We start from the raw sequence: 71708 nt of genomic DNA on the forward strand, positions 1-71708 counted from the left end.
ATTAAATGGTTGGGTGTAACGTCCAGAGGCAGCACAGTGTGCTATGAAGGACGCTACATTGGAGGGTTCCAGATTTAACTGTGGCTACCTGGCATCTTTTGATGTGTGTCTACACAAAAGTACACAAGTGTTCTGCATCTCTTACCCATTAGAATCTAGTTGCAGTGGTCGGGAATCAAATCCGAGACTTTGTGCTGGGCAGTACAATGGCATAGTCTGTCAATGAGGTATGCCTTACCCTTATAACCTATCTCCAACCAGACACCTTACATGCATTCATACTTTGAGGTAGGCAAAAGCCTGCACCAAGCTTCTTTTTTTCCCCTGACGTTGCCATTGACAGCAGGGGTGAAGCAGGCCACAAAAACTAGCCACAAATTGAAAGACAAGAAAAAACTGTCACACTAGATGAATGTTTTATTGTAACAAGCTTTTTTTTTTTTTCTTCCTTTCTTTTTTTACAAGTGTTGCGATGCTCTGGACAGTGAGGGCATTAAGGCACATTGACACTCCCTTGAACAATCATGTGACCATTTTTTCAACACTCATTTACATATGAAATACTGAGCTCTGAAATGTCCGCACACAACACTGCCTCTCCCAATTCCATCATGGTGAAGTGTTAAGCTAAATAAATTAGGATTTCTTAATCAACCAGAACACCTTGTATGGGTTAGGAAGATCCATCGGCAAGAAACTTCAACAACTGGCTTCTGTGAACAGAAAGCCATGAGCTGACCAAGTAGACTTGATAAATCTCTCTATGGCATTATGCCCAAACATATCTGCTACAAACTCTACCTCGTCGAAACATGCTTACATAAGAAAAAAAAAGTACACGCCGCTACTTTCAGTTTTACACTCTTTCTCTCCTTTTTAAACAATGAGGTATATTTACACACAGCTTGCCTCTTGCAGTGGTACACATTTATAAAGATGAGCAGCCTCGCACACACATGACAGCAGTTAACAAAAAGAAAGTTCCTTGTGGCATCTCTTGCCAAAACATGCAATCACGCACAAAGACTAGAATGTCCACACAAACTTTTCACAGTTGGCAGCTTCAGCTTCGGGCAACGATGCTTCGAGGCCCTCCATATCGATACCTGCGCAGGGAAATTCAAACAAGGGTGAAATAAGACTTGCCATGCATGAAAAAAAAAAAAAAATCCTCACAGTAGTAATCTTGGGACACCCAGAGAATGCGCCTTTGATTCACAATGGCATGAATAGTGAAGAATGTGCGACCATTCATTACTTGAATAGCATTCCTTTATAATGTTGCTCTGAACAAACAATGCAGTCCTTTCTGTGCACAATTTTTCTTTATTATCATACTTGCATGAATATAATTTGACTAGATACCATGTGGGAAGGGCAACTGTGATGATAAAAAAAAAATCTTTGGTACTAGGTTAGCTACTAATAGGTTAGCTACTAATAGGTTAGCTACTGCTTAGCTCTGAGTGCTAGTCATTTTTCCAAGGTGAATCAAGTTGCTTAAGTAACATGTTAGAAGACCAAATTTAAATCATAATTACTGGTCATAGGTCACTGAATATCTTCCCAAATTTTTTTACCATATAAGAGCCAAACAAGAATTAACGACAACCAACTATTTCATTGATAGTGATTAGTATATAATAATGAGAAAAAAAAATTAATGCATTTCATTTTTATGAATGTCATCTTGCAAGTCGGAGTGTACAAGTTCTTGAACTTGGGTATCACTCAAAAACTGCACGGGCTTCTTATGTCAGTCCACCATGCCTGAATTTCGATAGATGTACAACATCCAATCAACAATAACTCATAAGATTTCTCACGCCATCTGTTGCAGACAATTAAAAGCTGGCATAAAATTTTAATTTAATCAACTGCACAGACATTATGATCATTGCAGAGGGGATTCACGATTGCAAATTAAGCCAGGAAAGGCAGGGAGCGAGTGGCAATTGTTGCATGGCTTAACTCGAGCATGGCACTGAAAGGGTTAAAATGCTCACTATAACGTGAAACAGTGCAGCTTAAACAAGGACGCAAAAGGAAACATGTACCGTAGATTAAACACTTGTCCCAGGGTGTTCTTTCTTCTGTGTCCTACTTTGGTTCTGCTGTTTTATATTGTATTACACACGGACCAGTTTGCCGTCACCTAAGTGTTCTTGCTAACACATTCTGTTAGAAGCAAAATTTACTGTAATCTGCTCTACAAAAAAAAAAAAAGAAAAAACATATGCCCTATAATTCCGATGTCCAATAACTCCATATGATATATGGGAACATCATGGTCATTATATAAAATCACTTGTATGTTCATATGGCTATACTAAATAGGTTATGGGTTACAATCTTTTTTTCTTTTTTTAGACAGGGGAAAGCCAAATGCGTGAGCACGTTGGTAGTTGAGATCTGTGTGCCTTTTGAAGCCTAACCCCCCACATGCAAATTTTGGATGCGTTACAGTCAATTGAGCAGTGCGTTATGGTGCATCTATTTGACTTTGTAGCTTTTGAAGACAAACATACTGCGTGCCTCTGGAAACGACCTAACACAAAGGTGGTGCTCTCCTGCTCCACTTACATTTGTGTTGCATTCAAATAACTGCAAACTTGATCATTATAAAACAAATATTCTAAATGCTGCGGCTTTTCCCGTTACACTGGCAGCCTGTCCCATCAGATCTCGATTTTCAAATCGGCACCATTTTCTCTAACCGTAACTGGTGTTACAGTTACAGTGCTGCAGTACTCTAAGACCTTTCACGCTTTGAATCTGTTCATTTGCAACATTATGGTGAATCAACGTGTTTGGTATGACAGACACTTTGAGAGACGAGCAATTTTGATGGCCGAGGAGCTGGGAAACTTCGCTGCAGCTTGGCGGCTTGACCTCAATGAGTCAACAATTCACGGATGACGGGGCCAGCAGGAGGCCCCTCTAAATGCGAGGCCAGTCGGAAGAGCTCTGTGGACCTGGTACTGACCTGGTACTGCCCCCGAATGAAATGATTGTGCGGTCTCTTAAGAAGTGCTCAATCTCAAACGAGCTTTACGGTGCAGAAGACTAGCACTTGATTCTCAGTTGATCACTTTAAAAGATAGTTTCACTTTTGTGAGACTCAGCTCCATGCACCAAACCCCTTGAATGGCTGACAGCACTCTTGGCACTGCAAGAAGATAGTGAGCTTCGCACAGTGCTAAAAACATTTGGCAGGGACACATTCAGTGCCGAGTCACGTGAAATTTTGCGAAGTGAATCCATCTTCAAAAGTGATCGCCCAAGAATGCCACCCAAGGAAAGCTTTGCTTCCTCCTCGGACGACGATGATGACAGTAAAGCGGAACCCCGATTGTACGACTTTCTCGGAATCGCGAAAAGTCATTGTAAAATGTGAGCGACGTAAAATCCGAACAGAAATTATGCCTATAAAAATACCACTTATCTCGCGCGACGGACTTACGAGAAACTTCAATGTAAACTACTAACATACTCGGCAGGGCTTGAAAACCCAAATTACCAAAAAAGTAAATGCAATAAGAATTAATGCTGCAGTACAGGTACCAATCATGCTTTATTCAAACGAACCTTTACGGCACTCCACTGCCCACTGCCACGATTCCTGCCATCCGGTGCAAACTTTAAAAAAAGTCAGTTTCTTTTGGACCTTGTTTGATCAGTGAACCAAGAGCTTTCACTTGAGTAGGGCAACATCCAAAAGGAGGTCCTCTGCGGCGTCGCGTGAACAGATGGAGTTCCGGATGCCGTGTATGTGCCGTAGCACCTCAGTGAACGTGGTAGGCTCAGGCATGGCATATGTGGCATCGTCGTTGTTTTCGTTTAATGTCGCAGCGTTGTCTGCACTAGGTAAAGCCTCTTTGATGGCATCATCCAGCGACACCTCGCCGCAGATCATAACGTTGTCGTCGGCCTCCACGTACTCGGCGAAGGTTGTGGCGAGGTTTAAACCCTCGAAATCGTCATCGAAGCCAGCATCGGCCTCAAGCGGCATCGAGGTTGTTGCGTCCCCAGCAGAGGAGGCAGTCTCTCGCTTAAAGACACAGTGCTTGAACGAGTCAGCAATTGTGCTTCGCAACACTGCGTTCCATGAACTGGCAATAAAATGCATGGCGTTGAGCACAGTGATCTTTTTTTTCCGACTCGATGCGCTCCAGAGCCGCCAGCCGACATTACACTAACCGCTTCCGGTACCCTTGCTTGACGCACTTAATGATGCTGGCAGCCAACGGCTGCAGCCGGCTTGTGCAGTTGGGCGGAAAAAAAAAGCAGAACCTTTGTGTTCCTCAGGCTGGATGTATTGGGTGGGTGGCATGGTGCGTTGTCCATGAAAAGCAATATTTTCCTCGCCTTAGTACCCATTTTGTTATCCAGTTGTTGCAAAAATTGCTGAAGAGTGAACACGTCATCCACACCTTTTTGTTGAAGTTGTATCTGCATGGCAGCGTCTTCAAGTTCTTATTAAAGCGCCGTGGCTTTGCAAACTTTCCAACGAGCACGGACAGCCTCTCAGAACTATCCTCGTTAGCACAGAATAGTGCCGTCACACGCTCTTTACTATGCTTGCCACCATGACAGCTGTCACCCTTAAACGCGAGGGTTTGCTCGGGCTGCATATGGTAAAAAATACCACTCCCATCGGCGTTTGAAAACGTCACAGGGCTTGTATGCAGCAATCATCTCCGGCAGCGACTCTATCCACTAGTTCACCATCAAAATGTCCACGGAAGTGCTTTTTTCGCAGGAGTAGCTGTACACAATCCTGTTTTGTTTTTTTAACGCTATCCAGTCACCCGTTCGACGCCTGAAAGTCATCGATGCCCAGACGCAATGCCACAAGGTCCGCCTTTTCTTTTAGAATGGCGTCGTCAACGTTGATCGCAGAGCTCTGTGCTTGATGCAGCCACTTGACGAAACATTTTCTAACTTCTCATTCTGTCCTTCTTTTGCCGCTTTCCGCTTGAGCCCGAACTTGTTGGCATTCTGTAAAATCACTGCTTTGTTTGCCAGGCTCGTCTTAAGCGAAGATTCGGGTATCTTAAGGTCATGGGCAATGCTGGCTTTCGTAGCTCCATGCCGCTTTTCCGCTTCCTCGATAATATTCAGCTTATTGCCGAGCGACGGAACTGTCCGCTTTCGGGACATCATGCACCGCGTTGCTCCACACAACTCAAAACCTCCGCTGAACGCTGGTCGCTAGGATTACGGCGAAGAACACGTGCGATAAACCTAGGCCTCTCTGCGCTACCTTGTTGGTGATCTGCTGCTGGGAAACTGGAAGGAGAGAAACGCTTCCCCAACGCGACGAGAGGTGATGCCGCCGAGAAGAGAGGGAGAAAGTGATTGTGGAGAAGAAAAGCCGCTATTTCAGAGCAGCGAGCGTCGCGGGTGGCTCCTGGTGGGGGAGTGAGAAACAAACAATGAGACGAGGCAGGGCTGGAGCGAACTGGTCGAGCGGTGTCAAGCAGTCCACATGCGGAGAGACGGAGCTAGGAAAGAGACCCACAGCACTTTTCTTTTGTCTGCCATTCCGTCCAGAGCTTCATGAGGGTCGTCGTATAACGCGAGTCAGGCGTAAAATTGCGTCGGATAACCGCAGTTTTTAATGCATTGCTTCTATGGGGACTTCACCGGGACTGCGCTAATCCGTTGTAAAACTCAGGTTGTCGCAAAACTGGGTACGTGTAACCGAGGTTCCACTGTATTTCAAAATTGTGATTCCTTGAATAAGGGTGGCACTTTCTTTCCCGTTCATCTCGCATTACATTTGCGGCTTTTATTTTTTTTATTTTTGTGAGACTGGAAAGTCTACCCTGCATTGCAGTTGCGGATTCCTTATGTATGAGTAAATACGGCACTTCGATGCGTTCAGCTGAAGCGAACTTATTGGCAATCAAAGGTCACCTTCGACTCCCTTGGCAGTACTTTTGCTCCTTCTTCAATGCCTTGCACTGCGAAAGCTACAACGGAGCGGGGAGTGCCCACAACCCTCCACCTACTGAACATCACCGTGCTGCGCAGTTCATTTTTGATTTTGGATGTTCACAGAGACTCCACTACTTCCAATTTTGGCATCTATGACACGTCAAATGCAGTTGTCTCAGCGAGCCGCAGTGCACTAAGTGAGCAGGCTCGTTGCAGCATCCCATGGCGGCTGCGGCCGAGGGTGAGCAGATGATAGTTTCCTCCTACCGGAAGTATGTAAATATTATTGAAATTCAAAAGCAAATTTTCCCTTATGTCATCCTGTTTATTAAACTGAGTCAATAAATATATACAGTAACAGTAGGAAGAAGCGCACCGATCCAAACACCCTTCTTGATTGATGTCAGGTAGTGACCAATACCAGCTGTATATGGGAGGGAATGTTCGACATTATGAAATAAGCCATCCAGAGAAGAGCAAGGAGGAGGCTTCTGTTGAAAAGAGAATGTTTAAGAAAAAGGTGACTTTGCTCTCCGCTTGCGAGATCGATGTGCCGCAAACGACTGCAAAATTTGGCTGAAATGTTCACAGCAGCGTGTGCTATCTGAGGACTGTGTTTTTCCACCAAGCCTCATAGGTGGTTCAAGTTCCCTTTAAAGTTGACCCTGTCCATCCTATACAAATTTGGTTAACAGAGCAACATGGCAGAGAAATCACAGCAGCCTGAGGAAGGCAAGACGACGTGTACTGAAGACAACAAATCTGAGCACTCACTTTTACAAACACCAGGTCTCGGAGTAACTGTTGCGATGATTTCTGGCAAGGTAGACGGCGACTTGCGGCAGAGTTTGATGAAACTATGGGTCATAAGCTGCTGTGCAGATGGCCTGACAGGAGGAAACAAAATAGATCACCATAAACACACAGTTATCCTTCTGCAATGCAGGTGACTACCTGTGCTCACAAACGGGGGCAATAACCCCTGCACCATGCAAGTCGCAAGCCATGATTTACACAAATAATCATGTTTTCTTGCCCCATCTTTAAAATTTCGATGTTCTTGTAGTGGGCATGCCATAAGGTCTGTACTCTAGGCACGTCAGATTGACATACCGAAGTGTTCTGGAGTATGCAGCAATGAAAACAGGACTTCTTCATTTGACAGGGTGGCAATGATACCAGAAAAAAGGATGTGGCTAGGTATGCTACTGTCACTTCAATTATGGGTTGCTTGTTATTTTGAAATTTGGAAACATTCTCCCATGAGGAAACATGCTATTGCATTCTCCAACACTGTAAAGCAATTCCCAAGGACAAATACTAAGTAATTTTATGTGTGGAAGCACTGAAATTGCTTGTGGGGAGAAGTCTAAGTTAAGCAACCAGAGAGGTTTTGTTTTTTGCATGCGCTGACAGACTGTCTGACCCTTAAAGGTCTAGCAAGGCATGACTTGCCAGGGCAATGAGAAACTGGAGCACACAATGACCTGGTAATCACCAGTCTTAGAAGCCTTATTAAAGCTGTGATGTTCTAAAAGAGGTGGCATTACACGTGATAGCTTGCTGGCTGTGAGAAATTACCTAAACTGAAGTCCCGCATCATCATTTATAATGAACACCACAACCATGTGAAAACAAGTTGACGCTGATAGGAAGTATTTCACTTCTAAATTCTCTTTCCTGCCTACAGCATCAGAAATAACATGCAATAGTATCATTTGGAAACATCTGCTAACAGTCGAAAAGAAAGGCACTCCAATACAGTAGAATCTTGATGATGTGAATCTTTCGGGATGGCACAAAAATTTGTATCACCCAAAATTCATATCACCCAAAAATGTAATACAATCTGTTAATTGATGGGGGACGGGGCAATAAAATGGCCGACTTGCTAAAAATTTCAGATTTCAAATTTTTTCCCAACAATGCAAGGGCCGTCCTTTATCTCATGGTAAACTATTTGGAAGGAATACGCAGCTGCTGACTGAGAAAATTGCACTTTTTTAGTCAGCTGTCTTCGAAATTGGGAAGAAAATCAGGCTTTGTCGCCTTGTCCTTCGTACATGTTCTTCTTTTAGTCCGCGTCTTCGTAGCGCTCTTTTCTTCAAGTATGCAAAACAGCACCTTGTCCGTCGTAAATGTTCTTCTTTTAGTCTGCGTCTTCGTAGCACTCTTTTCTTCAAGTATGCAAAACTAACTCGCCCACATCAAGCTTCTGCTGTTTGGGAGAGGCTATCGCACCACTGATTGCACGAGTACAGCCATCTTCGTATCACCCTAAACTTGAGATTGGAGATTCAGATAGCTGCAGCACTGTATTTCTGGATGGAGAAATACAGCGTTGCAGATTAAAATAAATAAGAGCAAGCAGGAAAAGAAACAAAAAAAGCGTCGCAATTCATTACTGCAGTCACATTGTGTGCAGGGAGTGCTTCTATTGGCTGACATAAATTTGCATTAATGCTGTGCTTGTTATGCTCCCATTTTGGCAACAGTGAACTGTGCACTTCACGTATTCCGAAGCAGCCATTTCAAGATTTGCCTGGTTATCTCGAGTATCTTTCATTGCTGCATCCTAGTTGCTGCCTGATGGTGATAAAGTCATGATTTGCACAAGATAAAGGAATCTGTTTACTTTTCATTGCTGTGGCTTATCTGCCTTGCGTTATGTGATCTGATAAATGCAAAGGCAGAAAAGTTTCGAATTGCCATCTGGCACTGAAGACTACGAAAGGCATGGAATAATGAGATAAGTTTACATATGGAAGCAAATGCTGCCAATCTGGCTGACAGCGCAAGGCTTTGTTGTGTGTGCTTCCCGGCTCCTGATAAAGTTGGAAGGCATTTGAAAAATGGCCCACTAGACGCATGGTACTTCAGAAAACACAAGTTTTTTGTGTTTTCTTTTAGGAGACGGAGCCAGGAGGGATGGTTGAGTCAAGGAGGAGTGATAAAGGTTGCCCAGGCAACAGGAAGGCAACTGGCGCATTGGCGCGGCCGCTGTGCCGGCCTGACAACAGCCAGTGTCTGGCGCTACTGGTGCACCAGGGCCTCTTTGTCGGGGATCGCGCGACGGCTCGATTGTTGGTAGTATCATCTGCTGGGGGCATGAAAAGCGATTCATAACATTTCAAATTTAGTACACTGTAAGCTAATGGACTTTTGCCGGGACTTCTGAAACACTCTTATCGGGCCTGATTGTATCACCCAGAGTCTACTGTAATTTCACAGGGAAAGTGTCTCGCATTTCACATGCTTGCTAAAGAACATTTGGCAGTTTCACCCAAAGGATGAAGAATTGACAGGGGTAGCAAGGTTTAGCACTGTGACTGAACTCCTCAGATGGTGTCTTTAACTATACTCAGGTGCGACATGATTGCACGACGCAGCATGCAAGGCAGATAGCTGCCTTGCATGCTGCATCGTGCTGGGCAGAAGGAGCAGTGCCCTGGCAGCTACCGGGCATCTCGCAACACTGGCGTGATGACACCGCCAGTGGTGTTGCAGGCATAGTGCATGAGGTGAGACTGACTGGAAACTGTCAGCGTTAGTCAGTGCCCAGTGAAATATTAGATAACATTACCTTGACGTTTAGTGCGCATTCTACTCGGACTAGTGCATACACACGGCAGCTCAGCAGGAATACTAGTGTGCTTATATTGTGCGCACACACATGTTCATGCAAGCAGTGGAAGGCTGCCCTTGCTCTGCCACCGAGGCAACTGAGTATAGTGCTGACAGTGCACCCAGTTTTGTCGTTTTTTGCAGCCAAATGGGCTCCTGTGTCGTCAATAGCAGATCAACACGACGACGGTGGCATGAATGCGCCTCAAGTGTCCTCATACTTGCAATCACAGTAAAATACAGAAGTGTTGCATGACCATCTGATCCACAGAATTTTCAAAAATATTTATCAGAGGAAAACGCGGTGACAGTGTCCAAGAGAGTTGCAAGACAGGTGGTTCAGCTGGCATGTGATTGATAGGTAGTATACAGGGGTTTGCCTAAAGTTCTTCAGTCTTCAAATGATTTTTGTGACTTCGTGAATTGACAATGTTCAACAAAGTACTGTATTATAAATGCACCAATTTGCAATGATTATACTTGTGTGCAAAGACTTCTCACCTTCAAGTGATAAAAAAAAATATATGAGCGGCTGGAAATTTAGGAAGACAAAGTGCAATGAATAACACCATACATACGTCCGCAAGCTCGAACAGCACAGTGTGCCTACCTCAATGTGGGATCCCTCTTGAGACACTGGTTAGTCAGGGACATGAACTCATTGCCAAAGAAGTTTGCCTTTGATGTGCTCTCACCACCAGCCTTGCACATGTCTGAAATTGAGCCAAACATTACAATACTGCCATACATGTGTTTTCTCTAGCCAGTCATAATACAATAAAAAAAAAAAAAATTAATATTCCATTGTCATCTGCTAAACTGAGAGCGTGATCCTGGAGTTAATGTAGGAGGTGCACTTGTGCCAACATCCGAATTTTGTAACAATTGTTTTTTTTTTTCTTCTACCTTCACTATACTTCCAGCATTGCCCTTCCAGCTGCGCAAAAGCGCAGCTGCTATCATGAGGTCTGGTTGGTCGTCATTATGGACAATAGAAAATGAACAGAATCAATGGAACAGAATCGTTACAAAATGCAAGCTGAAGATGGTCTTATTCTAGCTGTTGCCTTCGTTACCAATCATTCATCTCCAGGAAGAAAAAGAAAGAAAACACTTTCGAGGAACATGTCATAAGCAGATTGTGTTCAGGCGGAGCGGGTAGTATGTGGCTAGTACAGATCTTTTACGGTTTGTGTGCGTCACAAGTGATACACATGCCATTCTTAAATTGTGTACTCACAATAAAATGCAGAAGTGATGAATGACCATCTGATCCATAGTCATGAAAAAAAAAAATCATTAAAGGGAAACCTTATTTACTTGTTTTGTCCTTAGCTCTTGTTCTAGTGTAGTTGTCTTATGAATATGTCGTCCAGCTTGACGCAAATACTAAGGGTGTGCGAAGACTCAAATAGTATCACCAAATTGAACTGAATATCTAGTATTTGATTTTTCAACATATTGGGAGTAGAGACCCGTGCAGTGCTATGTGTAGTGTTCACCATGGAGCCCCTTATGCTTGGTGCCGCCCAATTGTGCGTTTCACTTCATTTCTGGCACAAGAAGAGTGCCGAGCGTGCCGTGGATGGGCTGCCCCGGCTGACATTGCACTGGAATTTGTCACTGCGAGCACTCCCCAACATCGGGCCGATGCCAGAACACCGCAATTTGCAGAATGGCGCCGTGTGAGCCAGGAACAATCAAAATTATAATGTGATGCGAACAGAGGAAATGGCAACAAATTTTGTAAAGTGTGAAAGCATGTGTGAAGGTCGTGCTAATTAGTTGCAGATATGCACGCAGATCCTGTTGGGTACACAGTGACGTAATTAATGCCGCTTCAACAGCCATCAATCTAACCCACGTGTGTTATCTTGGGGCCAATCACTGATGAGCCATCCGCACTAATCTATTAGCAGGAAGCACTCTGCAATGGCTTGCGGCCCATTACCACACCGGCTAGCGGCAAATTTTGGTCACGGCCACAATGACTAGGCAATTAGGCCTAATCAGTGCTACTTCATCGGGTGTTCGTGGCTAAAGCTACAGTTTGGTGCCAAACCCACGCAGATATATTCGCAGCAGGTGCGCGACACTTAGATAGCCAACAAACAACCTCATAAATGAAAGTGAGTGCATGGGATGGCAACAAAGTTGTTGATGGCGCTATGTTTGCAACACACGGTATGGCAGCCTCTCTTTCTCAATGCCGTTTGTAGGCACACATCGCTCTCTTTGTAGGCTCGAGCAACCGATGACAAAACCGGTTTCGGATTTACATGGCAAGCGCGAGAGTGTCATGTTCCAGTTGCATGCATTTGCCCGGATGGTAATGAGGACGAATGAGGGAGGGGAGAGCGAGCGTTACATGAACTTGCCATGACCCTCCAGATTTCAGAATCTTTTACAGGTGGCAAATCATGCCAAACCTGATAATGAAAAGGCGCCTGGTCTTTGCCGTCAATGCCGGCTACATGCAAAGTGGTGAGAGAGTGACGTGGCTTACGATACTGGCCTTACGATAACCCACTATTAAACTGAGAACCTCATTGCTACTCAGTATACAATGGAAAAGTCATTAACTGATCAGTTTCAGAGAAAAAAAATGCACTTGATTCTATTCAACACAAACTCTAATGATAAAAAATATTTTCCAGATTTTCATTACTAGAGCAGAGCTGTAATCAGTGCTGGCAAACTAATTTGGTGCTCCTTTCAATAAGAGTAGGGCGTACTGTATATCTTCATTTCTATGTACCGAAGTTACTGATAACTTGCTACATTTTTGTAACTGTTCTAACTGGTGCTAAGAAATGACGACAATAGCCTTTCGGCTACACTATCAGTGACTTGTTAGTGGTTTAAATCTATCTGCCAAAGTGACATGGTGATCCTACCATGCAAGAAGCTCATGAATGCGAGAATACAGATTATTAATGTCTTCAGGAACCAAAAGAAGCCTTTACAAAATGCACTGCGGAGGGACTGGGTAGGCATTGTGAACGTACAGAAGGCCTTGGTAGAGCTCATAAGAACCCTCACCGATGCATCGAACTTAAATAGTACCTTGGCTCGAACTGGGCTTGTGTGTGGGCCCGTCGCAGACAGCGGTGCTGGACAGCTTTGGCACGCAGCCCTGGATCTTGGCCAGCAGCACTTGTGTGGGTGCCATGTCTGCAAAGGGAGCCACGCCGTTGGCCAGCTCCAGAGCAGTCACGCCCACGCTGTAGATGTCAGACTTGAAGTTGTACCCCATCAGGTTCTGTGCCATACGCAAGCAGTGCAACTCTAAGCCCCATTGTAAGAGAACAAGAGGCGCCACCAAGCAGGTACAATGTCCACTTCAAGTCTTGAACTAAACCTATTCAGTACACTTGTGCAAGTAGTATCGTGCGCTCTGAGAAAAAATTGCTGGTCTAAAATTAGTCCACCTGCGAAGAACTTTGCTAACTACAGTTGACTTAGACTAATTTGGTCAATCCACCTTTGGTGCATGTGTTTTTGGTCATGTCATTAAATTTTAAGCTTCAAATACCGTGAACTCATTGCCCAAACCCGGGTGACCTAACAAAAGTATGCCATATTTGGGTAAGAGTGTCATTGAGGTGTTCCTGGGGCAGCTTTCATCCAAGCTGCAGTATCTTATCAACTGAGGCTTTCCACATTCGTTGCAAAGATTTGGGGCAAAACATAGCATGTATCTCAGTCTCAGTTGTGGCAGTTTGAGTGCCTGCTGGCACATGCCTTCAACTTTCCAAGTCACAGCTGATTGGCGTATTGAAGCCTGTTTTCGACTACTGCCTAGCCACATCCTGGATGGCAAAAAAAAAAAAAAATTTGACTCGTGTTCAGGATATCGTACCACTCCAAGATGCACGTACTGTACGATAGTGGTGTGCCATTATCTTGGAGGTCATGCATTACAGGCTTGCTTGCAGTGGATTTAGTAAAAGCCGAATGGCTGAACAGCAGTTTATGGTCCATTCAATAGTGTGCCATGCCATAAGCCAGACCAGCTTTTATATTTACTTGAACTCCTGCCAACAACCTTGAGTCTTGCTTCGCAGTGGGAGACATGTTGGCATCCCATGTGCAAACATGCGCCAGGAAAAAGAAATTGCCCTTACCTGCTCTAGGACCTCAGGGCCTAGCCAACTGAGGTTTTGGATGGCATGCTGTGGAAAGGCATGTATCTTTGGACGCCACCGGCCGCTCTCTACGACACTGCAGCAGTAGCGAAAACCCGACAGCATCACTTTGCCCTTGCTTGACAGAAGTAAGTGGCTTGCCTTGACACTCCTGCATAAAGTAATAGCCAAGCACTATGTCACAAAAGCAATAGTGCCAGCAGGTTTCAAATGTGCTTGGGACAAATATTTTTCTGCAACAGGTGCCTTTAAAGGGTCACTAAAGAGAAATAAGTTGAACTGTATTGCTACACTACCCTTATACAATAATATAGAAAGAAAGGAAGAAAGAAATGCTCGTTGTGAAAGAAGGCTTGGTAAGCTGGAAAAGACACAAAAATGAATATGGGTGGTGACAATGCCTTGAAATTCTTGCAGCAACTTGCCATGATGTCATGGATTTTAATAGCGTCTGCACAGGCCTACCTTTCCTTTTATCGGTAGAGGTGGACTACATACTATTCTAAAAGAGCCAAACACTGAACTTAACAAGTTTTGAGATCTTTACTGAGCAACGAAAGCCCCGATAGGAAAAAGCATATGAAATCAACAATGTCACGCTGCCAACCAGGGCTTTTGGCGTAAAATTCACAAGATAGAACTGAATGCATGACCTTCATTTTCACTTGTGATAAATCCACATATTACCACGGAATTTAAAAAAGAAATGGAATTTTAGAGAATACTTCATCAGTCCAAATTGTAAATTGATTTAGTGTTTTTCTCTTTAGCATCCCTAGGCTGGAGTTGCCCAGGTCTGCACAAGATGTCATTTCCTATTCAATTAGCTCAAGCAGCAGAATCGAGCAGTCAGACAACAGCTATTTTTCCTTTTTGTACCGGTGTACAGCACTGGAGATTGCAGGAACTCCGTGAGCTGGTTCTGCTCTATCTAGGCAGCAAGCTGATGGTTGAGTAGCACGCATTGTGTGAGCGGGGAATGCGTATGCCTGACCCAAAGTGAACTTTTTTGTGCTTACACTCGTTTGACCATTTCAACTGTGCTGCATTTCCAAAAGTAAGCAGATCATGTGACCTGTATGTGCGAAGCCGGCAGCTTTCTCAGCTTGCCCTTGCATGTTTGCCTTTTGTACTGGCACCCGCAGTGCACGCAGGGTGACCTCCAACCCTCAGCAGGTGGACAGCATGGGCTCGATTATGTGACCTTTAAGAGGACAGAAAACCAATTTTTTTGGCACCCTATTTTTTTGTGCAATGATAAGCTTACCGGTCAGAGTGTTGAACCACGCAGTGGTAATGCGGAAAATGCCATGGGACATTTTCTATCATAATTTTTTAAATCTGATGTGAAGATGTAGTCGTTCACTGGAACCATGCTGGAAACAGTGATTGGCGAGTGTGATAAGTGATTATATGCACGCATTTGTGGGAGGCAGACAAGTGTTACTGTAGCTGGGAGAAAGTAATATCTTCTTTATCAAGCCAATGTCTCAGCAATTCATGTTTTACATTATTTCTACAATAGCAGTTACGTGCTTTCGTGGTTTCCTGTCCAAGAGCTTACGTCATTATCAAGTCAAGGGTGTTTTTTTTCAGCCAAGCAGTGTTCTCCAAAGTGAAACTATGCTTATACACATTATACGCAGTTCAGCGTATTGCTGAAGCCACGCATAGGCTTTTGATTTCCAAAGCATGTCGCCTATCGAAGACCTGAGCAAGCCTAACGTGCTTAGAACTTTAGCATGCATGTGCACAGAAATTTGCACGCATGAAACAGCAATCATGTGCACTGCCATGCATGAGCATGGCCATGCGTGGTTAGCGTGGATTTTTTTTACTTAGTAATATGCATAGAATAAAATGCAAAAGCCTAATATACAAATGTAATTTTAAGCAATAAGTATGCTGTACTTAATAATAGCCAACTTACGTACAGTAATCTCATGTGCTACACCCGGAGTACCAAGATTTCACCACCAGGCCGCACCACATACTGGTATTTTGAAACTGTCTTTGCCAACTTAAAATTATAATTCATACTTCAATCAAAAACAGTGTGCTGGATTCTATCACTATAAATCATGGCCATTTCATTCCCATCAACGTCTCAACACATTCTGGCCAGTTGTCAGTCCCTTTAACATCTAGTGTGCGGAATGACCACCAGCTTTCTTGACTTGCCGTTGTATGGTTGGCCTTGCAACTGCAGCAGATCGTGTGACCACCAAAATGGCACGCAGGACGTGCCTGTTGACAGTTAATGCCAGCAGTCCAAGCTCACTAGTGATGCTTATGTGCTTTCTTTATGTGCTGGCATTTCCATGTGACATGGGTGGGCAAGTACCACGGGGAAGCTGATGTGAGCGGTTACTGCTCCCGCTTACATCTGCCTCGCGCCTGCTCTTGTTCACATGGGCTCTGGCAATTGAAAAACATCATATGACCGCGGTTTCACAACGTACTCAACAGTCATGCTGAAAAATTTTTTTTTGGAGGGGGGGGGGGGGTAGAGCACTACCTTATAAAAAAGAAGCATAACTGTATGAGGTTATTTTGAGTGTTCTGGATTGCAAACATTGGCACTGGGAAATCATACCAAACAGGAACGTATCAACAAGGTTTACTGCAATTTCAGCTTCCCATTTAACATATTGAGGTTTTACTGTATACCAAAACAATCTTGCAGTCAACAACCGATTTTCCATATGTCCGATAATGTGGATGCTTTTGCAGCACCGCCACATACCTCATAGTCCTTGTACCAGAATGTCTGAAATTTTTGAAGCAAAACAGCTTTGCATTCCCGATTTTCAGGACTCTTTGCCATGACCGCAGGTCCAAAACTGCGTTATCGAAGCCACCACTGGCGGCATTCTAATTCTCACGCCTCCAACAGGCGTGCGTTCATGCACATCTGCTGGCAGCCATAACCAGCACCGTGGCAACGTTAAGCCTATCCGCTTTGTCGTTCGCTACCAAGCTTCTTGTCGACTGGCGACGTTCTTTACTAAAAGAATTCATAGCTGTCAGCAATGACGCTGACTTCACCTTTGTAATCCTCGTCAATGGTTTCGAAGCTTGGAAGGCACGATGCATTCTATAATGCCGGTTCCCGAAAGTCAGCTTCACCTTAATACAGGAGTGCTACATGGTGAAGCACATTAAGAGCGGGACGGGGCAATTGTCAAGGGACACAGTATGTATTTCTTAATTATACACACGTGCAGCCACCATCTCCTGTGACATTACAAACATTGATACGCCTAATAAATGTACTGACAGGCCTTCAGAGCTACGTCGGACGTGCCTGTGGCGATTTGGGCCCTTGGGGGCAGTGAAAGGCATACACTTATTTTTTCGGATTGCCTGATTTTTCTGATGTTTTCATAGCCCCAGTCCGAAAAATCGGACGTTGACTGTATTTTGTATGTTAAATTGCTGCTTCACTGTTGTTCACATAGGCCTACGACACAGTTTCACGGCAACATACAGCAAACAGTAGTGAAGCTGTCCCGCAGGGCACATAAATTTGATGCTGGTAACCAGTGCGTAGTACATTATATGGTGCGCCTAGCGGAGGTGCTTACCTGTGTATGTAGCCTCTCGTGTGAATGTAGTGAAGTGCTATTACTAGATCCTTCAATATGAAGGACACTGCATGCTCTGGCAAGCCTGAAGGAAAGTGAGTATTTAGGATATCCCTGACTGACCCTGCAGAGAGACAACAGTAAAGAAAAACAAGGTTTTTCATTTCATTCTCCCTGCCAAAATGTAGTATTTGTGGAAAGAAAATTGTGCACTCACCATATGTCAAGAGTGGCATCACAGCCCATAGTTCATTGCCTTTCACAAGTGTGCAAAAATATGGAATAATGTTTTCGTGCCTTAGTTGGCGGACCACAAATATTTCATGCTAGAAGAAAGAAAGCAAGCAAACAAAATAAAGGCATGCAATGTTAACTTGTGCTGCCTTAGAGATCAAAATTCAGTAGCACATTTTTACACATTCTGCTTGTTTTATCAAAGAAACAAAGTTTTGAGAAGCAACAAATGTTAGTTCTCAAGATGATGTCATTACAGACAAAATTAACATTGCCGCCTTAGCGCTTGTTGAGGCCTGACAAACCACACAGCAGTTGTCACACATCTCCTTTACAGGCTGATACCTGCAACTTCACGTGTAAGGGGTAGAAGGGAGTCTTCAATTTCTTTATTGACTGTGCCATTCTTCCTCTCGGCAATGAATTTGTGGGTTAATTTTTCCACCATGGCAGCTTTACCCTGATGAAGTACAAAAAAATGCTTATGTTTAAGTGCACGTTTTAGTACCTCTGGCAGCTAAAGTTCATCCAGGAGCCTCCAATATCATGAACAATTTTTTTTTCTTCTACACTGCAGGAGATTTGGCAACAGAAAACACTTCAAGCTTAGAGCAATAATTGCAGCTGCACTCACTTGCACTTGCTCGAAGGTCCCACTCCATGCTTCCAGGTTTGTTCGCTTCACAGCCAATCGATGACCAGATGGAATGTGCTTAACAAGGGATACCACTGCAGTACTGTAGAGTCCTCTCCCTGAGGAAAAGTAAAAGTAAATATTGCTGCTTAAAGATTGAAAGAGAGGCCCCTTACACGACAATACACAACTTCTCAACTTCACGCTAGCTACCAGTGAGCAGAAAGCCCAGCCTAGAGCAAAGACCACGTACAAGCATCAATCCATCAGCACACGTCTACCAGAAGCCAGCATAAGAAAAAAAGAATAAGCAGAGAAAGAAGAGCGAAAGTGCCCATACAGGAAGCCCAGCCTAAAGCAGAGACCACATACAAGCATCAATCCATCAGCACATGTCTACCAGAAGCCAGCATAAGAAAAAAAAAAAAAAGGAGCAAAAGAAGAAAGAAAGTGCCCATACAGAAAAAAAAAAAAATGGCATCACACGAAGGCAAATCAAAAATGGCACAGCAAAAAGCCGGGAATCATGGCACGAATTGTTATGCATTCTGTGCATGCTCATATAAAGCTTTGTTCACCAAACACACAACAGCATTTTGCATTCAGTGTTCCTCAGAATCAAAACATCCATTAGATGTGACACTGCCAAGCTAAAGCCAATATAATACAACTAAGTCAAGCCAAATGCATCAAACCATTCTATTCACCAGTACTGCAGTCATGATTGGTAGTTAATCACCCATAAGGAGTGCGGGAGGTACAAAAGCTTTGTGCCAACCCTTGTTCTTTAGAAAGTATACAATAAAACTACTGTAAAACCAGCAAAACATGGCATAGTGATGCAGGACTGAAATTTTTTGAGGCAAATAAATTATGTATAAAGTGATTTTTGAGGTCTATAGCTACGTTGCATTTATGCATGAGAAAGTGGCGTCCACAGTTCAACACTCACCAATCACAGAAAGAAGTTCATAGTTGTCTACACTAGCTTCATACTTGATCATGTCCGGATCCTTCTGCATGAGTGGGATTGCCTCGGAGAAATTAGAGGCCTCAGACTGGAGGGAAACAAGGAAAGAAAACATCAGGCCACACAGCACACGAGCACGGGCCAAGAGATTTTCTAGATCGCTTCCTGTTCGATTACCTTTTGAGTGACTTTCCTAACCTAATAAACTTGTAAGTGCAAAGTTCTGATGCAAGAAATCATATTGCAATTGGTTGTCTGGACTCTACACATGCTGTAGCTTAACAACAATAAAAAAAAAATGTCTATCTAACTTACTCTAGTACTCTCAGTGTCTACGTGGCACACCAACACACTGCATTGACAGAGCACTAGTTTGGGCTGGTTAGTGCATGTACCATTAGTTTAAGAAATAGCACTTAAAATTTAGCACTTTCATTAACTAAGAAATAGCACTTTCATTAACTGTGCTACCTACATATCAAAGAAAAATGTTTGCTTGCAAGAATAAGCCCCTTACACAGTAAAAAGGAGTGAAATTTGGGCTAGCTCGTAACCATGCACTGAACATACGACATTGAAAAAAAGACTTCAGGACCAAACATGCAACAGTGCCTTTGCTCCTTGAGCATTTTCAGTTTGGTGGTTAATACAGCTTGAGACTTTCTCCTGACAAATGAACTGCTAAATTTCAAGATTACATTCACTATTACATTACAGCACAGCACATTCGATTACATTCAGCACAGGTGTACACAGCCTCCAGGAGGCAAGGCAGAACAAGCAAAAGCAGCAATGCAGATTAAGTCTTAAATTAAAATACTTTTTCCATCAAATTTTTCTGCCACAGCTGATGTACAGCGTTTAGCCACTGCATAGTTTCATACAAAGTGACTACGCAGAAGGGAAACACTGACAAGTGAAATTAAGAGCAGGAATTTTAGTTGAAAGCTAAGCCCCCAGCAGAACGTCCAGTAATGCTTTGCTGAAATATTGCGCAAGTGCCTAGGGCCATGATTTTGCAGCAATGCCAAATCCAGTGCTATTCGTTCTCGCAATTCATCAGTGGTCAGTGATGGGCTGCCCACAAGATTAATAAGACCAGCTGTATGTGAATAGTGGATGATAAGAGAGGCCTTGATTGAGTGGAACGCATCGTTACAAAATTGTGTCCCAAGGATTTATTCTGAAAGGACAATACTACTGCTTAACATATCGTTTGGCAAAATGCGCAGCTACAGCAAAGGACAATCAATCATTGAGCTCGCTACATGTCTGCAGCTCATACGGTTGATGTACTCAACCTTCATGTGCTGCAAGAAAGGATTCCAAGCCTGGCATGCACAGAACTGCATTAACTGCTGAATTGCTTGTGGCGGCCTCTTGTGAGCTTTTCTTCAGCCAAGATGCATTTGGGACATTATTATCAAGTTGCATGACTCTGCAGTAGATAGGCAAACATACTATCAGCATAAATTGTTACGCGAACAAGTAAAAAATGACTAGAGTGTACTGTTGCCTTTCCAAGTTTGCCTGAACACTGGTCTAATTTAGGCCCCAACATGTATGTTTAGGACTGCACCATGCTTATAAACAGGCTACAGAGTGACTGCACATCACACTACCATGCAGTAATTACGTATGTTCAGATCAGTTTGTTTTTCGCATTTCAATTCATGCTGGTAGCACCTGTAATGAGGTGACATGGCTGTACATGCCATCAAGTTGGCATATAAGCAGAATTAAGGTGTAAAGTGCACTAAAAGTTCAGCACGCATTGGCAAAAGGCAGCCTCACCAGATGTCACAAATGCAATTGATATTTTCTTTTGTATGTTAGAATGGTGGCAATGCCATAATGATAATATCCCCACATCAAGCTATCAGGCTCCTACTTTTTGGAACTGTATTACTTTAGTTTTGCTGAACAATGCGTACACTTGCATGAAAAATTAGCATTTGCAAATGTCTATAATGTGCCCACTTATCATGCTTTTGTTTCCATTGTTTTTCTGCTGCTGCTTTCATTATAGATTTGCTAGATGAACCAGCTGAAGCACTGTGAAATCTAGATGCCCGATAGTCATTAGTTGTAGAATACAGCCCGTGTTTTGTGTGCAAGGCATTTAAAGGAAGTTGGCTACAAGCAAGGCATAGACGGAAGCCATTAGACCTTAACACTGTTCCAAGCAGGCAAGAACTGTAGAAAACAGCCAAGGAAAAAAATAAGGCCAAAAACAGGCAAAAAGGAGGAGCAGTGCGCAACTTACAAGAACTTAAAGGCGAAGGAGAACAGCGGGCTTGAGCAACACTGAAGCAAACCAGAGAGGGAAGAGAGACAAAGGAGGAAATGGGAATGCTGCACGATCACATTCACTATAGTGTCTTAAAAAGCACTCATCAGCAACAGGTGTTGTAGCAATACCATTTAGCAGCTAAATATAGCATTGACAACTTGTAATGCAATGTACTCTAGCACAGCAGTCACACTAATAGGTATATTTTTATTCAGCACCTCTCTACACATGCTTAACAATATGCTTGAATCAACTCTGTACTGACTCGAACTGCCTCAATGCAGATAAATTTCACTCATTTTTAGCAATGTGAGCATAACAAATTTCAACTAGGTTACAATGTAATAAGCTGCATTTTGCTTGGACGTCGCCTAAACGTTCAAGAAGTGTAAAATATGCACTGGAAAACAAAAAGTGCGCGCATTCTGAGAGATGATACAGTTTGATCGACAGACTATGCAGTCAATAAGACTGCATAAAACCATGCTAAGCATTTCCAATGAAAACAGCCTGCTGGATAGGTGCCAAGAAAAACAAATGCAGCTTCATTGCACATGGATGAGCAATCACAGAATCAGCTATCAAATCGTCAGAAACCTGATCATTTAGCAGTGCGCATTTAAATGCAGGCTCTCTTACTCATATGATGAATGGAACACCATGTGTATACAAGCGGGAATGTTAAGCGCTCAACAATTAGCCAATTGCAATGAACGTAACAGTGCAGTGAAAGTGTCTACAGGCTTTTTAAAAGAAGCGTGACTGGATCATGCATAAATGCTGCAAAGAAAGAAGGGAAACTCAAGAAATGTTAAAGAAGCGTACTTAGTACATTATGTGCGCACACAAAAATGGGCACTATTCCCAGTCGATATTCGTAACACCTGTACACACATTTTTAGAGCAAGATAAAAACCTGCAAGACAGTTCAATAAGCTTTAAAATCGGCTACGATCGAAGTACGGAGGATTATAACTGTTTTTAAAACACTTCACGTAACACCTTACCGAATCGCACGAACCACAGTTCGCCGATACAACGCTTTTTTTGCACATCAGCTGCTTTCGAACCGGGGTAATTTGTACGGGAAACCGGTGATTGCGTGAAATATCGTACTTTTTTTTATAGGAGTAGGTTCAGGCTTTAAAATCGACAAAGCAAAAGCATACAAACGCACCAGGTGTTGATAAAGTGACTCGTCATTTGTGTGGTTGTCTTCCACAGATGCGACTTCGTTGCGTGAACTTCTACAGCGGCAATTGAACTGTACGGAGAGAAGAAAAATAATTCAGTAGGAACGGCAAAGTTCTTGCTTCAAAGATTCGCCTTACCAGACATGACATCGAAGTGCTTCAGTATACAAACGATACCCGTGAAGAGGGATTCATATAGCCGAAATATGTAGTTTCCGGCGACGGGCATTTAAGAAACCTTGGGAGCCGAGCGTTGCGAAGGAAGGGAGGAAAAAAAAAAAGTCAGGGAACGGTTAGACCGTGAATGAAGCCGCACGATTATTCTCTGCTCTCTCGCTACAAACGCGCCGTTTGTGCCCACTGCAGAAACATGCCTCTTATGATAAACATGCACGAATACATAAACAAGAAAAAAAAAATAGCATCTCGCATCCCACCCTGTGCTACCTAGGGGACATCCTTTTCCGTCGTTAAGTTCACCATACAGTCGCAGCGCAGCGGATAAACAGCACGGTACGCAAATACACTTGCGCCGCTCAGCTTCACAGTGAAGCAACGCACAAGAATAATATAGTTTCCTACACGGAGAGCAGTTACCACTTACCGAATTCCTTTTTAGTCAAAACAGCTACAAAAGAAGAAACAATCCCCGAAAAAGAAATATCAGTGTTGCTACCGCCACCTTTGCAATATGCCAATGTCTGCCGTTGACCACTAAATAGCGTTCTTATAAGCACTTCTATAAAACAACTGTATTTATCAAACAGTGTTAAACAATCTTTTCAGCCCCTCATTACGACTGATCAAGCACGTTGCGACGAGACGCGTACCATAGACGCTGGATTTTTGTGTTTCCTATTCTGCGCTGGTGCCAGTTGAGGCAGCGGTGCAGTGGTCGCAGATTCGTCACTGCCATCGCCATCAGACGCAAAGCACGCTCAAAGAGCGCAAAACGTGCGCGTATCGAGTGCGGGAGGTTTTATATTTGGCTAGTGTCGCCGGTGTCGCGCTTGAAGATGGATGAAAACGCTCAAATTCAGGCGAAATTTTTCACCAAGGATGAACGTTACGCAGTGCCTGACACTCCGTTTTCTATATCCGGCAGTACAACTCCGGAACAGTTGTCCTCCCTGATCAACACGCTTCTGCGGGAGTCGTCGGGCGACGCCGAGAACGATGAGGAACCAACTTTTGACTTCTTGATTGAGGGAGAGTTGCTGCGAGAGACCCTGCAGGAACATCTGGAAGCACACAAAATACAGCAGGAAAACGTAGTTCTCGTCGAGTACGTCGAGAAGTGTCCTCCGCCGCTGCCCGTTGATACTCTCGTTCATGACGACTGGGTCAGCGCCGTGCACACGTCGGACGCCGGTATCCTATCCGGATGCTACGACAACAGCCTGCACATTTGGGATCACAGCGGTTCGCGCAAGCTCCTCATACCGGGACACGTGGGCCCGATCAAGTCGGTGAAATGGGTCTCCGTAGGGGAACCCCTGTGCACCTTCGTCAGTGCGTCTCTCGACGAGACGGCGATGTTGTGGCAGTGGAACAAGGAGACGAACGCCATCGAATCGGTCCAGATATGTCGGGGGCACGCAAGGAGCGTTGATTGCGTGGACGTTAGCTTGGACAAAAGCAACTTCGCGACCGGCTCCTTCGATCAGATGCTCAAGGTGTGGAGCGCGGACCCCAGCGCTACGCAATACGACCAAGCGCACGACGACTCCGAAGGCAGCAGAAAGAAGCAGAAGACTGTAGACGGCAAGGCGAAGACGAGGGTTCCCGTGCTGACACTTTCCGGTCACCATGAAGCCATCACGGGCGTACAGTGGACCGACGACAAAGAAGTGGCGACGTGCTCGATGGATCACACCCTGCGGCTTTGGGACGTCGACTTGGGCGGCATGAAGACGCAGCTGGTCGGCTCCAAGGCGTTTCTAGATATTTCCTATTCGAGGCTGACTAATCAGATCATTTCTGCCCATACGGATAGACACATTCGCCTCTGGGATGTCAGGCTGAAGGAAGGAGCCATGGTAACGTGCACCTATTCTTCACACTTGGGCTGGGTGTCGTCGGTACACTGGGCCCCAGACTCGGCTCACCACTTTGTTTCTGGATCGTATGACGGGTTCATGAAGCACTGGGACGTGCGCAGCCCCAAGGCTCCGCTGTATGACATGACGGGTCACGAGGACAAGGTGCTCGCTGTAGACTGGTCGCTCCAGAAATACATGATCAGTGGAGGTGCGGACTGCCACATGAAGATATTTGAATTCAAGTAGCCATTTTAAGTTTATATTGTCATTCGAAGAAGTAACTCTCACTGAAGCATTTGTGGATAAAATGGCATATTTGGTATATATTTTTCTGTGTCATTCATTGTTTCTCTTGCGTGCAGTCATCTTGTCTCATGTGCATTTTGTTCTATTATTCCAGCCAGTCTGCATAGCCATAAAATGCCTTTTAGAAAGTTCATGGCACGATGTGGAAGATAGTTACATTAAACCATGAAATTGATTTATGATAGTGTGACATGTGCTACCTGCAGCATTTCATATTCTTATGTTGCACTTATATTGCTACAGAGGGCAAATTGTAAAAAAACAGTTGAGTTACCAACAGGCAAGTTGTGATTTGTTGGTTTTTCCAGGAAGGTCAGACACTTCCAAGAGCAGTTGCAACACCCTCCTGATATGGGGCAGTATTCTTGGGCAATCACTTCTAGGGATACCTTAATGAGATGTCACGTGACTAGCACCGGCAACATCAACATCAGTGAGCAAGAATATTTTTGGCACTGTGCTACAAGAATACTGTCACTTGTAGCACAGTTTGGTGTTGGTGATGCAAAATTAAAGGTCTCTCTATAAGTGATCGGTCAAAGGATATGACATCTGTGCACCATCGTCTAGCTGTAGAGTGAATGAATATCAGAGTTGTTCAAACCAAAAACTGCGCAGGGCTTCCCTTTCTTGTAACACTATCGTCATACTAAACGAGAAGAAATGGGGTTGACCAAGGGGCCCAATTTGTATTAGTCATATCATAACAGGCCAACAAACACTGACACCAAGGACAACATAGGGGAAATTGCTTGTGCCTAATGAATGAAATAAAGAAACGATAAATTAATGGAAATGAAAGTAGATGAAAAAGTAACTTGCCGCAGGTGGGGAACGATCCCACATGGGAAGGTTGTGGGATCGTTCCCCATCTGCGGCAAGTTATTTTTTCATCCACTTTCATTTCCATGAATTTATCGTTTCGTTATTTCATTTATTAGGCACAAGTAATTTCCCCTATGTTGTCTTTGGCGTCAGTGTTTGTTGGCCTGTCATGATATAGCGTAATACTAGAAGAGAAAGTGTTGCAGATGGTATGAATGGAAGTTGCATACAATTTCGTGCATCAAAATTAGTTTTGGGCCAGGTCAGAGACTTTCCTACCTGTCTTCAGATGTGTGCCATGTGACATATCAATACTTTTCGCTGGGCTAAGTTGGTTCATCTTATTCTGCGAAGTTAAAATACAACCAAGGGCAGAAAAAAGCTTTAGGAAACAAAGATGTTTCTGCGCCCTTGGTTATGTCTTAACTTTATGGAATAATGTTCCATGTAAGTTTTGCTTGCCATATAGCTGTGTTAGCCTTTTGATGTATGGTGGGACATGTCCATTCCAATTTTTATTGCAGCACCACAGTACTCCAGTGATGAAGTGTAATGAACTTCTTGATGTGGCTACTTCTACATTTAGTCTAACTTTTTTTTTCATTGTGTGAACTCTTTATATCCCCTGAGTTTCGACCATGTTTTATATTTGATCTTTTCTTCAAGCTCCCACAAAGATTAACAGTCTGTTTATAATAAAGTTTCATTTCTTGCACTAGAGTAAGTACACACACACACAAAAAAATTCACCAATGATTGCAATACTTCTTAATGCGAAATTTGAGTGCAGTTCTATAAGTGTTTTCATATTGTGATATATTAGCTGGTGCCGACAATCTGCCTTGCGTGACATGTTGCAAACGAGCGAAGTGTGGTGCGACTGCCTCGCTTAACGTGAGTTGGCGTGCGACACGCAGTGCGTGGGTGATGCGTGGGTGCGATTCAGAGCAGCCGCCACAGACAAACTTCCGCTCATGCAGCACTTTGTTTTGATGTGCTCGCTGCATGCCTTATTGATGGCGTCATTGGTGAACAGTCAACGCACGCTACTCTGGCGCTATCTCAGAGCGATTGTTGCCGCAGAAAGCCCCATACACACTACCATTAAAACGCACGCTGCGTGCTGCTGGTGTTAAAACGCAGCTGCGGCAGAGCCACCACACCAACTGGCGGTGAGTTTCTGCGACAGTCAGGTCACAGTATGAAAATCTCGCCTGTCGTAGGTGCGAGATGTCACATGCTTTTTCCTTTGTCTGCTGACAGGTCGGCGCTGCGTTTACATTCTTCATCCTTCATTCTTAATGCGAGTCATGTCTAATGAAGATAACGACGTCATTGCCACTGATCGTAATCATGTTGGTGTGCTCTCTCTTCTTGCGGTGTCGCCACATTCCAAAGCCAAGGAGAATCGCGTACTGGATGCCACCTTCACGTCCTTGTATTCAGGGTCCGTCTTGTTGTACAGAATCGGATATGGCATACTGTCTCTAAAAACCTTTCCATCAGGACGTCTTGGTTAAAGACTCATCATTGTAAAAAACAATCTCAAACCATGACAGTCTAAACAAGCGCGAACAAGACCGAACCAAATAAACGCGAGCGAGAGCTGATGCGAATAGATGATAGTACGAAACTAGCAGTCCAACTGAGGCCACGTACAAGCACGCATAAAGTGGTTGGGCCATTCCGCATGACACCAGTTTTCCACGCGCATGTCACTGAAGGGGCCGCTCTCATAGGTCTTCGCTGTTCGCGGCTTGCATCTTTCATAACCTGCTCCGCGTTCGGTCTTTCATCCTTTGCTGTTGAGCTTGGTTATGTCAAGGCCAACGCTTGCCGCAAGAATGGGTGCCTTAGAACTGCACTCCAAAAAAGTAACATTATTTTCTCTGTTACGTACTTGAAGAGTACTCTAATATGTATATTAATTGACTAGTTATTAGTCTTTTTTACTTTGGCAATGTCAGGCATCATAGTTTTCTATACCCTCTCCTAAGTAATAATAACAGACTGTTTTACAGTGAAGCAGTTTATAGCTACCCTCCAGCAGTGGTTGACGTCCGCCCGTCTACACATCACGTCGACACGAAACAATTTCCGTCTCCAGTTTCTTGCAAATGCTCTGTAGCTTTCAATCTAATGTAGATATCTTGGAAAAAATCATACTGAAATTGCCTGCTAAGACGACCCTATCATTACGCCAAGTTTCATTTACTTGTCATAATTAGTTCACAGTGAAGTTGTAAACGTTACAGAATCCCCATCCGCTGTCAGTACATGGCCATCTAAGGAAGGAGGATGGTTGCAGAAAATGGCTAACCCTTGTTTTATTGAAACTATCCTGAAACAAATTATATGATAATTAACCGTGAAGACAACTCCAACATTATGCTGAGTTTCATCTACTTTTCATAATTACTTTGCTCACGGTGAAGTTGTAAATATTGTGGAATTCCCGTCTGCCATGTGGTGGTACTTGTACACATCACTACTCCATAAAAGAATAAAAATAAATCACTCCACAGTCAAAAGATGCATTCATTGTCTTTGTCCTTCAATAATAATAATAACCTATATATACATAGATGCATTAATTGAGGTAAAATACACCGCAGCTCGTCCTTCTTCACAGAGTGGAAGTGCTGATGAATTTTTTTTTATTAGCTGCATTGCTCATTGAAGAGTTTGTTGAGAAAATGCACAGCCTTTGAGGCATTATACAGAGCACCAATTTTCTCAAGTTTTGCAACACAGGGCATCTCTGAAGGACAATGTTTGTAAAATAGAAGTGTTAGCATCAGATGATAGAATAGTGTCTGGTCATATCATCTTGCTGCAAGTTAACTTTTTCTGTAGGATAGTGTTGGATATCGGGTTGCTTCATTTCCCTTTTTTGTCTGGTTATGTAGTGAATACAGTACTTAGTTCCCAGTCGCAGTAGCCATTCTTGATGGAGATGCATGCTACATTGCGAACACAGACAAAAGTTACTACCCATGTCATTCTGTTCACGGTAAAATGGTACTCTTGTCAAGAAAAGTGGAGATATTCAAATCTCGGCCCAAATGTGTCTAAATATCGTAAATATTCTTCCATGAATACGAGAGGGAGTTGAAATTGGGGAGAGCACTTACATTGGGCCATCTATTGTAACTAGTGTACTTACTTGAATATAGGTCAGCCTTTTTTTCCCTAAAATATGGCACCCAAAATGAGCTATTGACTTATATTTGTGAACAAAGTTAGCAAAGTACCAAGTTAATACAGTTCCTCCATCGTGCCCATTGTAATGTAGTCTTTAGACTATTTATACCGGCATGAAACGCTGAATATCCAACACACTTGATGGCATTGAAGACGACGTCGTTTAGGGTGCCAACGACCTTGTGAAGCATCTGAAGAGGACAACTATGTCTGGCAGTTCTGATGAGGATGGCGCTTGTGGCATTGACTAGTGAGGTTTAGTAGTTGAGCTTATGCTAAAGGAAGATGTTTCATGTTTGCTTTTTGCTTTTCTAAAAAAAGACACGGGTCAACCTATATTCTAATTCATTATCATCAGCCGCAGCCTATTTTATGTCCACTGCAGGACGAAGGCCTCTCTCTGCGATCTCCAATTAACCTTGCCCTGCACCAACCGATTCCAACTAGCGCCTGTGAATTTCCTGATTTTATCGTCCCACCTAGTCTTCTGCCAAACTCAACTGTGCTTCCCTTCTCTTGGCACCCATTCTGTAACCCTAATGGTCCACCGGTTATCTAGCCTTAGCATTACATGACCTGCCCAGCTCCATTTGTTTCTTTTAATGTCAATTAGAATACTGACTATACCCGTTTGTTTTCTGATCCAAACTGCTCTCTTTCTGTCTCTTAATGTTATGTATAGCATCCTTCATTACATCGTAGTCCTAAACTTGTTCTCAAGCTTCTTTGTCAGTCTCCACATATGTCAGCACCAGTAAAATTCACTGATTGCACACCTTCTTTTTCAATGATAACGGTAAGCTTCCAGTCAGGAGCTGACAATGTCTGCCATATGCGCTCCAACCCATTTTTATTCTTCTATAAATTTCCTTCTCATGATCAGGGTTCCCTGTGATTAATTGACTTAAGTAAACATACTCCTTCACAGACTCTAGAGGTTGACTGGCGATCCTGAACACTTGTTCCCTTGCCAATCTATTTATCATTATCTTTGTCTTCTGCATATTAATGTTCAACCCCACTCTTACACTCTCTCTGTTAAGGTCCTCAATCATTTTTTGTAACTCGTCTGCCGTGTTGCTGAACAGGACAATGTCATTTGCAAAGGGAAGGTTGTTGAGATATTCGCCGTTGATCCTTACTCCTAAGTCTTAATTCCCAGTTTAATAGCTTGAATACTTCTTCCAAGCATGCAGTGAATAGCACTGGAGAGATTGTGTCTCCTTGTCTGACCCCTTTCTTTATAGGTATCTTCCTACATTTCTTGTGGAGAATTAAGGTAGCTGTGGAATCTCTGTAGATAATTTCCCAGATATTTACGTAAGCGTCCTGTACTCCTTGATTACATAATGCCACTATGACTGCTGGTATCTCTACTGAATCAAATGCCTCTTTTTTAATATATGGAAGCCATATAGAGATGCTGATTGTACTCTGCGGATTTCTCAATTATCTGATTAATGGCATGGATGTGATCCATTGTAGAGTATCCCTTCCAGAAGCCAGCCTGTTTCCTTGGTTGACTAAAGTCCAGTGTTGGAAATGATCTTGGTGAATATTTTATGTAATACTGGGAGTAAGCTAATGGGCCTGTAATTTTTCAATTGTTTAACATCTCCTGTTTTGTTGATTAGTATAATGTTTGCATTCTTCCAGTTCTCTGGGACCCTTGAAGTCGATAGACACTTTGTATAGAGAACTGCCAGTTTTTCAAGCATTCTCTCTTCTCTTCTCAAGCATTCTATCTTCTCCATCTTTTATTAAATCAACTGTTATTCCATCTTTTCCTGCCGCTTTCCCCCGTTTCATGCCTTGCAAGGCCTTTCTGACCTCATCGTAGCTATAGGAGGAGTTTCTGTATCCTGTTTATTACTGCTCCGAATAGAGGCATTCTGACTCATCTGAGTATACAGGTCAGAATAGAATTCTGCTGCTGCTATTAGTATACCTTCGAGATTACTGATGATATTACTCTGCTTATCTTTCAGTGCATACATCTTGGTTTGTCCTATGCCAAGTTTTCTTCTCACTGATTTCAGGCTGCGTCCATTTTTTACGGCTTCTTCAATGTTTCTCACTTTACAATTTCGAATGTACATTATTTTCACCTTTTTGATAAGTTTTGAAAGTTCCACAAATTCTATCTTATCTCTTGAGTTGGACACTTTCATTCTTTGTTGTTTCTTTATTAGCTCCTTTGTTACTTGGGAAAGCTTGCCTACTGGTTGCCTTGGTGCCTTGCCTCCCACTTCAATTGCTGCCTCTGAAGCCAGCCTAGTTACGGTTTCATTCATTACCTCCGTCATCTTCATCTCTCTGTTCTAAGGCTGCATGTTTGTTTGCAAGTACCAGCCTGAATTTTTCTGGTTTTACCCTCACTGTCTCTAGGTTGACCTGTTTCTTCTTGACCAATTTTACTCTTTCTCCCTTCAAATTGAGGTGAATCCTACACCTCACCAACCTATGATTACTGCACTTTACTGTAACACTTTAACATCCTTCACTATCCTGGGATCGGCAGAAAGTATGAAATCTATTTCATTTCTTGTTTCACCATTAGGGCTTTTACAGGTACACTTTGTTTTTATGCTTCTTGAGGAAGGTGTTCATTATTAGGAGCTCATTCCTTTCCACGAATTCTACCAGCACCTCTCCTCTAGCATCCCTAGAATTGATGCCATAGTTGCCAATTGCTTGTTCACCAGCCTGCTTTTGCAGCCTTCCACCCTCATTGAAATGTAGCTTCAAATCAAACCTGTGACCTCTTGCTTAACAGCACAGTGCCTCAGCCACTGGGCCCCATGAGTGTCTAAAACACTTTAATGTAATGCACTTCAGAATCTGCAAATAGTGATGGTTATGTGTCTATGAGTGTCCAGTATCAGCTCTTTGCAATGGAAAGTAAAGTGCTATAATTGGCTCGTGGTGTAGCAACTTGCAATTTAATAATTTTATGGATCAAGCAAATATAAATTTAGTCATGATACATGGAGTGTGAAGGCATGCATAAAACGTCAGAATACACTTTATTTTACATGCAGAAACATGGGCATTCTCAAGGCACACTGTCATGATTCGCGGCAGCTGCTGTACTTATGGACACGTTGGCATACACTGTCAGTACAGTTCACGAAGACTAGACGGGTCTAAAACGTCTGGATGCTTTCATAAGCGAAATTTTTCGCTTATCCTCTTCGAACTTTTTCCGAAGCTGGGCGATCCTTTCCATTTTTGATTCGCGAATCTGGAATGAGTAAAAATTGACCAGTTCTTTTTGAGAGCGCTTTTTCGTCTCTGCACTGGATATCTTTTGGTTCACGGCGTCGGTCCGCGGAATGACCGGTCGCTTGCCGTACTTAGTGACCGTGATCCAACCTTCTTCGTCGGGAACGCCGTCCATGGCTTTCGCTCGCTGCTTTTCCTCTTCCAGACGCGCGTCGTAGTCTGTCATGTACGTGTCGACTTCCTTCTGCACTTCTTCGGCGTTCATAAACGTCGACTTGTACTCGGCGCACCATTTAGCCATACCAACAACGTTGTCGCAGTCTTCGTGGAACAGCACACGTGGTTCTGATACGGACAAGGCTAGAGCTCGCTGTATGGACGCCTCCTTATGGAACACTACGTACGCGACTTTGAAGCCGGTCACTGGAGGCACGCTGGGAAAGACTGAAGATGTGTTTTCCGCGGGCTTGCCAGAGGAAGGAGATTTCTGTAACCACACTTTAGCCACTTTTCCGCTGTCACCGAAGACACGCTTCAAGCTGTTTTCGTCGCAGTACGGAGGCACGTTCACGACAAACAGCGTCCTCCCCGACGGCTTGTATTCGCTCTTTTCGCGGACACTGTGTTCCTTGAAAAGCATCACGTGAGCCGAACGGCTGTCGTTCGAAAATTTCACTGGCATCTTGCGAAAGGCATCTTTGTTGGAGGCGGCCATGATGCCTCCGTCCGTTAGCCGTGATAGCCGTGCAGCAGAACCGTAGAGCGTGCACAGATGCGTAGCTACGTACGCGACACTGGTATCATAAATTAAAAAATAAATTCAAAAGTACATATGCGCGAAATGTTATTATATTAAGATTAATACAGGTGCCTAAGTAGCAGTCTTCTGAAACGTGTGTGCATAGAAGCAATGGCTGAATTAGCATGTGTGTTTGTAAGTTTGTAAACATCGTTGCCCGCGGCTACCGCGGCTCAAAGACGGCGCACGTGCTACGCGGGAACTCGGCTCGGTTCTGTCATGCCTGTTTTAAAGATACAGCATATCGTCTCGTTCAGTAGCGAGGACAAGGTATTGCGTTCCTAGCTACGTACTGAATGTTACCCTTTCAAGAACGGGAACACAGTCTAGTTGCATTAGCCTTGTGCATTAGTTGGTACCTGCTTGTCAGTGCGTGACACTCACCGCTACGCATGCTTGTTCTTTCCCCCGATCTTGACAGGTGCACAAAGCGGAAAACCTTCTAAAGCCGGAAACGTACAGGAAGTGGAAATGCGCTACGCCAGGAGAAAAACAAGCTTCTGTGATTTTGCAGCTGGAGAAAGCGTCCGTAATCTCTTCCATCGATATCGGAAACGAAAGCTCCGCGTTCATAGAAGTCCTCGTCTCTAGGTCTTCAGACCCTGCGCAGGATTTTCATGTACGCTGACGAAAGTGTTACACTTATTTCTATGGCTTTAAGGCTGGCGAAATTTTTGTTCAGTAACCGACATTTAGTAAAAAGGATTGCGATCTTGTTATTAACATTGCAGCTCACCATAGTCGTAAGAATTCGTAAGATGAAACAAAGAAAATTTGTGCATTGGAAAACTGGTGTGACCATGTTTTTCTATATTTACTTATCATATTCCCAACTGTTGCATACTCTGTTAACGTTAAGCGGCTGCGTCTGCCTGAGCTCGGCTTGTGTCGCTTTCTCAACTTTTCTCAACTCTGTCAGCTTCCTCTCACGCTTATTCTCCTTGAGTCACAGATCTAGGGGCATTGTAATAGGTGCGTACAGGCGAAGTTACCCAGCTGAGTAAGTCCATCATTAAAAAAAAAAGAAAATTATCCTCGGCTGAAATGCTGGAGCCTTTCACTTTCAAAATTTCCTGTTTGGTCTGTGTCAGCAGCTGTGACGCAGCGCGTGTATATATAAAGAACTTGTGTCTGCAGGTTCAGCAAATAATGCACTGGTGAAGCAGAAATACCATAGGTGTCATCTCTGCTGTTGTATTGTATTCCCCGTTTCCCTATGTATAGAAAGTTTGGTGTGGAAGTGCATTGTTTCTAGAAAAACAATAGAGTAAGGCTAAATTTTGGATGTATAGACCACGTCGTAGAGGCCACTATTACTGCATTCTATTATATTCCATAGGAGAATAGTAAACTAGGCGAGTTGGTACCAATTCATGTTTTAGGGGTAGCTCTAGAGCTAATATGGAATGAAAGGACGACCAGCGCTTTGTCCGGTCGTTCTGTGTCTTCTTTTCATTCTGTGTTAGCTCTAGCGCTACTCTTAAAACATTGCAGAGCTTTAAGTTACTTAAAGAATGTTGAAATGGAGCAGGCATTTGACAACTGTAACTGTAACTGTAACAACTTGTTTTTACTGGTCTTGTAAACATTTGTGCACCACGAATGGAGCTTTATATTGTCCATAGTTGTAGTAACGTTCTTGGAATATTGGGTTACCAGAGGCTTGAACTGCAATAGCAACCAGGTGGTGCCACAAACGCGGCCGCTCACACTTACGTCTCCTGTTACACGGTATCTTGCAGAAGGCAATACACTTACAAATAAACTGAAGCTCACTAATGATACACATGCCTGATATATTTATTGACTGTGACACTGCAGTTGTCCTTCATTGCATTTTCTATAGAGAACATTTTTGTGGCATATTTGTACATTTAGTGCTTTAAGAAATGCTGAAGTAAGCTAATTGTGGCACCAGTCTTTTCATCGGAACTTGGCTTAGGTGTCTGTCAGATTCCTGTCTGCTGTGCGGTATACAGTTCAGAATTTAGAGGGTGCCACAAATCAGTGTGCTGGAAGATGAACTTGAAACCACATTATGATGACCTTGGGTGGTGGCACAACATGATGCACAGATGAGTCTCGATTCCACCTTTTATTATGCACCCAGGCCAGTATTCATACGTGGGCAGGCCTGCTATCCGAGTGCATTGCAGCATCTCGTATTCAGTAGGACTCGAACTCGAAAATGCCAGCCTTGCTCTTCTGTGCTGGCACGCCCTTGTTGACCTCCATTCTAGTTTGCCAAGCCAACATTACATAGCTGAGCTGAAGGCATTGCACAGCACCCTTAGCACCTATGTTGGCAGGCACATACCACCAGTGCCTTGATCGCAAGTAGTAGTTATTGAAAGCTATTTCGAATGCAAAAAAGTAAGAACAACCATTTTTCAACATTGGTTGTTGGAGAATTGTGAGCTTAAATGGGCCTAAAACCTATAAAATATGGTGCAATGACTTTGAATTTGAAATTTCATAATCAAGTAAATGAACTGTCAAGTCTCCTTTTGTGTTTCTTTTAGCAGTGCTGAAGCAGAATGAAGGCAGAACCGAACCTTATACCTCTGTTTCTTATCCTCTCATCACTTGACACTTGGTGTATGGTAGCCATGTTGTGAAAAGGAACTAGCAGGATGGTGTTGAAGAAGATGTAGAGCATGCAAGCACTGGGCATTGAACTTGTCAAAAGGCATCATATATAAAACCAAAGAAAAACAGCAAGATTGTGATAAATTTTAGACATTGAAAAATAAAAAGTCGCTGTTGCAATTTTACGAGAATTAGTGCTCGGGACTCAAAAATTCAGTTTGCTCAGTTCTTTGTCAACATTAATTTGGTTACCTCAAAATTTCTGCTTTCCGGTGCCAGAGTGATTTATTTATTTATTTATTTATTTATTTATTTATTTATTTATACATACTGCAGTTTCAATGAGGCTATTGCAGGAGTTGGATGAACAACAAACATACAAACATTTATAAACAAACTTGCATGAATTATTTCAGTGTTAGTGAACGGATTTTGCCTGGTAATGAATTCCAGATTTCAATTGTTGATGGAAAAATCCGTATTTAAATTAACCAATGCGGGCAAGAAAGTTGAGATATCTAGAGCATGGTGATTCCTCGTAGGTGAGGGTTTGGAAAAAGTCAAATAGGTATTTAGAGAGACGAGAATTGATTAACATGTGAAGGAATTTTAGGAATTCAAATTTGCGACGCTCTGCAAGAGGAGTGAAACCAAGCAGGGGAAGGGAGTTACATGGTGAAAAGTCCTCGTCATATCTCCGACAAACAAAACACACTGCCTTTTTTTGCACTGATTCTAGTTTTTTGACATCGCAGTGTCTGTATGGATTCCATACAACACTGCCATATTCGAGGATGGGGCGGATGAGGGTTTTATATGTTAGCAGTTTAGTTTCTTGAGGAGCAAGACACAGCGTATGATGTAAGTAACCTAGTCTTTTAAGGGCCTTGTTACAGGTGACATCAGTGTGTTTCAACTATGACAAATTGTGTGTTAGTAGGATACCCAAATATTTGAATTCGAACACTATTTAAAGCAATATTATTGAAGGCATAGGCAAATAAGGAAGGGCATGAGCATCATGTAAAGGACATGAAGACAGTTTCCGAAAAGTTGATATTCATTTGCCATGCTTTGGACCAGTTACAGAAGTCAGTGAAATAATTGTTAAGGACAACATGATCAGTTGGAGATTTAATTGTACCGTATAAAAGGCAATCATCTGCAAAGAGGTGTGTAGTAAAGTATAGTGAACAGCATGTACATAAGTTTAAAGTGTGAGACAGCGTCGAAGGTCTTTGCAAAGTTTATAAAATAGCATCAGTATGGCCACTTATGTATAAAGAGCTGCTGATGTCTTGAACGAATTCTGTCATTTGTGTTGTAGTGCTGGGGCTACGTCTAAAACCATGCTGGAAAGTGCATAATTTTTTTTTTTATTTTCAAGAAATTTCATTTTATGTTTAAAAATAATGTGTTTGAGTAATATACATGAATGTGCTGTTAAGGAGATGGGCCTATAGTTAGATAATTGAACATTACCTGACTCAAATAAGGGGATAATTGAAGCAAGTTTCCACGAGGGAGGAAGGGTGGCAGTTGAGAGAGATTTTCTAAAGGTAATTGTTAGATATCTGCTGCACCAAAGAGAGTATTGAGCGAGAAAAACAGTTGGGGGACCATCAGGACTACATGACTTCTTGGTGTCTAAGTTTAGGATGAAGTTAGGTACACCCTCAGGAGAAATTTATACATCGTTGATTGGAGGGTATGGTTCAGAATCAAAAACAGGGATTAGAAAGCTAGTCAAACAGACAGAGTGGAAGCAGGTGTTAAAAGAAGAAGCTATTATCATCATATCAGAAACTGCAACATTGTAATTATCAACGTGCCCAAGGATGACCCAGGTGGTAGGATAGCTTTCCAAAATTTATGGGGATTAGTCTTCATTTTGGCAATTTCGGCAAGGTTATTTTGTAATAAAATTGTTTTGCTACAACCATTTTAGAACAAAGTTCCTTTTTAGTGTTATGGAACTGCATGAGTTTTGTTGAGTTGCCAGAACGTTTCGATCGACGTAATCTGGCCACACGACATGATAAATTCAAGAAGTCCCTAGTCATCCAAGGAATTTCCGTGTTTGTTTTCATTGTTTTTAAAGGAATGGAAAGGTTGATACACTTACGAGATTGTCGAAGAAACTTGTCAAGGTACTAGTATCGCTAGTGGCACTTATTAGTTCAAACTCATGAAAAGAATCGCATAGGCCATCTGTTATTGCCAAATCATCAGCGCGGTTAAAGTCGGGAACTGTGCAGTAGACATAGCGGGATTAAGGGACGATGCCTGAAACTGAAATTAACACAGCATTATGGTTAGATATTGCATCAATAACATCGCATTCATAACCGGCATTAAAAAGAGATGTGCAAGAAAAATGAGATCAAGGACTAAAGTTTGCCGAGTGAAATCCTGAATGATCTGGTGCAGGCCACAGGACAATGAAATGTGGGCCACCTCTCGCCTGATAGCTACTTCATGTCCGCTCACCTTTATCAAAGACCAATCAACACCGGGAGCATTAAAATCGCCCATGCAGATAACGTTGGATGAAGTATTATAACTATGCAAAAATTCACTTAGATTGTGTAAATACTCAATATTAGAACCAGGCAGATGGTAAACGACCCCTATAGTCGGGCATATTTTCAAGTTGGACTTTACACCACAAAGACTCAGTATCAGGCGGGGTAGGGAGTACAGAAAAGTGGAGGTGAGATTGAAGAAATAGAGCAACACTGCCTCCTCTCCCGAATTTTCTGTCTCCCCAAACCACTTTGAACCCAGGGAGGGTTACTTCAGAATCATGCACACCATTATGTAACCAGGTCTCAGTAACACCGATAATATATGGCGAGTAAGACGAGACCAGGGAGAGAAATTTAGAGAAGTTGCTTACAAGGCTTCTTGCATTAACCTTTAAGATGGGAAGTTTATTGCTAGTACCGTGAAGTCAAGGATATTTGGTCAATTGTTTCGGCAGGTTTAGTTGAGCCAGCAGATCTGACGAGAGTATTGGATGTGCTATCCCAGTCGTATCATGCCCTGTCAATAAATACATGATCATATCGAAGTTGGACAGATGAGCCACTATCTCTATGAGAGCAGGATGCTTCCCAGAGCTTCTTGTGAATATTGCGAACTTGAGGCAAGAAGTCTTCTGAAAAACGGAAGCTAGTGTTTTTAAGTTTATAGCAATTCTTCAGCGCCAGCACCTTATCTTGAAAATCAAGGAACTTCATAATAACGGAACGTGACCGGCCTCTAAAATTATTGCAGAGTCTATGACACGTTTCAATATGTGGACATGCAGTCTTAGGAGCATCCTGCAACCACTTAGCAATGTTGGAAGAAAGTTACTCATAATTCTCGTTAGAGCCTTCGCTGAGACCATGTATAATAATGTTGTTTCTATGCATACTGTTTTCTAAATTGTTGTTTCTGCAAGAGAGAGTTGAGATAGCATTTTTTATTGCTGGATTTGAGTGTGCAGGTTGTCATTAGAATCCTGCACACCACTAGACATTAAGGGTGACCCCAGAGAAGATACACGAGCTTCCTAAGTCTCAAACCTCATATTGACAGAGGATTTAAGCATTTTGGTTTTAGCAATGTCCAGAGCCAGTTTCTTTTGGCAATTTAGGAGTTCAGATAGCATTTCCGCTACCTCGGGTTGTTTATTAACATCTGTCAACCGGGTTTAGGAGGCAGGATCGCGCTGAGAACGAGCGTTGGGACCAGGGTTAACTTCCACATCTCTGCACAAGAAAAGTCTGTGGGCAGCATTTAACAGAGCCTAATACAAAGAAATGTAGACAAAGCCATGGTAGCAGTCATGTGGGTGAGGGAACAGCAGCATACATCGGTCATCAGAATGGATGCACCGAGAATTGGCAAGGTAACACGTGCGTGATAAACAGGAAGCGGATCAACGTGGTGCCCACGCCGCTGTTGCCTCACCCACTGAAGAAGGGAACTGCCGGGGACAGCTTTTATAGCCATAAAATGTCGTCGTGGAACTTGGTCTGTCAGCGATTGGGCGATAGATTGTGACGTTAATCTGCGGCCACAATGTCCGATGACATTTGTGAAGCATAAATAGTCAAAATGTGCCTATGTTTTTACATTCAGGTTATTATGTTGATGCGTGCCACCATGAGGTTGCTAGTTTGTAGCTCTGACATGCCTGCATGGCAGGCTAACTCTTCTCCTTTCTCAGTCCCTTCTGTTATTTTCATGATCTAGAGGAAATAACAATTCATGCAGTTCCTCTTACCATGGAACCTGGTGGTAGCCAGGCATTTGCTCTAGTGGTACTTTATAAAAATTGTTTTGCTTGTATAGAAAGTCATATAATTTTGTTTGGGACATACTTTTTCAATAATTAAAGAGAAGTATGCAGGCAGTCTAATTAGTGTGGGTCAACTATAACAAAAATTGCTTGACAAACATGGCTCATTGTGCCTGTGGATATTGTTAACCTTGTAATGTCCAAATAGAGTTCATAATAACAATGAAATGTTATTTAAGTTAAAATATAATTAGTATAATTGTTAATTAGTAATTGCTTTGTCAAGTTATCCAAAGCTAAATCTTAACTCCAGCATAACAAAAAAACTGAAAACACTATGGGCCTTTTGCTAAGTTTCGTGTGCTTAAGTTGGCATTTTGAGGCATCACACTTATTCTAGCCTATATGATTAAAGTTTCGTTTTTGGGTTTTATGTTTTTTACTAACTGGGAAATCAAAATTGGGTGTTATAGTTAAAAAAGAAAGCTGGGAAGAAATTGGGCTTATTTCGGGATTCTACTGATAACGTTCACAAATGATTAACACAGGCAGTGGCATTCTTTTGGACAGAAACATTACGTTTAAGAGTGAAATCAGTCGTAGGAATGTATATATGCGTACACATTGTCTATCATTCCGGTTTTTCAGCTATTTATATTTGACTCATTGTACATACCAGCATAATCGCTGGAGCTTGCAGACATTCTGGAACATACACCATTATTCACATCGTGCATGCTATCTGATTAAACAATATTCTATCGCTATAAAATTGACGACAATGTAATCTCAAAGAGACCTGGTCACAGGTTATGTGATGAACACCTCTATTGGAATTCTTGCTGGCAGGCATCATCTGCATTTTTAAAAGAAGCCACATAAAAACAGCAAGTAGAAACATTCTCGATGACCCTTTGCTTACTGGTTCTCTGCAATTTTTTTTTTTTACTGAAGATAAGAAAAGCACAAACAGTAGTGCACATGGTCATGCTTGTCAATAGGTGTGATGCTTTTCCTTATCTCACCAACCCTTGTTGATGTACATTGCCATGTACATTTTGATGTCCATCCTGGACCTGTCCAGCCTTTCATCCTTGTCTGTTGTTATCCTGTTCTGCTGCTTTGCACTACATGTCTTTGCAACGAAATAATACCTGCCGCGGTGACTTCGCGGCTATGGTGTTGCGCTGCTAAGCACGAGGCCGCAGGATCAAATCCTGGCCACGGCGGCCACATTTCGATGGGGGCAAAATGCAAGAATGCTCACGTTTTGTGCATTGGGGGCATGTTAAAGGTCCCCTGATGGTCAAAATTATTCTGTAGTCCCTCATTACGGCATGCCTCATGATCAAATCGTGGTTTTGGAACGTAAAACCTCATAATTCAATTCAACAAAATTAATGGAATGCCAACTAGCCAATCTGGCGCCCTTCTATGAGTGTACCTTAGTTGAGAAGACATTCTTTCAACGTTGCAGCTGTCATTCCTAATTCAGAGTAACGCCAATGCTGCGTTTGCTTCCTAGCACATTAATGCTGTTTACATGTGTGTGACGTGCGGGTGATGCGATGCGTAATTGTTCTTCGTGTAAAAGTGGCTAATAAATGGGCAATAAGGTTTCATTCACTCAATGCTGGCAGGCTCTGAACATATATATCCCAGTTTCTGCTTGAGTGTTAGCGAAAATGAAGCATAGATTATAACGGATTAATATTAATAATAGCATATATTTTAGCCACTTGCTCATGCAAGGTGGGCAGTGTTCATTGGTTTTGCAACGCCTACGTTTATCCTTGCCCTTTACAAAATAGGGATATTGCATAGAGAAACTGCGCTAGGAAAACCCAGCTTTAATCTGATTATTGTAGAACTAGTTTCGGGTGCGAGAAGTGGGAGTTAACGGATTTTACCCCAAAACAAAGGACCCCATATATAAAATGCTGTACATTACTAGGTTAATGCAATTGTTATTTTCTGCTTAGGCCACAGTGGCACCAAACTGAGCAATTTCAAATTAATATGTACTAGTTTGGACCATAGATTGTGTCATAACCACACCTCAGCGACAGTTCCCTCAGGATAACAGACACTAATCTCGAAGGCTAGGATATTGCAAGCTGCATATGCCAACAATGATTGAAGGATCCGGAAACATGTAATGGAAGCGATGTTTTGTACACCACCAATTGTATTGCCTAGGTGCGACTAACCGAAACAGAAGTTTCATTAAAAATGCTCTGAAGGTACATTTTTGTGCCTTAATAATGGTCACTTTTGTAATAATTGCTGCTGTGTATGTGAATGCTTATTAAATTTCATGCTTATGTAAAATACTGCAACAGGATAAGAAACACGCAGAGGCACAACGAATTGACACGAACAGGCTCTGATTTTTAACTGTTTTATTCTGAGATCAGTGTACTCCTTCTATGCACTGTGGTCAACCTGACAGAATAAGCCATTAGTGACTACCAATGATGTCAGTGGTAACGAGGCAATGCAGTAATGAATCTTTGTTAATGGTGCCCTTGTATTATCAAGCTGTAGCCATAAATGAGCCTGGTGTAATTAGAGATGAAGCATCGTTTCTAGTTTGAAAGTGAAGTGATACAAACTAACATTGAATGCCTATTGAATATCCTTTGTTCTTTCTACACAGGTCATTCTTGTGGCATCATCATTCATGACGCCAATGGACGCTCGTCAAGGGACAAACCTAAACCGTGTCCGGATGTTTGGGGCTGAAAAGCTGTCTCAGTCCTTTGTTAAAGAGAAGTGGGACCGTGTTAAAATTGTGTGCACACAGCCTTTTAATAAGGTATGCTTTGATGCATTTCAGTGTTGTGCGTTATTGCTTTTTCCTGGTAATGGGCAGCTTTCATATGTACCAGGTGTCCTTCATTTAATATTGACTGAGTTTTTTAATATTGCCTATGGCATAAAGCACATATCTGCTTATTGAGCTGGCTTACTTGAGGAAGCAGACAATTGCTTGAACAAGAAATCAAAATGCAGAACTGACTAATTAAAAAATTTACTAGTCAGCTTTTAAACCTTAGGGCATGTACTGCAATTTGCGAATTGAAGCCGGCAAGTTCTCAAAGCATATCCACTTGGAACAAATCTTGAAACTAGCACCAGTTTTCAGATAAGTGCCGCCAAACTTCCACTAAAAATGCGCTGTTGTGCTACTTACTTTTTTAACACAACATTTTTTTTATACATTGATGCTCAAAAAGATATTTCGTTGCGCATTATGGGAAACCACATCTCAAAACTATTGTCTGCCTCTGTATTCATCCAAAGAAAATACGGCTTGCGAACTCACCAACTACAACTTGTCAATTGTAATATGTGCTCTAATGTAACTGATTTGAAATTTAGTTATTGCAATTTTGCTAATTAGTGCTTTATGCACTTTGATTTCTCAGCAAATAATGTCTTAGTAGTCCAGCTCCAGCAGCTCCAGCTTAATCCGGCTACATGCCACAGGGAGTTGTTGAAAAATTTTATGCCAAAGAAATTCTCTATATGCAGTTGAACCTCGATATAGCAAAGTTCATAAATATCGGCACTTTACTTGGTCATATTGTTATGGAAGGATGAAAGAAGAGAGAGGAAGAAGATCGTGAGACGCTGGCTGCTGCGTGTTGTTGTTGGTCAGCCATCTTAACTACTCTGACTCATCTTGTATATATAAAGTATTGTAAATACAGTCTTTCTATACTCCCAACATCCCCGTAACAATATCAAAATTTCGTTATATTGAAATTGGACCTTTTAGGCAAATAAGTACAGTCTCTTAACAGATTTTTATTGCATGAAAGGGGCTGTAAAATTTTCCGAATTATCGCGCAATTGGAAAAAACGAATTAATTCTGTTCAGTTTGAGAGTCGGCAACCAAAGATCCGGTTTCACGCTGTGTCGACGATATCTTTACAGTGGCGGCACAATGTGAAGCCTGTGAAGTTTTCGGTTCCACTCTGCTGTTGCTGCTGATAGTGTCATATTCAGTGGGATGACGCTGTCAGTCAACTTGGCTCATGCAAATTTTGCACCCGCTGCAGGTTATGCCTCCAAGATGGGGCCTGCGAGCTGCATATGCACTCAGCCTACCCTCTCTCTTGCGCACACGGGAGGATGGCACGCATCACGGCATCATGCCACCATCCTCCTCAGCTCACCCTCGCAGACTTTCCCTCATACCCACAGCCTATACTAGCACCAAGGGTGCGATAGGATCCCACCGTATGGCGGCGAGAGGGTCCTGTGTTTAGTAGTTTAGTGCTATGCCACTACTTATGTTTATCGATGTTATTGGCAAGTGAGGTAGGTATAATTGGCCACAATACAAACGCTGAATGAATTGAGCCTTGACACAAAGCACACTTCGAATACAGAACTACAGGAAACCCTGTTGACTCAAGTTAGTAAAAACCAGAAAGAAATTTGAGAAAGCGGAGATTCGAGATAAGCGAAAATAGAAGCCCGCTAGCCACGCATAGACCACATAGAGCGCTTAAAGTGCCACCAGTAATATTCTCGGTCACTTTAGCATACATCGGCACCAGATCTGACGGTGCGTCTACAGGCAGCAATATTTCTGGCTTGGGACAAGACAGCATGCTTGGCACAGGGTCAAGATGTATATAATCCTATCGCAAAATTTGAAGCCAGTCATCTTATCATAACTGGTTTCAGACATCCAAAAACCTGATGCCACTACTTTCTGCAACGCAACAAATTCTGGACAACTTCACTTCTAGCATCGAAGCTGAACTGCAGAAGTGCAAAAGGTCAAGCCATTAGCAGATGCCTACGAATGATGTGGCATTTATGCCTCAGCGTTGCACGAGCATAAAACGAGCGTGCTTATCAAGCCACGATTTTACTGAAACACCGTGGGCTTGCACGCTGGCTTCATTTGAGTGCAACGTGTGGGCAGATTGCGCCTGTTCGAAAGTGCCGATCATATAGCCCAAGGGCACAATTGGTATGCTGTGACCATATTGATGCATCCGGGACAGCTTCCTAAATGAGAGTGGGGGAAAAAAAATAAGGACTTCAAATCCCAGCTCACCACTGCCACGTAAGGTGACAACAAAGCGGCAGCGATGAACCGAGCAAGTGCGCATAGCACTGATGGATATAAAGAAGGTGCTAAATATGAGCAGGGAGTGTGGCCCAGCGCAGCTCCTTGCTGGACTAGTGACTTGCCACTGGGTGAAAAGTGAGCGCAAGTGACGCTGTCACTGCTGCCCTGTTACCTTTTCCCTGGTATTTTTGAAGTCGAGATATCCAGAGTCCAGTGCAAAAACTTTTCGAAATGAAAGGTGAAAAACATGTGGGTTTACACGACGGCTGGAAGAAAATGTCCACTTAACAGATCTTTCGATATGTCACAGTGCATGTCAACTATGTTTTACTGTATATGTGGTGCGGAATGTATTGATGCGCAATATGCTGCATCGACGCCGACACTCAGCAGTTATGACCTCCAGAAGCAGGCAGTGCAAAATGCAAGATTTCAGTGTCCATGACTCGTTAAATTCCCTGCTAGAGGCTGAGATGCTGCTTCGCTTCGGTGGCGGCTCTCTGTCACGCGGCGCATGATTCGACAGACGCATTCACAAGCAACGGCATGTAATTCAACTGTTTGATCAGCTGCGTTCATGCTGTTTCCATTTATTGTCTTGGTATTCAGTTGTGACGGCAGTGAAATTGCGTTATATTGAAATCATGTATAAACACACTTTGTTGTATTGAGGTTAAAAATATGTGGTGTTCTATGGACCAGATGCCATAGAAAGTTGAAAACTTCTTGATATAAATAATTTTATTATATTGAAGCTCGTTATATCGAGGTTTGATTGCATATAAAATATTGCAAGCAGTTTCATTTCAACTACAAAGCAATGACACCAACAGCCAGCTTAACATTTTAGAACTGTGGCTCTTTAGTCTTTCTTCATAATTCTTTTCCTGTCTTTTGCTTTGCACTTCAAGGTACACTTCTAAAGATGGCACCAATCTACTGTCTAAATATATAGGAGTGCAACCTGGGACACGGACGAAGAAAGAGGATGAGATGAGCACTGTACTGTCAACAAGATTTATTTGTTGATGGCCGCTTACATACATGCATGCATCTTTACTCATGTGCAAGGGGTCCACTAAAATCAACATGTGCTTAAAGACAGGAATTTAGAAAGTACATTTCACTGCTGCGTATAAATAAGTAAATCTTGTTGACAGCACAGCGCTTGTCTAGTCATCTTTCTTCGTCCGTGCTCCAGATTGCGCTCCTATGTATTTACTGAATATGCATCAACAAGCCCAGCTACAGTACTGCTAAGCTACTGTTTGTTGGTCCTCTCTAAGTTCTTCACTTTTGAAGTATTATTTCTTTGCAGTTGTAGCTGTCTGTGCCTTTTCATAATTAAGTGTTTGCTAGTGGAATTGTTTTGCCGAAACGGTTAGTCAGCATTGCTTCTAATGACTCCCCGGTCTTGTTTGTTTAGCTTGACAGTTCAAAATTTTACATGTCCTCTTTTTCGTCATATAATATGTGTCTCTACAGCATTTAACTGTTCAACTCAGTGGTGCCTTAGGCGCCTTAATTATTGCCCATGTGTGATGCAAATTTCTGCTTGAAGTAATTAGACAATCAGAAATCAATATAATAAACCTATAAACTACTAGTATTATGTTGAATTTTAGTCCACTGTGCTACTATGAAAGAACACTCTTGTCACTGAAGGTGTGGCTCGTAGAAATCATTGTGCACATATCATTCTTGTGAGATTGAAGAGAGTTGTGTGCAAGTTATAGAATTGCCATTTTGTCATTTATATTGTCATTTATTGAGGTATAGTTCTCAAATGCAATGATACTGATTGACGGATGGGAGAAGAAAGCAAAATTATGGTGAATGTTCTGTCACATAAGAACACTAACTTGTTGAAAGAAAGCACCTTCTTTTGTGTTGCAGGTTGATCTTTTGTGATTATTTTTGTTGCATTATCTGTGATAATCAGTGCATTCTGCCATTGCTAACCTATGAGGCTCAAACATGAGAAGGAAACAAATAAACGTGAAATGACGTAAACAACCCTGCAAGGATCATTGGAGCTGAAACTGATATGTATAACTTTACGAGATAGGAAGGCAGCACTGTGGATTAGACAGAAAAAGTGAGTAGCTGATAATGTAGTTATGATTAAGAGGGAGATGGTGGAGTTGGGCAGGTTGCGCAGTGCATAAAACAGGTAATCGGTTCTTTGATAGAGATAAAAGAGGGAGAAGGAGGGAAATGCAGTTGAGGGTGGCAAGTATAAACTGGAGTGATAAAATTAGAAAATTTGCAGGCATAGGAGGGAGTTGACTGACACAGGACATGGTTAACTGCATATTTCTGGGAGAGATCAGCGTCCTGCTGTGGGAATGAAGGAGAAGATGGTAATGTAAATGTGTACAAAATTAACTATAAACAAAGAAAGGTGGTTGTAGCACACGGGTACTGTTTCCGAATGGATGTTTACGGCATCTGCTATGCTTGTGATGGCTTGATTGAGATGGTAGTTGTGAGGTTCTTGTGGAACTTGTAATGTGGTTTTACTTTCAGCATAGTTTTACACCTCTCAGGATTTCCGACTGATGTGTCTATGGCTGGGATAACGTAATGGTTCTATTTCCTTGCTGTTCCTTGTCGTGGTTCATCAGCGGTCAGAGCGGTGCTCCGTGCCTGCTGTCAATGTGGTCAGTGGACTGTGAATAACAGATGGTACGCGTGGCTTAGAATCAAGCCGAAGAAATTGCTACATTTGTCCATTGTCAATGTGTCTACCATGTGTCAATTACTTACAACGTTTACCAATGTTCTTCTACTTTGTCTTTACTTGCAGAGTATCCAGTATGGCCTTGCCTTCATCAAACTGCACTCACCTGAAGAAATGACTTCAAAGGTTAGTTCAAGCTTGGTCATTTCTTTCAAACAAGACATCTTTTGTGCTTGAAACATAAACAAACGCTAAGGAAGGGATTGTCATAAATAAAACATTTTGTCCATTTTTTTTTTACTGACATTAGCTAGTCAGTCCAATTAGTCTGCCTCAGGAGAGGCTTAACTTCACATTCTTTTATGGTCCTTAACTCCGAGCTCTTCTTCGTCTTTACTGAGCAGAACATAGCACCTCCTCCCAACTGAAGAATACACTAAGTATTAGTAACGCTCTTGATGATTCTCATGACAAGAAGTTTCTCTAGAAACACACCTACATTTTAGCACATTCAGGTAAACTCTGAGAATACTTTGTTCAAAAATTTTTGCACAGGGATTGGTGCAGGGTGTCGTTGAAGCGAAGCCACTGTTTTAGTCAAGGCGTGGTGCCATAAACCACTTTCTTCATTAAGGTTGAGTGTTGAGCGTAGCAACATTCTAGAATTTGGGGGGTAAATAATCTTAACCAATTTTCCCTCACCACAGTGAGGAGAAATAGTAGAACCTCACTCATACATTTCAGAAAGAAACACAACAAAAAACATACTAACTGGGAAAATGTATGATCCGAAGTCACAAAAGAAAAAAATCGGCAGACTCAACTGTAGTTGACATTTACATAGTACGAAATGTTGCGTGAATTATTGCAGCACGAGATGCCAACGCATGCCAATCAGTGGGGCCTGAGTGGCCTGATAGATGCATTGTCGTTTTTGCGGCTTTAGCAAGCTTACATTTGCAACCCTCGAATTCGGCCTGGGTCAGCAGCTTCTTCTGGCAGAGCACTTTGGTGGGTAGTTTTCTTGAGCCTACTCAGCGGTAATCATGACAGCATGAGATGCTCACACACGTTGAGCTCACAGGGCCTGAGCGACCTGAGACGTGCATGTTCATTTTAAAACTGCAACGGAAAACTGAAATGAAATTGAGCTGGTGGTCAACATTAGAATGCGATGCTATGATGCCGTCATAGTGAAACATGATGCTCATTTTGCGCCGCCTGCAGCGGGGAATGGCAGTGTGTTTTAGTTATTGCCTATTGAAAGTGTGCAGCACGCTTCCTATGCCACACACGTTGTGAAACAGCAGGTCACGATGCTTATCACAATGGGTTGATGACGATAGCTGTGAATGGAAATGTGCGATAACTTGCGAGGAGATTTGTTGGTGCCGGAATAGAAAACCTCGTACGTGCATGTCTCATGCCTTTTCTTGTTTTTCATGGGATCTAGTGGTTGAAAAAAACGTATCATATTGTTACAGGGAGAATTTGTATACAAGGATATAAGTACCAGGCAAGATGCACAACGCTGCAGCAATGATAGGGCTAGAGCATGCACACCAGATAGCCACACCGTCGTTGTCGTCCAAGCACCCACCACAGGATTGCCGGCCGTGACACTACCCACTGGTGGCAGAAGCGCCGTCCCGGTGCAATTAGAGCTCAGGTCGAGAGTGGTATTGTTTAAGGCGCGAGACATGGACTGTATCACTTGTGATTGTTGCAGATGCTGACTGGAGGTTTAGTGAAGTGATCTCATAGGTCACATTAATGACTTTGCGTATGATCCAGTAAGGGCCAACATAACGTGAGAGAAGGTTTTCACATAGGTCAACGTGACATGACGGCAACCACAGCAAGATAAGTGATCCCAGGCTGAAGTTCACCTCCCAGTGTCGGCGGTCATAAAGACATCTTTGATTAACCTGGGAAGCCGATAAGGGATCACAAGCAGCCTGGCGGGTGATGTCAGCATGGGCAAGAGCATCACGAGCATAGGCAGTTGATGCTTCTGCATGAAGATGGATTATGGTGTACATGGACAATGGTGGGTCATAGCCAAACAGTAGATAAAAAGGTGAATAGCCAGCTGTTCCATGACGGGAAGAGTTGTAGGCAAAGGTCACAAAAGGCAGGCTGATGTTGCAGTCTCAATGGTCCTCAGACACATATATAACAAGCATGTCTGTAAGGGCACAGTTGAGGTGTTCAGTAAGGCTATTTGTCTAGATGGCACGCCGTGGTGAACTTGTGATTGGTCAAGCAGGAACGAAGAATGTTGCCGACTACTTTAGACAGGAAGCAGCGGCCACGATCCATGATTAACTGACGAGGAGCACCGTGGTGCAGGATGACATCGTAAAGAATGAAATCAGCTACATCAGTAGCACAGCTGGTGGGAAGTGCTTTTGTCACAGCGTACCGCATTGTGTAGTCAGTAGCGACTGCAACCAATCTATTAGCAGTGGTTGATATGGGGAAAGGCCCTAAAAGATAGAGGCCCACCTGAAAAAATGGTTCATTGGGGTTCGTTGCCCGTAAGATTATGATCACATTTTGGCGATGTATTGAATGTATTCAGACAACCTGTGCTGATGCTATCCCGCAGTCGAAGAGAGGAACTAGCTTTTCCTTCTTTGTCTGCGAGACAAGGTCGTGCGCAGTCTGATTGTGCACTTGTTGGTGCTCTTTGGCTTTCGAACAGTGTTATGTGCAGACCAGCTATGCACTCATAGGTGCACTCCATGGGACCGACCAGTGGAGGCCTCTGATCAACTTAGATGCTAATGTCTGGCAAGGGCTGAACATATTTGCTTGGTATTCTTGCGCTGTGAGTCGAAACTCCTCAGCGGGTTTAATTTCTAGTGTGTAGTTCGGCTAGCTGGCATTTTTGTGTTTCAAGGTGCAGTAAATGCCTTTCAGAGTGCAGTTCTTTATGGCCCGTTCCTGCCGTGAGTGTCGGTGGTGGCGGCATAACCTTGCAAACAAGCACAACGGGGAAGGATGAAAGAGAAAAGCGTTGTGCCGCCTAGTCGCTGCGCACGACGCGTTCCGCAACAGTTGTAACGAGATAGCGCCAGAGTACTGCACACAGTCTGTTCACTTCTTTATCTTTCTTTAGTCACTGCTTTTCATCGGCCAACGAATGTTAAACGGTATCCCTCGACGCACAATGTGCCTGCTTGCATCGAAAGTTTCTCGAATGTTATCGATAGTTCAGTCCATTGGCTGTTGTTACCAAAGCTTTTTGGCAGTGATTGTGTAGTACTTCCTGGAAGCCACACAGGAACCAGTGAATGCTCTGGAACCTTCAATGAGTTCTGCATAAAAGCCGATGCTCTTGACCTGCAGATCAGATTTTTGACAATCGCTGACTCTACTAGATGCTATTGTTGTGCTTGAGTGTTACTTCTCTTGCAACGCTTCGCTCCGTTTGCAACGCTTCGCTCCGTTTGCAACGCTTCGCTCCATTTGCACCATGCTGCACGAGACAGATTGTCTGTGCCAGCCAATAAATTGTGAAATGAAGACACGAATTGAGCGGCGCTCAAATTTCACATTAGGGAGTATTGTAATCGTCAGTGAATTTTTTGTTTGTCTGCATAACTGTATGTCGTTGTCCTTTGTCCCATAGAGCGCTTGAGACCTTACAGCTTAAAGTCAACATTTTGAGGTCACATAGCTATGAAGGTTGCTAGAAAATGAAATGTTGTTTCAGATCCTGCATGATGGAAGCAACTAGGGTCACATAAGAGCAGAAGGGTGGACAGCTGGGCTAGTTGGTAAAAGGTCATGGTGTTGAAGTGGAAACAAAGACATGCTGATACCGAGACACGACTAGAGCCAAAACACTATTTAATTTCATCACTATTTTGACTTGGCATGTTGTTTAATCACTATTTCAAAAAGAGGGGCTTCCAATGCACTCACTTACTTTGATATACTTTGATATTATAGCTTAGCCTGGAAACTGAAGTGCCCCCATTGAAGAAGCTGTATTGCCTTTCAGGCCGAGCCTTCACCAAAAGGTTCCTTTGGGAATTTCCAGTTAAAAGAGGAAGAAGATGAAACCGATCTTGCTGTCGGCGCATGGTTTGCCAAAAGAAAAGAAAAAGCATCTGTTGATTCCTCAACCAGTAAGTCCAGCTTTGACAAAAAAAATTGCTTATTTCAGTTTTATGTGCCTTCAATGCTCAAGCCTTGAGGTTTTACTTTTTGAATAAGACCTGCAGTGTTTATAATATGTTGGCTGTGCATAAAAGGAAGGCGTTTCTTGTCCCACTTATCGAATGCTTGAATTGTACAGGCCCTGCTGCAATAAAGGCTGCCTCCTATGCAGCTACAGCACTTCGAACAGCAGAAGAGAAAACTTTGAAGCCTTCAAAGCCTGCCAGCAGTGTAAGCCTTTACATCCTTTAGAGATTATTCGTAAATGGCTGTTGTGATGGTGCACGCAAGGTGTGGCAAAAGTTAATAGAAGGTTCATTTTTTTTTACTAAGTATGCCCGACTAGATTTTTATGTTTTATGTCCATCAGAATATGGTCCCATATTGAGGCACTATCCTATAGTCATCCGTAGTATGCCATAGCTCCTGAATCACTGAAGCATATGTGTTGCATAAGCAGTCTTCCTGCACTCTTAAAAAAGTTTACACCCTTTGGGGCGTACCTTGTTCCACAACAATAATCGTCATCTATTTTGTGTCCTTCCTTTCTTTAAAGGGACAGTAAAGGCAAATACTAAGTCGACATGGATTGTTTAAATACCATTCCAGAAACCTCACAACGCTTGTTTCGTGCCAAGAAAATACTTAGTTTATGAGAAAATTGCATCTGAAGGGTCCGTATACCTTTATTGCAATTTAAATCTCCCGCCACCCAACCGGGGGAGGGGTGACGTTGGTGGTGACATAACCACCCTTTACTGCCGTCGGTGAGTAAAGCGGCGCCCGATAGACGGCGGTACTGAGCCTAGACAGAGTGGTGGATTCGCTGCTGCAGCTGCTCTTTGGTCAAGTGGCGTAAACCGTTCGGGCATCCCGCAACATCGCATGGAAGTTGCATTCTCTGCTACTTGCAGTTTGTGCGAGTTTTGCGAGCCAGCAAATCTAGCGCAGTGCAATCCGATAACTATTGAAACACGAAAGTGTGTCGAGCGAAAACGAAACCTTTCGACTGCCCGCTTCGTTGTCAGGGTTACTTCAATGAGTTCGTTTTTATAAAAGTGAAATAGAAATGGACAAGTAGCATTTTATTTCGTCTTATAATACAATAGAAGGATGTTTTGTGCAACGATTGGTTGAGTACTAGTTACAGAATTTAACTGAGGAGTGCTTTCATCATCGGGCAAGTGCTTGAATGCCCCGGGGGAGTTTCTAATCATGTGCTGCATTTACCTCACTTTATCGATAATTAAGACTCTGTTGGCGATAATATTGAAGTCTTTGAGATTCTTGAGGACTAATCTATCACTTCAGCTTGACTTAATATTTGCCTTTAGTGTCCCTTTAACACTACACGCCTGGTACTTTCAGGTCACAAACAGCATGTGCGTAATGAGCATGTCGTAGCATTCTTGACAGGAAAATAGTGAGCACACGGTTTTCAAGAAAGGAAATGAAAGGTGTATGACGATTATTGTTGTATGACAAGATAAGCCCCAAACATTGTGTTAGTGCAGCTATCAGAACCAGAAAACAAATGAAGAAATTCTTTTATTGTCTGACATTGTTTTGGTCATGCTGGATTGGGGGCTGGCATTGCTTTCCATTGCAAATGATGGGATGACTTGCAGTGGTGGCTCAGTGACTGCAGCATTGCACTGCTGAGCACGAGGTCGTGAATTTTATTTCTGGCCGCTGCAGCTGCACTCAGCACTCCGATGGGGGCAGAATGCAAAAAAGAAGATGCTTGTGCGTCATGCTTTAGGTTCACGCTAAAAAACCCCAGGGGCTCAAGATTAATCCAGAGCATTGCTCCAACTACGCTGCATTCGTGCACCGCATGTGTCCCTTGTAATCCACTGTACAGTTTACCCAATTACCCAGTTAAACCCCAAAATTTAATTTATTTAGATCATAAGATTTGCCAGTGGAAGAAAAAAAAAGAAAGCTGCCATGAATCGCATCAAGATGTCTCATTTAAACAGGAAAATTATGGATTTATAAACGTTATGAATCCATGTGAGTTATGAAACCAGCTGAATTAAGAAAAAAAAAAATCTTCTGTCCATTAGCTGACCAGTGGTATTTAGTATGGTAGGACTATCTAAAAACAGTTCAGGTTCTGTTGAAGCTGTGCTGTAAAATGGTAGGTTTGATCACAAGTTGTCATGTCTGATGTACTTAATATGCCCACGGGAGAGAGAGAGAGTTTGGCATCCTGTTTATGCATTTAATGTTTTTAACACAGAATGCCATGGCCTTCTCCTATTGGTTTACATTTCCCTTAAAGAATTTTGCAGGAACAGTATTCTGTGTCTCCCAGACCAAACTAGAAAGCATGTGAAGTGTTGCTCCAGTGAAACTTCGTCAACATGCACCCACTTATAACATCCTAAAGGTTAAATCATTTTGAAATATCCCCGAACCAGTTTCCATAGAGCCTAATGTATAGACCAGCTACTCAAGCTGGAGTGGCTCGTCATATTCCTATTGGTTAGTGCATACCTTGATCACTTTTTGTTGCATAGAAGCTAACTGTGTGGTTACAACTTGAGATGCCGTGCTGTGCCTCAAGAGTTCGTCTGCCTTTTTGGAAAGTGCGAAGACCAATCCACAAATGATTGCGGCTTTGATGTGGGCTCAATGATGTCTATATGGTGGATAAGAATAAGTAATCCATGGGAAGCGCATTGGGAACCTCAGGAAAGAAAATACCGACCGATGTCTGTGCGGCCTGTCGCCATCAACCTTGTCAGAACAAGCATCTTCACTTATGTGCTTAGCAGAGTGGATGGTGTAGTTAGTAGTGGCGTTGGAAGTGTACTGCATGTTTTTAATAATGCAAATGCGACACCGATCTATATTGCCCACAGGCTTGGCAAGCTACTTGCTGCAATCATGCGCAGTCAGGAGTGGCGCAGGTATGATTAGACAGATGTTCGTGTGCATGTGTACAGCAAGAGTCCTGTCAAAAGGACGGCATGTGCTTAGTAGGCCATGCATTCCACACAAATGAGAATCGATGATGCTTTAAAGAAGTGCCACCGGTTCTCACTCAGTAGATCATAGTACAAACATGCAAACATGCATTGGGGAAAGTTCGATGATTTCATACATCGTCCGCTCTGCTGCTGTGCTTCCCTACCAGAGTTTCAAAATGCTGTTTGGTATTGCCTGTCATCTATTGCACGGTCATGTGAAGGAGTCAGAATTGTTTGACTTTTTTCACCATTCTGGGAGAAAAAAGAAAGAAAAAAAGCCTCCCTCACTATGTATTTTAAGTAAGATTTACTGTGGTGTCATATTTCTTTTTTTGTTGGCAACAGCGTATGTACAAACACATAAGTTTGTAGTTCATTTTGTACTTAGCTATGCCAAGTTCTCACCAGGTAAGTATTAACAATGCTTCACTGCGTACAGTTGACTCTCGTTACAAGAGACCCTGATAATCCGATAAAAAATCGTCCGTTTTATCCGAAGTCCGTAATATCTGAGGTGCCTCATTTCCAAAACTTTCGTCGCATTGTCTAACAACTTTATTGCAAAGAGTGAGTGATGAACGTCTGAAGCAAAAAAACAAACGAAAAGGTCGCAGTTTCGCCCGAAAGCCAAAGCATCGATTGCGATAGCAAATTAAGATAAGCGCGGCAGCAGCAGCAAGCGAATTGACCTGCATGTTGTCTTTCGCTCCAACGTGAACTAAGTGTCGAAAGCACAGCACATACGAAGCTACCGACACTGGGCACACTTTGTCCACATTGCAGATCGCTTTGAAGATGAGGCCCACGCGGGCACGCACTTTGTCCACATCGCAGATCGCTTTCAAGATACTGTGCCCGCGTGGCCATGCCAATAACAGCAGTCACTCTTTCCCTCACCTCCCTCCCGTGCCTTGAGCGTGAAGGATGGTGTGCTTCCACCTCACTTTCCTCCCTCCCTCGTGAGCAACATATTGAGCTGCGATCGTCGGCTGACCCTCGCAGGCCAGTTGCCAGCCTGTATCGACACGGCAGAAGTCCGTTTTATATGCCTGATTTTGACAAAAATTGCCTATAATTTCGTCCGCTGTAGCCGATAGTCCGTTGTTGCGTGGTCCGTTAAAAGCGAACTTCATTGCATTAATAACATAAGCAGACCAAATAAGAGTTGAAGAATGGTCCGTTATATCCGAAAGTCTCTTGTACGTGGGCCCATTGTTACGAGCATAAACTATATGTATTTTGTTCTTGTGGCTTGAACCACTTATAACTTATGCGCTGAAAATTGGTTGTTGTTCTGCCTGAAAATGATAATACAACTTAACTTCACAACATTGTCTGAACCAATTGCTAAATATCTTGTTAACAGAAATCAAATGCTTACGTGGTTAATGCTAGGAAGCTAAAGAACCTGCAATGAGTGAGGGAACAAAAAGTGACATGTGTATCATTGTGGAAAAGACGGCGATGTGGATATGAAAGCATAAGGGGGTAGCATATACTCTAGTTGAGATTGAGAGGATGAAATGGGGGGTGAGGTTGGGCAGGGCATGTAATGACCACAGGCAGGTAGCCTGTGGTCTACCAGACAAAGTTAATGGGTGCCAAGGGGAGGGAAATGCATATGAGGAGAGCTGTGGATTAGGTGGTATGATGACCGAAAACTTGAAAACATAGGATGGAAAAGTTTGAGCGAAACTGGGCTAGTTGGTAGTCATCGCTTGTGTTGTGTGTGCCTCACTTCGTTTCTTGTGCTGTTTCCACAACAAGAAGACATAAGGTGGAGTCAGCTGACTCAAGAGAGGAGTAACCAGATATTGCTGGGAGTTGCATTCATCCTGCAGTGAACGTAGATGAAGGGGATGATGGTGGTTAATGCTGCTGCAATGTTGGAAACACATTATGTGACAAACTGTAGAGCTCAAAGGCAAAAGTAATATGACAACCTGCATTCTATTGGTTAATGTCTGATTGTAGAAAAGCTGTATTTTTTTCCCTCTCAAACCATATTGCTGACCTTAGTGGAAGGCGTCCTCAGAAGAACCCGAAGAAAGTTCTTCCTCATCGGCCCCACAAAAAACGCAGAAGGCCCACACCGTGCAAGCAGCGCCGAAGCCTGCAGCAATACCCGAGGCAAAGAAGAAGCCCACCACTGAAAAGACAAAGCCAAGAGAAATGCAAAAACTACAGACACCAAAAGCTCAGAGTAAGCTTGCATTTGCCACTTGGCATGTAGAAATATTCTAGGTGTGTATCCTGAAGCGATGATGCTACAGCCTTGTGGACTAGCAACACCCTTTTATTCTTGGACTTTACATGGGAAGTCGGGACACAGCTGCTTTGTTGGGACACAGACACACACAGTCAAGACACAAATTCTTTTTTCTCTTTTTGAAGAGTTAGCATGTCCTAGCAAAGTAAAACTGTATTGTATGTCCATGAAGTACAGTTTGAAGTGAATGACACTGGCAAATATCTGTTAAAAGGACCTACAACAATTTTGAACAAACATACTGAGTCCTTAGGGTAGATCCTCCTGATCATTAAGGGACACATTTAAGAATTCTGCGTAAAGCGTGTAATTTATAATAAGGTTTTAGAAATGTGCACTACTACTGATCACAGTGGCACCGCTCCCCTGAGTTTTCAGCCACCCCATCCCATTTGATGCGTTTGGCCCAACTGAGGTCAGTTGGGCGAGCTATCTTGTATCCTCAGTTTCAATTTCAAAGTGTTTGATCGCTAGTGCCACTCTGCCCTCAACGTTATATGACATTGCGGTCGTGCCTGTTGGCACAGTGTGCCGTGCCATGTTCCCCCTCCTCTCTTGTTGAATGAAGTCAGTCTTCGTTTAGTCCCCAAAGCAGGGAGCCGTCTCTGTTCTGTGGCGCTCCACACCCCAGCCATTAGGCTGAGCCCCGTAGGCTTCGTGTCCGGCTGCTCCATCGAGGCAACACCACACTATCCGACCGTCTACCCAGGTTGCATGATCAATAATTTTTTCAACTTTATGGTGAACAAATGTTGTTCATAGTAGTTGGAATGTTGGTTAATTTGTTTCTATAATATATAAGTAGCGGAAAGAGAATACATAATGACAATTTATCATTGCACTCAAGTACTTCCGGCATACTGCAAGTGTTGTCCGCTTGTGTTACAATGTTCTCCATGTTGACGCGAGCTGTGCAGTCAGTGTTGGTCTCAAGCTTTCCTTTCATGTGCACCATATATTGCACTTGTTGCGTTGTGGGCGGCAAATCTAACAATTGGCGCCATGTCAAGCTGCAGTATGTGTCCCTCTGCAAGGCAACATGTGAGCAGAGTGGCTGCAGTGCATTAACCTGTTGGTATCCAATCGGCACCAGCATCTACGCGTTTGCAGCTGTCACTTCACGCTGAAGGATCTACTACCACAGTAGAGTTAAGCGTGTCCCAGGTATTTGGGTAAACACAGGCACTAGGGGACTGGGCATTTTAGGGGCTGAGCGGAGGTGCAAACATGAATGGCTTGCACGGTGCAGCTGTCTGGTGGCATAGAGCTCAAGCAAACACAGAGCTAATATAGCAGTAACCAAATGTATCCTGCTTTCCTACTGGTGTAAATTTTTAACAGGAGTGTAATTGTGAACACATTGTCTTTTTAAATGTTTAAGATGTTTTACACTTGGTTACAGCAATATTAGGTCTGTGTTTACTGATTAAGCTCTGCACCACCAAGTGGATGGACTGTGCAGGCCGATTAGTCCACTCATGTATGTGTATGCTAAAGCTCCTTCATCACAGCAGTAGTAGTACGGAGGGCTTTAGTTTACGCCTCCGCCCATCCGTCAAAACACCCAGCTTGCCTGTTGTTACCGGAATACTGGTACGCTCGGCACTGCGACACAACGCTCGCAACACACGGTGCTTGGATAGCTCTCACTGGGGATGGACGGCCAGGTGGCTAGCGGTGAGGTTGGAGGGGCTTCACACGCTGGCTCCAAGACAACTGGAAGTATAGATGACACGACGTCACATCATGACGCAGAGCCAGTGAAGGCAGAGCTTAGCCCCGGTCACTCGGCAAACAAGTTGAGGAGAAAAAGTGAAGCTATGGAGGAGGGTAACTTCTAATCGTCTGTAGCTCTCTTAATATCAGACGCTTCACTTAAATTGTGGCACGAATGTTTTATTGTAGCTGTACCCTACACATATACAAAATTGATTCAAACCTTTTCAGGGACCCCTTAAAAGCCTCTTACAGCTTGATACAGCTACACTATGTTTATTGATTGCTTCAGAAGAAGATTGTGCCTTTGACCTCACAAAGTGAGGGCAGCATAGTTTGTACACGGGTAAAATCAGAATATGTTCCTTATGGATTCCAATGGGGCTACTGTTAGAGAATTATTGCTTCTTTTTGATGTCATTTTCATGGTGTACTGCTTGGCTGCACATGAATACGACAAAAGAAGTTATGGGCCATCGTAATCTTGCCAGCATTTTTGTGTTGCATGATCTTACAGTGTATTGACAGGAGCCAAGGAATAGAACTTTTGTATTAGGATATCTGCTTCTGTGTTCTTTCATGAACTATACGATGCTGCTGCTATATTTACTCGATGATAATTGTGCTTTGAGTTATAGTTAGGGCAATTTGACCTACTGAATTTTTTTGCAAGACCTTCTACCTGCATATATAACTGCACACAATTTGTAATATTCTGTCTTTTGCAGGTAACCATATAGTACAACAAGGTTCAAATATTTTTTAAAGCAACCCGAAAGAATTGTTAGCACCTAGAGGACCTAATACGAGTGTAGCTAACATTTATCTTTCTCATTCCTCCTTAACGTCTTCCATTCTGAATGAGCAAAACAGTGCTGGTTGCGAAGCCCAACTACGCTGTTAGGTAACCTGACTTCAGTGTATCTTCCAGTGTTTCTTCCATCAGCAGAAATTGACGGGTGCTGTTGGCAACACATAGTTCCTGTCACTGTTACTATACTAACGTCAATCATCCCTCTGCTATGCTGCAGTATACTAGATAGCTGCATGCATCTGTTTTTTTCTCATACTGTGTGGCAGGAGTAGCACCATTTCCTCTTGTACTCATCTCTTTAGCAATTACACAATTTCCAAGGCTTGAACAAAAGGTTGTGTTAGCTTGTGCGAGTACATTACCAGCGCTTACATTGGCTCAGTGATTGATGCCGCACGCCGGACTCACGTTGAAGGTACTTCTAATCTAACGAGCTTCAGCCATGAGGCGATGCACCTCGAAGATGTGCAACTCCAGAAGCAGATGACTTGTCTTAGTCAGATGTGGGTGCTCGGGCCAGCTCGTGTCATCATGCCCCGGAGCCATGTCACCCACAGAGACCAATCAGAGCATGCGGTACTCTCCATATCTCAACAGTGAGCGGGGTCATGGCAGTACCCCACGGTGGCCGCAGTATCTACGCTAGGCAGCAGGTGCAGCTATGCTCAGCTGTAGTGCTTTTGCTGTGTGCATGGCAGGGCTGAAGTGCACGCTTGCGCTTGTGTGCTCCTGCCTGGCTGTGCTACATGAAGCGGACTGGCTTTGTTCTGTAGGGATAGTAGAAAAACCCAAATAATGCATTTTGAAGCTTTGTTAATGGCTCAGTATCAAGCAGTCTCTGCCGAGGTGTGTGGCCGGGAGTGACCGGGAGCAACATTGGCTGCAAATGAGCGTGTACAGTGCACAGTGTGCATCCCTTGTAGATCCTAACCGCCATTGTCGTCTGGGCTTAAGTTTCGCTTGGTTCAGGGCAAGTTGATTGTTCAGAACTAATAGAAATCAGTGAGACCCGACCGCTGCGGCACTGATAGGCAGTGTGGCCAAAGTTTAATTCCTACGTGGGCGAGCGTGGTCAAGTGTGAACAGGGATAGTCAGCCTCTTCTGCAAGTGCATAGTTCTTATTGAAACTCGACACACAGATTTTCGCTTACTTCAGCCTGTTAGCTAACTGCATCAATTTATATACACAGTAACCGTAGGAAGGAGCACTCTGATCCAAGCAGCCTTCTTGATTAATGTCAGCTATCGACCAATAGCAGCCACCAATAGAAATCTGGTTTATGACATGTTTCGGTTGCCAGCAGCTTCAATATGGTTGAGAAGGCCTCTGTTTGAAAAGAGGGTGTTTGAAGTAAAGGTGACTTCGCGCTTCATTTTCAAGCTCCATGTGTTTGCAAAAATTGGCCGAGATGTTCACAGCAGTGTATGCTATCCGCAGGCTGTGTGTTTCCAACAAGCTTGAGCAGCGGTTCAGGACCCCTTTAACATCTACATTTTCTAGCTGGAGCAGTTGTAGAACTGCAATGTTGAGGCTAAGTTTGGAACTGTTTCTGTTCACTTTAGTGTACAATTTGCATTGGTTGTGTGATGGCGTGTGGTAGCAAAAGTGTGTTGATTGGATAACTTGCCCTTGCTGCAGTTGAGCATTACACTACAGGTTGCACAAACGCTTCGGCAAAAGTGGCCCTTGAAGAAGCTATTGTAATAAAGAGAACTGAAGTGCTTGATTTTTTGTTAGTTACATCACAACCACATCAAGCCAACAAACATTGAAGCTCAGGAAAGCATAGGAGAAATATAACCATTCTGTTAATTAAGGTGCAGGAATACTAATAAGGAAAAGAAAAAAAATGAGAATATATGAAAATGTATGAAAAGTCAACTTGTCGCTGGTGGGAGCCTAACTTAGTTCTTCCGCATTACGGGTGCGATGCTCTACCAGTTCAGCGCGGTGCAGGCTGTCACCTATGCCTTGTCTTGGGTATTTGTGCACATTTACTAGATCTAGCCCTGGGAGTGTTTACCAGTGCCACTCATAGCCATGACGGCTGGTGTGGAACATTCTTTCAATCACAGGCGGCACATCGTACATGAGCTAAAGAGCAGGCAACTGGCCAATAAACCCTTGTATGCTACCTCAAGGGATCAAGGCTGCCAGAGTTGAGACCCTCACTATGCAAATTCTTCAAAGCTCTGCTAGTTTTGAGGGGGCTAGGACCTCAGCTAGTACAAGAATGGGCGGCGGAGCTTACTGTGTGTACTGCTTGATATTTTGCTTTTACTGTGCAGTTTTGTAATGAAACATGCAATGCTTTCTAATTCTTGTGCTGTGTTTTACTGTAATGACACATAATAATGAAACTAAAGATTCAAGAGTGGGACATATTTGAGGGTTAAAATGTTGTGTGGCCCAAAGAAACAGCTCATAGATGACACAAGCATAAGAAAAGCTATAACTAATAGACTTGTGTAGGGGCCATACTTCTTCTTTATTTTTTTACATTTTGATGAGGCGTGGTTCTTACATGGGACTGAACCTTTTGGTCAAAATGGACTTAAGCACACTCCGGATCTCGCCATCCAGTAGCGGCATGCGGAAATATGCAGTGTGTGAAAATTCGCCAATGCGCTTGTGGCATTGGGGCACTGAAAACGATTGCTTCTCTGTTGGCAATTTATTTTCCAAATTTTGGGTTGCCAAGTTGGGGGTGCGGCAATAGCATGAGTCTATACAGTATGTGACATAGTTATTTGTATTATATACATGCTGAAATTAATTTTTGCACACTCATAATACTAAAGCCTGAGAAATCTACAGCTTGTTAAGCTAACATTTTGTGACCTTCTTCAAGCTGTCAGCTTTAGACACTTTCTTTCCCTACTTAAGACAACGAGGGTGAATCACTGTTTTCTATTTCTTTATTTTTCCTCAGAAAAGAAGAAAACTAAGCCCCCCCAGAAGTTTGAAGAGCTCATGAGGGGTGTTGTGTTTGTACTCAGTGGCTTCCAGAATCCACTTCGTTCTCAAATTCGAGACAGAGCACTAGAGATGGGGGCCAAGTACAAAGCAGACTGGGACCGCTCCTGCACTCACCTTGTGTAAGTTATTCAAAACAAAAAGAATGAATTAGAACCGAAATCTTTATGCAGATGGTCAGGCTCTGGAACATTACTTGAGTTTGCATATTTTGATTTACTGGCCTTTTTGTATGAGCTGCACAGATGCATACGGTGGTGCCATTGGTTACAATTATAATTAAAAAAAAGGTAAGAGAGAGAGAGAGAGAGAAAGAGAGAGAGAGAGAGCAACCGCTTTAGGTAGTATTGCAGCAAAAATTATGATGTATGTATATTGATTCAGATTTCTCAGCAGTAACCGCCATATTATTTCTTGATATGCCCATTTGTACATATATATATCTATATATATATGCTGTACCACTATATGCCAGAAAATGTAAAAAATTATGCCTAACTTCAAGCTATATGTAAGGTTACCATAGCAACAGTGTAATCATAATGACAAGCCATTGCTACAGGTTATAGCGACATGTTATTGCCGAAAGATAGTTGGGCTGCACATGTGTCATACTTGGCAATTATTACAGCTGATTGTTTGAAGCATAAGTACAAACACAAACAGAATGGATTGAGTTCACATGTAGTATGATAACTGCCATGCATAAAGTGGTCTTTTACTTGTCTGGGGAAAACCAGAAGGAAGAAGGCTTAGCCATGGGTGTTTCCAGTGGCGTCATGCTTTTTGGTTTTGGTTTCAATGTAATGACTATGTTATTTGGGGCCCACACCCAAATGTATAAGCTATGCTGAGCGGGCTGTGTAGCAACATATTTCATCATTTGCTGCCCGATGTATTTTGTTTACTTGTGCTAGAAACATTTTGCTTGGTTACACGTGGGAATTTGCAATTCTTACCTTGACTCAGCTAATCACGCACTACCCCTTACGAATGGAATGAGTGGTATGATTAGTTGTTGCATATGTGGGCAGTTAGCACCCTTCCATGTGAATTCTCATCCAGGTGTGCCTTTCTGAACACACCGAAGTACGGCCAAGTGAAAGCAGCCGGTGGCAAGATCGTCACCAAGGAGTGGGTGATTGACAGCTACAAGGAGAAGTGCCTCAAGCCTTGGCAGCAGTGAGTTCTTCAGTGAATGTTTCTTAAAATTTCATCTGGCACTGTGTATTTGATAGACCTTTACTTGCTTTTAGTAGCCTCTTCTTTTCTGTAGTCAGTGACAGTTAAAGAATGCAATGATAAAAAATTGTTAAATGCAATGTGTATACATTTGCGAGAAAATTACCTAATCTGGGCTAATTGGAAAAAGACTAACCCCTGTATCCTAGAACGTTCTACTCAGCACTCCACCTTGACTCAAGAAAGTAGATAGAAAAGCCACCCCTCCACAGAAGTGATCACTGCGCTTCGTGATCACCCATTGTAATTCTTGAGAAGTGTAGCATCTTCATCAGTCGAGGGGCACGACTGTGGTCAACTTCATTGAGCGGAGGAAGAGCTTTGAGTCGAGGGACTTTTGAGAATACGGGGTTAAGTGTTGGAAGGACTAACTGTGAAAGCTATGCATGTTGTTTTCTATCCTTGCACATTTCGTTGTTTAACATTACAGTGACAGCAGTTAAAGGCTCAAAACTGGGTTTACTGTGTCTATCCATACTTTGTTTTGGCATCGTCAAGTCATCCTTATCTTGTTGTCCTCAGGTCGCCTAGTCATCGTCAGCTTTACCCTTGCCATATGACAAAGAGAGAGAGAGAGAGAGAGAGAGAGAGAACTGTCCACCACTGGGAGTAAAGCATAGGTCAGCATACTCACTCAAGTACACTAACTTATACTGGCCCCCCGCTTATTTCACAGGGGCTAGACACGCTGTTAGTGAATCACGAAAGGTGCGAGTGGACTTGAGTACAGTGAGTTAGAATGGATGTGAGTGGAACAGAAGTGTGGTCTACTTAATGCATGTTTGAATGTAAGTCACAGATGGCGAGTTTCAGTGGACGTGAGTACGATTGTGACTGACTGTTGGCAAGTGTAAGAGGATGAGAGTATGTATGGCAGTGGGCACGAGTATGGGCCTGATTGAGTTCTGGTAAATGTGAATGGAAGCAACTGTGGAACCGAGTGTGTGTTGGTGAGTATGTGTGGACGCTAGTAGAAACGTGAGTGCGTAGCCTGCAAAAATATTTGTGAGTTAGTATTAACTTATTTTGCTATAGACTGGACTGGACTGGCCTTGTACTTGTAGGGTACACTGAAGATGGAAGTTATGCCCTGCAACAACGAGCAGTTGTTGAAAGTTGGAAGTTGGAAGTTGGACATACTTACTACGGCATGGAGAACATGATGAACAGTGCAGACGATGGGGGAGGTGAAATAGCCATAACAGATTTGTCTTGTCCTGTCCCGGGACTTGTCTCATCATCTGTGCTGTTGGCCATGCGGAATATAAACCAACTAGCCCAGCTTAGCACCTTCATGCTGCTTTGGAGCTTGGAAATTTGCGTGGTGTTTTGTGTGCAAGACTCTTGAGTGCTGTGGCATCTCTGCATGATCAACAGTAATCAAATAAGGGATGTATGGTACAAGGTAGACTTAAACTGATCAATGTCTCCAGAATAGTTCGAACACTGCTGACCACTTCAAGTCTGAATCTTCCCGTGGGCTTCAGTCTTGTTTGGGCATCTGTGCATGTTCATTGGAGGCCACAGCAGGCAATGCCTAAGTGAATGAAGATGACGGGGTGTCCTCTGTGAGAGCCTGCTGTTGTAGTAAATGAGTTCAGAGCTGGAGGAACCATTGAAGTCTGCTGTTTTTTTTATGTTTAGCTCTCTCACTAAAGTACAAGGCATGTGAATTTGGTGCTTTGTGCTTGCTATCATTCAGTATTTCGCTTCTTTTATTTTATTGGACAGTGCACAGAAAATTTCCAGGGGTATTTTGTGATGAAAATAAATGTATAAGGCAAATCGAGTGTAGCTGGCAGCCAGACTTTGATGTGGACCTCGTTGCATACTGAGTGCATCTTATTGTGACTGGTGGAACATATAGCTAAATTGCTTTTGCACCAATAAACCCGATTTAACTAACTGATTGCAACTGATTGCAGCCTGCTCACATTCACTTGTAGTCACGGGTGCTGAGAGCCCAGCAAATCTTGCCATGGCCAGTGCGCTGCGCTTATAGTGTTACTTCGGGTAACTTGTTAGGTAACTTAATTTGTTTCACTTATTGCAGTCTCTAAATTGTGTCCCCCACATTTGTGCTGAGGTTTCCGAGCTGCAGTATGGCTATGTAAGATGCACGTGCGTCTGCTGTGATGTTGTATGTATGCCTGAGAAATTAAGCATCAACAAGTTTTGTGACTGACCTAAGCGTACATGCATTTAGGATTTGGCCATTCCGACAAAGACAGAGCGGGCATCAAACAAGAGGCTTTAAAAGCTGCCAATACCATTTGTCACTCAGTGACCAATATGCAGTAGAACCAAAAGCAAATAAAGATAGTCTAAGCAGTTTGACACCATCACATACTTCCATCTTTACCTGTTACTGGCATAACTTGAAAGGTTTAACATTTTATCGCCACGCTCAATGTTTCTATATACAGTGGACTCCTTAAACGGAACCTCAAGGGCCAATGGAAATTGGTTCCATTTATCAGGAGTTCCATTTACTGGGAGGCAAAGCCGGATACAATTGCATGAATACAAAACCAAACAACCATGAAGATGGTGTTCCCTTTAAGAGGCAGTTCTGTTAAAGTGATTTCCATTTATCGAGATTCCACTGTATTTATGTCTCAGCAATGTGCCACAAGATTGTTTTCATATGAAGGCAGGCAGTGATGAATTGGCCCTATATCTCGCAGCACTGCATGTGAAGTTTAAAATGGAGTAAGCGAGGTTTCATGGGATGTCATGAATAATGCTGCCATGCTCTTAGTCAGTACTGCTGGAGAAAAACTGGAAATGGGCATATTGGATTAATGTGCCACTTTTCGCAGATTTAGTAGTACATCAGAATAATGACTGTGGCGACATCAATCCTGAAAATCTTGGTGTTGTGCACCAAGAGAGTACACCACAGGCAATCTGGGAGGTCAAGCACTCTTGCTTGCTACTGCCATCGATGAGTCGGAGAGGCAGACGCAGCAGGCACCACCATGCTCCTCCTACAGTAGTGGCAACAGAACGGCATGAACAGTCAGCATTGGTGAGATCCTGTGCCTGAAAATGGAATAAAAAATTGGCCAAGCTTAATTTATTAAGCATTAAAATGTGCAGGCGAAAGATTTTTATATAGGCGGTTGACTATAGCTTACCAATTACAGGAAACTGGTTGCATATCTTTGCAGTGACCACGATTGTCCTGTCCTACATTTCTACCATTTTGTTTTCATGTACGACAGCTGCATTTGCAGTAAAAGTGGCACTTTAGATATGTTGGGCACTAATAAACCTATAGATTCACATAATGAATGCCTTTAGTGTTGCTTTATGATACTGCAGTGTAAAGACTACAGGCTAGAAAGCACACTTTTCGTTACAATCTCTGTCAGCAGGCTTACATTCTAAGTGACTGACCACCTAATGTGGGTATTTGGAGTATCTTTGAATAGATTTCGAAATATTCAAGGGTAGTGATATTTTCACAGTAATACACATTCAATATGATAAGAAGAATGGCTTTTAACTAAACCCAGCAGTTTGTATAATAGGACCATTAAATGTATGTACAGAAATGATTCCAGAGCCCCTACTATGGACGCTTTACGTAGACAATATATTTGATATCCCTAACTCACCAAAGTTAGCAATGTATATGCAGATGATATCATTCTAGCACCCTTCCTAGAATGTGCCGTCCTACGTATGTTTTATTATTATAACGTATTTATGCTCTTATTTTAATCATGTATGCACCAATTTCCCATTTGCTATAGTATCATATCTTATTTTCCTGTTGTAAGTATTAACAGGAGGTCTCGCCCTTACAGTCTTTGACTATGACACCTCCTTTTGTATGTATTTCATGCCTAAATGTACTTATATATGCAATGAATTTCAAAAAAATTCAAATGTCGGAGGCTTGTGTGGATGCGAAGACATTAGTAAGCCTTGCACAGTTTGAGTTTGTGTTATTCACTTTGTCAGTCATTATTGTTGCATATATGTCACACGGAGCCTAGGCTGGTGTTATTGCCTGAGTGTGTTGATATAAAACTTGGAATATTGCTTTGTGTACGTCTTCTGGAGAAGATCATGACTAGACAGCCAGCACTGCTATGAACTTAGCTGGCACTTACTGCTATAGAACACGGTTGACGTAAAACACTGAAGCTTCAACATGAGCCCTATGGCTAGGCAAGATTGGTGTTGTCCTTAAAGAGTGCAAGTACATCTGCATCCTCCACTGCCGCTACGACACACTGTAATTTCTATCGAACATGAAACACAGCATCCAGGAATGAAACCATTAGTCACTGGCAGGCCAGCCAGATGCCTTGCCAGAGGCCTGAATCCAAAGCCCTAGATAACTGTTTTCAATCAATCAGTTAATCAATCGAGTGATCAGTAAATCAATCAATCAATCAATCAATCAATCAATCAATCAATCAATCAATCAATCAATCAATCAATCAATCAATCAATCAATCAATGTGCAATAATGTGCAAGGAATGAGCTACAATGTTTAGTTGTGAATTGTGCCAGACTGTGCCTAGATTACTGGGGTAATTTCCTCCAAGTCTTTCGTGCAGTGGTGGGAATAAGCATGTCTGAGTTGAGAACAGTTTTGTGAAGCACAAAGATATGTTAAGAAGCAGAGTTTTAAAGAAAAATGTGTGGGCACTTTGCATCGCTAAACTGCGGTAGGCGAAAGCCTTTCTATGACTGCCTCTGTTGGTGTTGTCTGAACTGCTCTGTTTGATTGGAATGCATTGTGATGGTGATTAAATCGTTTATTGGCGGATTTGACTGGTACTTGTCCTACTTTGAATCCCGTCTCTACTTCAAAGTTGTTGCTTTAGTGCGCCTACAGCCCTCATTCCGAACTCGTTCTGGGAGACATATTGAGTCGCTTTACACGCTTTCTCTTGTTGATCTTCAATCTTCTGGTGTTGGGGGAATCTGGAAGCTGGCATTTCCCACTTGAAGTGCCTTGTTATTGCTGCTGTTGCTGGAGCTTGTTCCGAAGGCGTTGTTGTTGCTTGCGTTCTGCCTCTTTAGCCTTTGTCCCAGGAGACCGGTTGAGTAGCTTCAGTCACATCCGTTCATTGGCTTTCAACCTTCTTGTGTTGGGAGACTCTGGAAGACGCTGTTCCTTTCCTCTCAAATGCTGTTGCTGAGCCTGCCGTGACTTGCGCTTTCGTTCGGCAGCGCGAGTGCGCTTGGCTGCTGGAGAAATGGGAGCGCGCTTCGGAGACCTCCGACTGACTCGGCTAGCGAGGAGCGCCTGCCGACGCCGTTTTGGAGCGCGAGGGTGGCACCATCTACTGGGCACATGCGCAGTACGCGTGCCACTCCGATGATGTCACGAGCGCCCCCTAGTGGAGTGTACATGTTCTGCAAACGGACGCCGCCGTGGCCGTAAGCATGAGCCATTAGAGACTTTCACCTTAAAAGGTGGAGAAGATGACCTGAGATACCGATTTAGCCTTTCTGTGGCATGCAGAAGAAAGGGAAACGGGGGAAGCCGATGACGTCGGAAACGTGTGCATGTGCTTTTCAGCGCACACATGCTACCTCACTCTCTAGACTCCCACTGGTACTCAAAAGAGATCTAAAAACGCTGCTGGTACTTGACTACCTGTGCTACCAAGGGCTTCGAGGTCCAGACTCTTTCATCCATCCTGTGTTGGTGATATAAGAACATTTGAGTGATAACAATATACCGATGGAGCCATAACTCGATGCTGGGATGTGCTCATTTTACAGGGCTCAGAATGGGGCTGAAGGTGCATAGGGACATTGCAGCAGAGGACAGATGATAATTTCAGGTTGGGACTCAGACTTGCCGATGGCTTTCAGCCGTGAGCTCGCCGTGAGCTAGAGAATAATGCCATATGAGCCATGGCTAAAAATGTGTGACATTGAACGCCACTGCAGAGATTGATGTATCTATCAGCTCACATGGCTTTATTCGGTGCAGTGTACCTGTATAAAGTGTCTTCCTTTGCTTGCCGGCAAATACAATTTTAACTAAAGTCGAGAAACAAAGGCAGCAGTCTTCAGTGATTCCTTCTGCACTGACCTCATTTACTGCGACAGCACTAAATTAGTTATGATGATGATGATGAATCGTGACTAACCCTTTTGTAGCGGGTGGGCTGCTTTAAAGTGCTCAGACTGGAGAAAATAATATATACATGGTGATAAGAAAGGGGAAGAAAGGGAAAAAAGTAAAGGGACAGGGGGAGAGGGCTGACTCCAGCTCTATTGTACACACAGCTCGACCTGGTGCACAGATATTGATGATGAGACATTGCATTTCATCTGTTCCCCTCAGAATTGGTCACTCTGTATTGTTGCCAAGTCGTATGCCACCACTGTGCCAATCTGTCCTTTGTTACACCACCACACCTCATTCCCGCACTCCATTCTCGCTCTCGAATCCCAGTGCCAGCGGAAGTGTGGTGCCCTCTGTTTTCCGTAGGCACAAATCAGCACACCGGAGGACTAGGTGTTCCAGGCTTTCCTCCTCCAGGCCACATGTCCGACATATGGAGTCAACGGGCGGGTCTAAGTGGCGCAGTCACAAGCGTGCGCCGTGCTCCTGCTCGTGCCTCAAAGAAGAGGACACTGCCACCACTGTTATTGCACAGTTCCTCCATTTTAATGTTGGTCTTGTGGGTACTGTTCATTTACAAGGTAGATTTCGCCATCATTGTGTTCTGCCACCTCATGGTCTCCTCTTCAGGCACCTGTGACTTTAAGGCCGCTGTCCACATGGACTTCCTGTCCACGCATACTGGTTTCGCAAAAAAATCCATATTTTCAGCGCAGTAATCGAACCTGCTTGCATAACACGTGGGAGTGACATCTTGAGGAGACGCAGAAAGTGAAGCACCTGCTGCTGCACAGTAGAAACGGCGCCCTGGTGGGTGTCTCACAAGATTAGCGTGATAAGGAACGGCGCTAGCACCACCACTGGCGTTACAAACGTCGCTTCTTGATGGCGCACAAACTGAAACCTAAGTGAAACTGAAACTTGAAACACTCAGTGTTTTAAGCTTGAACTGTGCTGTGTGTTTGGGTCAGACTGCTGTGTGACCCGTGACTAGGGTCATGACTTTGCGGGAACGTGAGCGCTAGCATTCCAGCATGGCTGTTGTGGGATATCCACCAAAGGAGGTTATATGCATATATAAAAAATAATTTTCTAAGTGGCAGCTCAAGTAGCTTCTTACCAGCAGAGGTTAAGCCATCGTTTGTCAATCATTCACCTCTGAAGGAAAGCCACGAAAGCCGAAGTCAGCTCACAGCTTAAGTGTTTTTACTCTGTTAGTGAAAATGAAAGGCTCATTGGAACATAATAGCTCATCGTTTCTGGCTAAAGTATATTAACTTTGGCAGATCACCGATATCATAGTCTCCCATATGATCTGACAGGACATTCAGAGTTCATCCTAAAATCAGTGACACGAATATACATGTTTAGAAAAACATGCATGCGGAAAATTTAATCATAACAAACTTGTTTTAAGTGCAAAGAAAGCACTTCCTGGTACTCTGCTATAAGCTAATGTTTATGCGTGCCCACCATATGATGGAGGGGGTCTGTCTCCACTTACGAAAAATCATATGTACTCCAGGAAAGTATTTAAATGCGTAAGCATTTCATTGCTTACCCAACGAGAGGAGCCGTCCGTCCGTCCCGGAATACGATCGCTTTCAACATAGCGCCCGCAGCAGCGAGCGCATTCACCTTCGTGCGGCTTCTGGCTTAAGCGGCGAGAACACAGCGCTCACGAAGCTATCAGCACTCGCCGCACTCTGCCCACATCGCTTTCAAGATAGGGGCCCGCGCGTCTCTCT

At 43.2% G+C, this 71708-nt stretch overlaps 4 protein-coding genes across 7 annotated transcripts in view; 2 read left to right on the top strand and 2 right to left on the bottom strand.

Annotated features, from left to right (window-relative positions):
* Positions 1 to 394: 394 nt before the first annotated feature.
* Stlk (Ste20-like kinase) lies at positions 395 to 23334 on the bottom strand. Of its 4 annotated transcripts, none has more exons than XM_075692818.1 (12): positions 23231 to 23334; positions 22765 to 22864; positions 22611 to 22697; positions 19123 to 19228; positions 18171 to 18289; positions 17520 to 17628; positions 17303 to 17426; positions 13695 to 13866; positions 12634 to 12829; positions 10178 to 10280; positions 6718 to 6830; positions 395 to 1106 (listed from the first exon to the last, which is right to left on the bottom strand). In XM_075692818.1, exons 2-12 carry the CDS (start codon positions 22774 to 22776, stop codon positions 1027 to 1029), a joined length of 1221 nt encoding a protein of 406 aa, XP_075548933.1. In that variant the 5' UTR covers positions 22777 to 22864; positions 23231 to 23334; the 3' UTR covers positions 395 to 1026. The 4 variants fall into 4 exon arrangements, with proteins under 4 accessions (XP_075548933.1, XP_075548937.1, XP_075548934.1 ...); XM_075692822.1 differs by lacking the exon at positions 22765 to 22864 and adding an exon at positions 21407 to 21447 and having other exon boundaries at positions 23231 to 23279; XM_075692819.1 differs by lacking the exon at positions 23231 to 23334 and adding an exon at positions 23064 to 23205.
* A 198-nt stretch (positions 23335 to 23532) lies between these two features.
* LOC142582783 (ribosome biogenesis protein WDR12 homolog) lies at positions 23533 to 24994 on the top strand. Its single transcript, XM_075692817.1, has one exon. It carries the CDS (start codon positions 23643 to 23645, stop codon positions 24912 to 24914), a length of 1272 nt encoding a protein of 423 aa, XP_075548932.1. The 5' UTR covers positions 23533 to 23642; the 3' UTR covers positions 24915 to 24994.
* A 6924-nt stretch (positions 24995 to 31918) lies between these two features.
* On the bottom strand, positions 31919 to 32976 carry LOC142582786 (ribosomal RNA-processing protein 7 homolog A). Its single transcript, XM_075692824.1, has one exon. The coding sequence runs from the start codon at positions 32941 to 32943 to the stop codon at positions 32140 to 32142; it is 804 nt and encodes a 267-aa protein (XP_075548939.1). The 5' UTR covers positions 32944 to 32976; the 3' UTR covers positions 31919 to 32139.
* A 165-nt stretch (positions 32977 to 33141) lies between these two features.
* The window catches only part of XRCC1 (DNA repair protein XRCC1), a 100611-nt gene continuing 62044 nt past the window's right edge, over positions 33142 to 71708 (top strand). Inside the window, exons 1-9 of the mRNA XM_075692823.1 lie at positions 33142 to 33297; positions 33449 to 33646; positions 42567 to 42725; positions 47813 to 47872; positions 51699 to 51825; positions 51996 to 52087; positions 56854 to 57037; positions 62568 to 62733; positions 63677 to 63793. Of these exons, the coding sequence (XP_075548938.1) occupies positions 33247 to 33297; positions 33449 to 33646; positions 42567 to 42725; positions 47813 to 47872; positions 51699 to 51825; positions 51996 to 52087; positions 56854 to 57037; positions 62568 to 62733; positions 63677 to 63793 (1154 nt within the window). The 5' untranslated portion in view covers positions 33142 to 33246. The remainder of the gene's footprint in view (positions 33298 to 33448; positions 33647 to 42566; positions 42726 to 47812; positions 47873 to 51698; positions 51826 to 51995; positions 52088 to 56853; positions 57038 to 62567; positions 62734 to 63676; positions 63794 to 71708) is intronic.

The sequence above is a fragment of the Dermacentor variabilis genome, chromosome 5, assembly GCF_050947875.1.
Source record: "Dermacentor variabilis isolate Ectoservices chromosome 5, ASM5094787v1, whole genome shotgun sequence".
Classification (NCBI taxonomy): Eukaryota; Metazoa; Arthropoda; class Arachnida; order Ixodida; family Ixodidae; genus Dermacentor; species Dermacentor variabilis.

What these genes read in the sequence shown, in the direction of transcription:
- Stlk (XM_075692818.1), bottom strand. An exon ending in GGACCTTCGAGCAAGTGCAA is followed by an intron (nt 17,629 to 18,170) that starts GTGAGTGCAGCT and finishes TCTTTCTTCTAG; the next exon opens with CATGAAATATTTGTGGTCCG. An exon ending in ACGAGAGGCTACATACACAG is followed by an intron (nt 13,867 to 17,302) that starts GTAAGCACCTCC and finishes TACTTTATGCAG; the next exon opens with GAGTGTCAAGGCAAGCCACT.
- LOC142582783 (XM_075692817.1), top strand. Translation starts at nt 23,643, where the DNA reads ATGGATGAAAACGCTCAAATTCAGGCGAAATTTTTCACCAAGGATGAA.
- LOC142582786 (XM_075692824.1), bottom strand. Translation starts at nt 32,943, where the DNA reads ATGGCCGCCTCCAACAAAGATGCCTTTCGCAAGATGCCAGTGAAATTT.